This window comes from Pistacia vera, unplaced genomic scaffold, assembly GCF_008641045.1.
Source record: "Pistacia vera cultivar Batoury unplaced genomic scaffold, PisVer_v2 Contig742, whole genome shotgun sequence".
Taxonomy (NCBI): Eukaryota; Viridiplantae; Streptophyta; class Magnoliopsida; order Sapindales; family Anacardiaceae; genus Pistacia; species Pistacia vera.
The window spans coordinates 1-71,234 of record NW_022196604.1 but is presented as its reverse complement, the minus strand read 5'-3'; the positions used below and the strand labels follow the sequence as shown (position 1 = coordinate 71,234).

At 35.8% G+C, this 71,234-nt stretch overlaps 9 protein-coding genes across 9 annotated transcripts; 3 read left to right on the top strand and 6 right to left on the bottom strand.

Annotated features, from left to right (window-relative positions):
* Positions 1-1,289: 1,289 nt before the first annotated feature.
* LOC116115477 (two-component response regulator ARR22-like) lies at positions 1,290-2,122 on the bottom strand. The gene is made up of 2 exons (XM_031401628.1): positions 1,940-2,122; positions 1,290-1,499 (listed from the first exon to the last, which is right to left on the bottom strand). Exons 1-2 carry the CDS (start codon positions 2,120-2,122, stop codon positions 1,290-1,292), a joined length of 393 nt encoding a protein of 130 aa, XP_031257488.1.
* Positions 2,123-20,825: 18,703 nt separating this feature from the next.
* On the top strand, positions 20,826-23,493 carry LOC116115476 (ankyrin repeat-containing protein ITN1-like). Its single transcript, XM_031401627.1, has 4 exons — positions 20,826-20,922; positions 21,008-21,067; positions 22,234-22,700; positions 22,894-23,493. Exons 1-4 carry the CDS (start codon positions 20,826-20,828, stop codon positions 23,491-23,493), a joined length of 1,224 nt encoding a protein of 407 aa, XP_031257487.1.
* Positions 23,494-40,657: 17,164 nt separating this feature from the next.
* LOC116115475 (phospholipase A1-IIgamma-like) lies at positions 40,658-41,820 on the bottom strand. The gene is made up of 2 exons (XM_031401626.1): positions 41,271-41,820; positions 40,658-41,173 (listed from the first exon to the last, which is right to left on the bottom strand). The coding sequence occupies exons 1-2, from the start codon at positions 41,805-41,807 to the stop codon at positions 40,658-40,660; spliced, it is 1,053 nt and encodes a 350-aa protein (XP_031257486.1). The 5' UTR covers positions 41,808-41,820.
* A 12,422-nt stretch (positions 41,821-54,242) lies between these two features.
* On the bottom strand, positions 54,243-55,428 carry LOC116115482 (vacuolar iron transporter homolog 2-like). The gene has a single exon (XM_031401634.1). It carries the CDS (start codon positions 55,255-55,257, stop codon positions 54,286-54,288), a length of 972 nt encoding a protein of 323 aa, XP_031257494.1. The 5' UTR covers positions 55,258-55,428; the 3' UTR covers positions 54,243-54,285.
* A 2,364-nt stretch (positions 55,429-57,792) lies between these two features.
* On the bottom strand, positions 57,793-58,801 carry LOC116115483 (vacuolar iron transporter homolog 5-like). Its single transcript, XM_031401635.1, has one exon. The coding sequence runs from the start codon at positions 58,757-58,759 to the stop codon at positions 57,836-57,838; it is 924 nt and encodes a 307-aa protein (XP_031257495.1). The 5' UTR covers positions 58,760-58,801; the 3' UTR covers positions 57,793-57,835.
* Positions 58,802-60,504: 1,703 nt separating this feature from the next.
* Positions 60,505-61,898, bottom strand: LOC116115481. Its single transcript, XM_031401633.1, has 4 exons — positions 61,819-61,898; positions 61,198-61,563; positions 61,002-61,118; positions 60,505-60,671 (listed from the first exon to the last, which is right to left on the bottom strand). The coding sequence occupies exons 2-4, from the start codon at positions 61,537-61,539 to the stop codon at positions 60,594-60,596; spliced, it is 537 nt and encodes a 178-aa protein (XP_031257493.1). The 5' UTR covers positions 61,540-61,563; positions 61,819-61,898; the 3' UTR covers positions 60,505-60,593.
* A 995-nt stretch (positions 61,899-62,893) lies between these two features.
* LOC116115472 (subtilisin-like protease SBT3.9) lies at positions 62,894-67,159 on the top strand. The gene is made up of 11 exons (XM_031401623.1): positions 62,894-63,015; positions 63,093-63,187; positions 63,308-63,405; positions 63,489-63,647; positions 64,064-64,175; positions 64,272-64,809; positions 64,887-64,981; positions 65,086-65,328; positions 65,421-65,535; positions 65,842-66,028; positions 66,321-67,159. Exons 1-11 carry the CDS (start codon positions 62,911-62,913, stop codon positions 66,881-66,883), a joined length of 2,310 nt encoding a protein of 769 aa, XP_031257483.1. The 5' UTR covers positions 62,894-62,910; the 3' UTR covers positions 66,884-67,159.
* Positions 67,160-67,794: 635 nt separating this feature from the next.
* On the bottom strand, positions 67,795-68,915 carry LOC116115480. The gene is made up of 2 exons (XM_031401631.1): positions 68,864-68,915; positions 67,795-68,334 (listed from the first exon to the last, which is right to left on the bottom strand). Exon 2 carries the CDS (start codon positions 68,330-68,332, stop codon positions 67,910-67,912), a length of 423 nt encoding a protein of 140 aa, XP_031257491.1. The 5' UTR covers positions 68,333-68,334; positions 68,864-68,915; the 3' UTR covers positions 67,795-67,909.
* A 533-nt stretch (positions 68,916-69,448) lies between these two features.
* LOC116115474 (probable L-type lectin-domain containing receptor kinase S.5) lies at positions 69,449-70,802 on the top strand (the record flags this gene model as incomplete). Its single annotated transcript, XM_031401624.1, has 1 exon — positions 69,449-70,802. A coding segment is annotated over exon 1 (1,240 nt), but the record flags the coding sequence as incomplete, so codon positions are not given.
* Between the last annotated feature and the right edge of the window lie 432 nt (positions 70,803-71,234).

Genomic DNA, 71,234 nt, shown 5'->3' with positions numbered 1-71,234 from the left:
GTAGTTGCCCAAGTAGCTAAATTGGTGTCCTATGGGACCAATCAAGTACTCGGCAACTGTTGTAGCAAGAGAAACAACAATTTCGACCATTTTATTACCAGTTGTGGAAAAAGAAAAAAAGGAAAAGAAGAGATAGCTTTTAACAGGGGAAAATGAAACAGCGACAAGAATTGGACAGTTTTAGTTCTCCACCGTTAAAAAGTTACTGTTTTTAAATAATAGGATTCAAAGGAGGGAGGGAGGGGGAGTTGGGAATTGCGGAAAAAGCAATCACTAACAATAAATTCTAAGATAACACTGCTGTCTATCTATTTTGATGTTTTTTTTTTTTTTTTTTCTTAATCACATACTTTGAAGGATATATATATTTCACTCGAGGAATAATATTTCCAATGACGGAGTCAAGGTTTTTTTTTTTTTTTTCTGGTGGGAATAAGTTAAAAGAAAAAAATTATAATATTATTATTGATCAAGAAAAATGAACTTTTTAGTTTATTAAACTTTCTTAATAATATTTTGTGTATTCTTATACAAAATAGTTTTGTATTTATTTTATGTGTTTGATTTATAGTAAAAGAAACAAATTAAAATATATTTAAATATTAAAAAGAACAAAATAAAATAAAAAATGGTAATAATGTTTGGATTTAGACTATTTTAATAAAATAAAATAAAGAGGTGTTAATGTTAAAGCATAGAATAGAAGGGTATAATTAATATTTTTCCAAATTCAATGAGGGCATGAACCCCCACTCACTCACCCCTAGTGGCTCCATCTCTATTAACCACAGATAGTTGAGCATTCGATTATTCGAATTAACTCAATCCGTTTGAGTTTTCGCAAATTGAATGAACACAACTTTTATTCTATTTGCTTTTTTTTTTTTTTTTTTTGGTACAAAACACGTTTTCAACATTCCATGTGTTTTTAAATATTAAAATAAAATAAAAAAACAAAATCAACAAAAACACTATAGTATTCTACGTTCTAACCTTAAATAAAAAAAGGGTTATCAAGTTTGAAGTATATATTCAACTCAAAATAAATTTGTTTCTATTGATCACTGGTTCAATAGTTCATACAAAACACATAAACTTGCATGCATGCAGCAGCAACATGCTTATATAACATAAAAGAAAAAATATAAAACGACACTTTATTCTTAGCCAAAGCTACATGAACTTCAGCTATTAGTTTCTTACTTCTAATGACACTAATTATTTAAAAGATAACCATTGACCAGCTATAGATAAAAAAAAAGATCAAGGTTCATGTGAAATTCCATTGATCACATAGTCTTTTTCGGCCCTTCATTTGGGACCGATTTATTTTTGAGATCTTCGATGAGAGGAATGATCTTATTAGCATCGGTTAATGGCTTGGCGTAGTACAAATCCAGACCAGCTAGGATGAAAGCTTCAATCTCAGACTCCGAACACTCTGAGCTTACACCCACAATCTTCGTACTCACTCCCATCCCTCGCAGCTCCTTCGTTGCCTGTTGTATATTGTAAAACGACAGTTCAAAGATTTTTCTATTTATTTTTAAAATATCCTTTTCTCAATACTATAAATCCTTTTCATTAGTTAGTTGATAAATTTTGATCTTTTCCCTTATATATATAATATATATATAATATATATATGGGATTCGTTCTAACACGTACATCTTTGCTTAGAAGAAAAAGAAAGACTTGAAATGTTCATGAACGTTAAATGTTTTATGAATTAAAAGGGAAAACATTAATTACTTGCTTAAATTTGTGAAGAGAAAAAAAAAAAAAAAAAAAAAAAGCTAATTTTTTAGTTATAAAAGTTTCTTATAAATTCTTGATAAAGACACAAATATTTATATATTCCCAAATTAATTTCTTATCAATGAAATCAAATAAAATAATTTACAAATATACCTCAATTCCGTTCATCACAGGCATTTGCATCCATGAACACAATGTCGAAATTAGCCCCAGCACGGTAAAGATCGACAGCTTCTTTGCCACTTTTAGCTACTTGAGTTTGGAAACCAAGTGACTTCAACACTTCTGAGTGAATTTTGCGGATGAGAGGGTCATCATCAACAATGAGGGCAGAATTGAACCTTAGTAGTGATAGGGTCTTCATTTTCAGCAATTTTCATTCTCTTTGAGGCAGTTGAATCTTCTTCAAATTCCATTTCTACTTAAAATTTCTGTAAATTAAAAGGAAAAATTTAATATTATCATTATAAAGTGTAAAGTTATAAATAATAATATATAGAAACTAGATTACTTATAATTAAGACAATTAAAAGGAAGAGACCACTTGAGTAGCACTCTAATGAGTTTAATTTACAAGTAAATGTTGTGAAAATGATAACACATTTAAAGAAAAACATGTGGTCAATCTTTAAATTACTACAATTTTGATTATGCATTTAACTTAGAAAATTTGTTGGAGAATGTATCACCCTTTTATATAGAATTTATGTTAATTGATCATAACTATATAGAGAAAATATTGTAAACAACATATAAACAAACAGAAATACTAAGAACTTAATTAATAAAACTTAATATGCATACCTTGAGTATTATAAAACTTAAGGAATAGTTTTTGAACACAACTAGCTAGTTAGGGTATATATAGTCAATAAAAATTGATATATTTGTATTGTTCTTATTATTATATTGAATACGAGCAGATTCTAAAAATCTACGTTTTTTAAAAGCTCTGACACTGTTATTAAAATCATATCTGATTATTGGATAGCAATTAAGATTTAAATTTAACTTATTTACATAACTGATATTTCAATTTTATATAATTAAAGTGAGAATTAATTTATTTTATCTATATTTAAGAAAGTAATGTTAATGAATAATAAGACCATTAGCAAGATGTACATGTGTCACTTGGTCCATTGGTCGTAAACCCAGAGATGTCACGACTGACAAAGCAAGTTATTGAAAAAAAAAAAAAAAGTAAATTTATGAGAATTCTTAGGCTCGAGCGTCAACGTTTTTTTAAGAAAAATCATATCCCGTTAGCTAGTGCTACTAAACACTCAAAGACAATTTTATAGTTTTCAATGCAAAAATTTAAATGACTTTTTATCTTTTTATTATAGGTTGCACTAGTAAACCTTACCAAAGTTATCTGAAGACTAGACTTTATGGATGACATGGACTTCATTAGAGATATCAACCTTTAAATATATTAGTGATACATATATGTTTATCCTTGCATCAAATATGATGAAATCCTTGAAAATATGATGTTATTGTCAAAAAACAATTGATAATACTATTAAAATTTTTATTTCACTAGATTTACAATTTAGATTATACATGATACATCTAATGGGCTTATGCCCGTAAAGCATCAGATTAATTTGGTGTAAACTAGAGGTGAAAAAGTAACCCGTCCGGCCCGACCCGTGGCGGGTTACTTCTTTTGGCGGGTTGGTCCTAACCCGCCCGCCAACAAAGACAGGCCGGGTTAGGCCCACCATTTTTGGGGTAATGGCTGGCCAACTCGGCCCGCCAACCCTAACCCGCCGGGTTAGGCTGCGGGTCGGGTCCGGTTACCCCTATTTTTTTTTTTTTTATTTAGTTAACATTTCAAATAAATAATTAACGATTTATAAATGAATTGTTTTTAGTTAACTTTTCAAATATCAATAATTCAATTAAATTATTCTTTTTTTAATTAACATTTCAAATATTAATTCAATTTTAATACAATAAAATTGTAACATAAGAAAAATTAGATTTATTCATTCAATTGATGAAACTTTAGCATAAGAATGAATTATATTTTATACAAGACATGGAAATTTAAGAATAAGACTTCAATATTTAATTTTTTTATATTTTACGTACCATAAAAAATAATAATAACAATGTGTCAAATATTACGAAGTTTTATACATTTTAATATTTATGATTTAGAAATATAGTTTAATATTATTGTGTAAAATTATTTGTAAGAGTTCAATCATAATAGTTTAATTAAAAAAAATGGGGGAAACTTGAAAAAAATAATTAATTTTTTATTTTTTTTAATTTTTTTTTGGGCCAACCCGCCGGGTTGGCTATTGTAAACAAATAGCAACCCGGCCCGCCCGGGGGTTGCATGCGGGTTGGGTTCAACCCAGCCCACCTAACCCTCTTTAATGCGGGCCGGGTTAAGGTTGACCCGCCTAACCCGACCCATTTGTTCCACCTCTAGTGTAAACAAACTATATAAATGAATAAAAAAAATATTTAATTCATTTCATACAGTTTATATTAAGTGTTACTTCTACTTCATAATGTCTGTGTCTAAGGTTCGAAAGCTTATTATATGTTAAGAATTGTTTATATGAGGTGGTCATATATGAAAGATATAATTCTTAATCTTAAGGGTGTGTCTGGTTTAGGGAATGTTATATTAATGGAAAGATAAATTATCTTAGGTAGCGTTTGGTTTAGGGAATGATATATTATTGAGGAATGTTGTATTACTGGAAAGATAGATTACTAGGGAATCTTTAGAGAAATGTGTTTGGTCGGTTGGAATAAATTGATGGGTATGTTATAATAATATGTTTGTTTGGGAGGATAAATGAGTGGGTATGTTATGTAGATTACTAAATTGCCCTCATTTTAAAATAATAATATAATATTATTTTTATTATTATTTTATTCTATTATTTTTTAAATTATTTCTTTTAACCCCCCTATATTTGAAATTTTACCAAAACACCCCAACCATATACAACTTTAATTTGTAGCAAAATCACCCCCACTCACCCCAAACCACCGTCGACAGCCACCACCACCACCAGAAGCCGCTGTAATGGGGCACGACCAGCCGGATCTGGCTGGTCATACGCCGATCAGGCCTAATCCGGTTAGATCTGGCCGTGAATATGGTCATTTCATGGCTAGATCTGGCTGTTAATATGGCCATTTCACGGCCAAAGATGTGGCCGTAAAACGGTCATCATTTCATGGCCAAAGATCTGGCCTTTTCACAGCCAGATCTATGGCATTTCACCGCCACACCTTTGGTCGTGAAATGGCCAAATCTGGTCGTTTCCGACCATGGATCACAAATCCATGGTCAGAAATGTCCTTAGCAACACATGACCGGCAAGATCCTATCGGTCTTGTGCCGATATGATGACTTTCACCGGTGGCCAACGGTGGTGGCTAGCGGTCGACGGCGGTCTTGGATGATTGGGGGTATTTTGTTAACTTTTAAACTTTTTTGTGACGGGGGTGTTTTAGCTAAGTTCTCAAATGTAGGGGGTCTGTGTAATTGTTATTTGTTAGACATATGAGGGCAAATGTGTCTGGAATGATAAAATATTAAGGGCAAAATAGGGTAAAAAGTATGATTACCCCGGTAATCTAACATTAACACCCCTTGAGAAGGTAATCTGATTACCCTCAATATTACCAATAGTAACTACTATTTGCAATAAAGTATTACTATAATATTATATTACTTGACAACCAAACGAGGGAATCTTGAAAATTAAACAAAGATTACAAGATTTATCATATTTCACCCTGAACCAAACGCACCCTTAAAGTTTATTAGGAATGTTTAGGGAAATGTGTTCGCTTAGGTTGGAATAAATTGGTGGGTATGTTATATTGATATGTTTGGTTGAAAACAATAAATTTGTGGGTATGTTACATAGATTACTATATCACCCTCATTTTTAAATATTAATACAATATTATTTTTTGAATCATTCTTTTAACCCTCTACATTTGAGATTTTCCTAAAACACCCCAGACATATAAAAGTTTAATGTCTAGCAAAATCACCCCCACCCACCCAAGCCACTATTAGCCGTGATGGTAGTGGTCGAAACAGTTTACGACCTACCAGATCTAGCTAACCGTGCACTGATCTGGTTGTTCTCAGCCAAATCCATGGATGGATCTAGCTGGAAATGGCCTGATCTACAACCAAATTCTAGCTGTTGTTAACGGCCAGAGAACCGGCTATCGTTAATGACCATAATCTGTTTGTTGTTCGTTGACAACGGCCAGAGATCTAGCCAGAAGCCGTACATCTGGGCGAAAACGGCTAGATCTACACCTAGTCGGCCAGATCCAACCAGTCATGCGCCATTCTGGTGTCGACGATCGGCGATGGTGGAGGGCCTTCAGCAGCCAGCGATGGTGGTCAGATTCGGCCATCAATCTTGAGTAATTTTTTTCAAGTTCAAGGTATTTATGTCCTAAAAATTTTGTAAATAAGGATAAAATAGTCTATAAATATTTTTGTAAATTGTTTTCAAAATAAGGGCATTATTGTCTAAAAATTTTAACAGTTAAGAGTAAAACTGTAACAAAAATAAGATTACCAAGTAATCTTAAAATACCTAAGAAAATGGTGGTATTCAAATTACCTCCTATATAACCAATAGTAATTACTATTGGTTTTGCAAGATTACAAAAATCTTATATTACTTGACAACCAAACCTAGTAATCTAAGTAATATAAGATAACATTACCTTAGTAATAGGGGATAACCCCCAACAAAATGTCCCCATAAGGTGTGTTTGGTTTAGGGAATGTTGTATTACTGGGAATGTTATATTAATAGAAAGATAGATTACCTTGAAGATTACTAGGAATGTTATATTAATTGTGTTTGGTTAGATTGGAATAAACTGGTGGGTATATTATATTAATATGTTTGGTCGAGAGGAATAGATTAGTGGGTATTTATATAGATTAATAAATTGCCCTCCTTTAAAAATATTAATATAATATTATTTTTTGAATCATTTCTTTTAAACCCCTACATTTGAGATTTTTCTAAAACACCCTAGCCACATAAAAGTTTAATTTTTAACAAAAACACCCCCAACCACCCAAGCCACTGCCAGTTGCCTAAACCACCATCGACAGTCGATCGAGAAGTGCAATAGAGATGTTCTTTGAGGGGTTTTGAAGAGGAGGTGAAGGGGAGTCAATTGGTGCAAGTGGGGGTGATTTCCGGTAGAAAATGCAATAGGAAAAGCACCGAGAAAAAGGGAAATTGTGGAAAAACAGTGGGCTTCGCCTGCAATTGGGGGCAGCTCTAGTGATGGGTTTTGGTGGGATTTGAAAAGGAAAACAAAAGGAGGAAGATGGTGGTGGTTGGGGTCAATGGTGATGCCGGAATCAACCCAGATTGGGCTTAATACCGGCGGTTGCCCAACCCAAAAAATCCCAAATCCACGGCCATCTAGCCGTTTACTGCCATTAATATGGCTGGAAAAGGCCATATCGGTGCATGACCGACCAGATTCGACCAGTCATGCACCATTTCGGCGATGTTAGCCGCTGGTGGTGGTGGTGCTTATAGCCAACTGCGGTTGTAAATTGTTTTAGAAACAAGGACATTATTGCCCAAAACTTTAATTATTTAGGGGTAAAATTGTAAGGGTAGAGTTCACGTAAATTAATTTCAATATAAGGGCATTATTGTCCAAAAATTTTAATAATGAAGGGTAAAATTGTAACAAAAGCAAGATGAACAAGGGAATGTCTAGAATCAAAGATTATTGAAACATTATTGAATAATCCAACGGTAACTAGTATTGGTATTGGAAAATTATTGAAATCTTATATTATTTGACAACCAAACAAGGTCTAGAATCAAAGATTGATTATCGGGGTTATCGTCCTAGACCCCAATCCAAATGCAGCCTATGAACTTATATTGCATGGCTTTATTTGTAAGTTGTGAACTTTAGGGTTGTTTACCGCAATAGGGAATGACGAGTCTCTGTATCAAGTATATCAGTTTTACTAAAAGTCTTACGTTGTTAACTATTGTAATCTTGATAAAAGTCGTCTAGATAGATAGTGCTAGGGTTTGATTTAATTGTTTCAATGTTAGGATTCCTAGTTTTATTAGAATTAGGGCTTAGCTCCTATAAAACAATGTATTTGTTAGTTTATGTGTGAGAAGAAAATAGTGTGACAACATATTTTCTTCCTCCCTCTTATGTTGTGTTGCTTGATTATGTTGGTATATATTATATTATTATATGTTATTTTAAAATTTATTACAAGTGTTATCAAAGCCAATTAGGCAAAGGAGATCATATCAAATGATAATTATATTAGACAATCAGTTCAGAAACCAATTAGGCAGAGACATAGATCAAAAACCACAAAGGCATCATCATATTGCGAGTAAAAAAAGCTAGTTAGGTAGAAGCATAGATGCATCATCCCATCATATGATTAGATCATAAGCTAGATAGGCAGAGGCATCATCGAGGCTGTTGACTATGCAAAGTTAATGGGTTAAAATGCTAGGAATGAAAGCTAGAAGGAGTAGGCTTTTTTATGTAAACGACGTAGTTTAAGGAGTAGGTTGCTTTTATGTAAATGGCGTAGTTTTGATTTATGGTTGTTATGTTTCTTAGGTCAATTCATCTCATAAACTGAGCTTGTATATAAACTCAGACACTTGAGTTAAAAATCAGTTAAGCACAAATTAATAAAAATAGTATTCTTCCTCTGTTTTTCTTCTCAAATTCTTGCTTTTTCTCGACTTTTCTCACATGGTATCAGAGCCCTGACTTATGTCAATGGCTAAAGATTCTTCGTCGTTTCAATCGATTAACAGCGTAGAAGGAATGCTCTGTGAATCATTACATCGAACTGTCTCCGTTCTTGCTTCAAGTCTACATATCATAACCCCAAAGCTAACAATAAACAATTATAGATTTTGGAGCTCCCAAGTTCTTTTCACAATTGGATCACATGAGTTGGAGGATCATCTACTAGGTAGATCTCCTTGTCCTTCACCTCTTATACCCTGTGGTCCTGTAATTGACCATGAACAAAATTCAATTAGTACTAAACCTAGGGCAAATAGTGAATCCAACATATATTAAGTGGAAGAAAACAGACAAATGCTTAGTGAGTTGGCTATTAGCTTCTATTTCAGAGGATATGTTCAGTTATGTATCAAAATGTCGTTTCTCTATTGAAATCTCGTTTGCCTTAGAGAGTGAGTTTATTACTGATTCAAAAGCTAGAGCTTTACATCTCAAAAATTTGCTTCAAACGACATAGAAAATGAGTCTTACTATAGAAGATTATGTTAAAAAAATGAAGGAGATTGCTGAAAGTTTAGTTGCTAGTGGCTAAGTTATATCCGATGAAGACTTATACAGTTTGTATTAGATGGTTTGGGACTCAAGTACGAAGCTGTGGTAGTTAATCTCACCTCTAGACTTGAGTCAAAAGTTGATTATATCACCTTACAAGAAGCTCAATTCTTGCTTCAAAAGTATGGGATACAACTGGAAAAATTCAATTCAGTAGACCTATACAACAACTCTATAAATGTAGCTCTGAATAGCAGTTCTGGTGGTTTTAATGTTTCAAATTCAGTTGCTTAGGTTAATCACAATAACTCTATGTCGGTACATGAAAGTTTTCCTAGTGTTGAACCTTCACTGAACTCTCTTAGTAATCCTCATTGCCCTCAAAACTACACTATCCCAATAGCTACTCAATCATTTGTCAATTATGGAGCTACCACATCCAGTCCAAGATATCTTGGCCCAATGCCTTATGGCAGAGGGAGAGGACGAAATAATGGATGAAGTAGATTGATTTGCCAGGTCTGTAATAAAGCTGGACATTCAGCCATCTAGTGTTATCATAAATATAATTCCACTTATAATTAGTTAGTTTGTCCCACATTGATTTGGATTGAAAAGTGAGAAACTTTTGGGGCCTATATATAAGGGCCCAAATCATTGTTATTAGGCATTCCAAGTTGTAATTCCATTATACTTCTTTTGTTTAAGGTTCTTTCTTTAAGGACCATTTAGCTTGCAAGTTTTGTTGTATCTCCCATTTGTTTTGGGTATTTGTTGTATTGCCCAAAAGTTTGTAATATTGTTTGGAGATAGTGGAGTTTTCTTTTGCAGCGCTCGAGGACGTAGGTTTCAATATCAAACCTCGTTAATTCCTGGTATTCTTTATTTTTGCATTTAATTTTTGCTATTTATTTATGCTTTACTACTGGTTATTATTATATTCAATAGCTAGCGTTAGAGTTTATGTTTCCGTTGCATAACATAAACGACGTAGTTTTTATGTTCTATGATTAGTCAATGACCGTTAGCTCAGTTCAACTCATTGACTGAACTTGTATATGAGCACTTGTACTCCAGCTAAGAAACAGTTAAGCATAATTCAGTTAAAAGATTTTTCTTCTCGAATTCTCTCTATCTCTAGACTTTTCTCACTAGTATCAGAGCCGCTGACTTACGTCAATGAATAAAGAATCTTCCTCATTTCCATCGCCTAACAGCGTAGAGGGAATGCTTCGTGATTCCTCAACTCAAACTGTCTCTGTCGTGGCGTTAAGCTTGCAGATTTAAGCCCAAAACTGACAAGGAACAATTATAGGTTTCGGAGCTCTCAAGTTCTTTTCAAGGTTGGATTGCATGAACTGGAACACCATGTATTAGGTAGGTCTCCTTGTCCTCCACCTCTTATACCTTGTGGTTCTGCAATTGATAATGATTCTATTAATGAAATTCAATTTGTACTGAACCTAGGGCAAGTAGTGATTCTATTAATGAAAAAAATCAATCCAACATATATTCAGTGGAAGAAAATAGACAAATGCTTAGTGAGTTGGCTCTTAGCTTCTATATCAGAGGACATGTTCAGCTATGTATCCAAGTGTCGTTTTTCCACTGAAATCTTGTTTGCCCTAGAGAGTGAGTTTATCACTGATTCGAAAGGTAGGGCTTTACATCTCAAGAATTTGCTTCAAACAACACAAAAAGGGAGTCTTACTATAAGGGATTATGTTAAAAAAAAAAATGAAGGAGATAGCTGAAAGTTTAGCTGCGAGTGGATTAGTCATTTCTGATGAAGACTTAATACAATTTGTGTTAGATGGTTTGGGGCCTGAATATGATGTTGTGGTAGTTAATCTCACCTCAAGACTTGAGTCAAAGGTTGATTCCATTACTTTGCAAGAAGCTCAGTTCTTGCTTCAAAAGTATGAAATACGCTTGGGGAAGTTTAACTCAGTAGATCTATACAATAGCTCTACAAATATAGCCTTAAATAGCAATTCTGGTAGCTTTACTGGTTCTGCAAATGCTGCTTACATAACAGTTATGACAACTTTAATGGTCCACAATCAGTAGCTCAGATTAACCAAAATAATCCCAAGTCAGTTCACGACAGTTTCCCTAGTACTAAACTTTCACTAAACTTCCTTAGTAACCCTCATTGTGCTAGATATTCATCAGTTCAGTGTTATCACTGATTTAATACTACTTACAATGGCAACCTGCAATTGCCTACGAATCCTTCTCAGAATTAGAATTACCAAAATTTCTACAACTCTGGTCATCTGCCTCAACAACCTGTCAATACCTTTCATTCTTCCACTTTGCAGCTTCCTCTCGTAAGTCAGAATATTCAGCCAGGATCTGTGCATCAACAGTACTATCGCAGCAGGCCTATAATCCTCAGACTGATCATCTACATACCAACTTTAATTCTTCTTCAAGTTTTAGTGTCCCCAGCCAACAACTATCAGTTAACAGTCAAGCACATTTTGCCTCGATTGGATCAAAACATGGTGCTCAGTCTTCTTATTCCATATCAGCTACTAGCACTCTTAGCAACTACAATAGTCCTTCGGCACATCAGACTCAGCGTACCTCTCCAATAGCCCTTGCTACTACTTATTCTCTAGTTGATCTTATGTGGTATAAGGATTCGATTGCGACAGATCATGTTGCTTCTGACCTAAACCAGTTGAATATCAGCAAGGTCTTTGATGGAATAGAGAAACTGCAGGTTAGTAATGGTGAGTATCTTGCTATTTCACATACCGGTCATTCTCTTTTGCCAAGTACTTTACAATCTAAGTGTTTGCACCTTAAAAATATTCCTTGTGTTCCCAAAATTACAAAAAATTTACTAAGTATCTCTAAATTCACAAAGGATAATAATGTGACTGTGGAATTTGATTCTAATTGTTGTATTGTCAAGGACAAGTCCACAAGAGTAATTTTATTGTAATGGGACCTTAAAGGAGGGTTGTATCAACTCAACATTCCTTCTGCTCAATCCGCATATAGACAGCCCAGTTCTTCTACTTTTATTGCTACTGTAAATTCTGAGTCAGAAAACCATATGTTTGATTCTGGTTGTATATCTCGAACTAGCTTACCATATCAATGTTCTTCAACCACTACACCTTCTAAGTTAACAACTTGTTCACCAAATAATCAATCCAATCAGTTTGTCTTTAAAGAGTCTCCTGCAACATTTTTTAATTCTGATAATGTTGTAAATAAAGTAGTATCTGCTTCAGCTTTGAAATGTAATACATTACAGAGCAATAAAACTTGTCTACTTGATTTTTCTAATGTTCAAACCGTTACTATTGATCCTGATGTGTGCTATAATTCTTCACAAAATAATGATTTACTCAGCACTTCACATTTTTCTGAATCTGGTGTGTCCATGTCAGAACATAATATTTTACATAATGATTCACATTGTCCTAAATCTGATGCTTTTTTGTCTACTTCAGCTTTGCATAATGATTGTAAACATTTCACTGATGATTTGCATTATCTTGTTGTAAATAAACAACCCCATGATCATATACTTTGGCATAAGCGGTTAGGTCACCCTCATGCATCTGTTTTGCACAAAATTCTGTCCCAATTAAAATTTGATTCCAGTTCAAGTTGTCAAAACATTGAAGTTCCTTATTTTCCCATTGTGTCTTTTTGTGATGCATGTCAACTGGGAAAATCACACCAAACTAGCTTTCCTCTATCACAATCCCAAGCTAATGTTCCATTTGAATTAGTCCATACTGATGTGTGGGGTCTTGCCCCTTTTCCTTCTATAGAAGGATTTCGATACTATGTTTAGTTTTTAGATGATTATAGTAGGTTTACTTGGTTGTTTCCTTTAAAAACCAAGGTTGAGGTAAAGTCCATTTTTTGTCAAATTCGATCGTCTTGTTGAAAAACAATTTGGATACAAGCTAAAATGCTTGTAATCTGATCAAGGAGGAGAGTATAAGGCTCTTATTCCTTATCTTAAACCTTAAACCCTAAACCCTAAACGGGCATCACATTTAGATACTTTTGTGCATATATTCTTCAACAAAATGGTTGGAGTGATTGAAAGCATGGACACATTGTTGAAACTAGACTTACCTTACTTGCGCATGCATCCATGCCTCTTAAATATTTGTGGTTAGCATTTGAAACTTCAGTTTTTCTCATAAATATAATGCCTATTAGCGTTCTTAATCATAGATCACCATATCATAAATTGTTTCGTAAAGATCCAATATATGATAGTTTAAAAGTCTTTGGATGTGCTTGGTTTCCTTATCTTAGAAATTTTAATTCTCATAAGTTTGATTTTCATTCTTCTAAGTGTGTTTTTGTTTGTTATAGTCTATTGCATAAAGGGTACAAATGTCTCAGGTTAGATGAAAAAATATTCATTACTCTTAGTGTAAAATTCAATGAGTCTGAATTTCCTTTTTCATGTAATAATTTATGTTCAGTGTCTACTTTAAATGCACTTTCTAGTCTATCACCTAATACCACATCTTCAGATCAGTCCTCTATGTCTTTTCCTTGTATTATTGTCTCTCACAGTCCTTCCTTGAATGGTTCTGTCCCCTTTGCAATTTCTAATTCTCAACTCAGGACTTCGCCTAACATCACAGCAGTTGGTAAGCATTTTACAGGTCCATTATTATACCAAACAACATCTACTTCATTAGTACCTATTTCACCATCAATATCACCCAATCCTTACGTTATTAGCTCCCCACAACAACATGATTCAGTATTTTCAAAACAACTCAATCAGCCTCTTCCTAATTACCCAGTAAATCTGATTCATCATCTTCAGACCAACCTCAATCAGCTTCTTCTCCATTATCTGATATATCTCAGCATGTGTCCTCTCTCCCTACCTTACCTCTGAATTACATTCCATCAAATTATACCTTCAAAATTGATCTCACACTTCCCTCAGCCCATCCATCGTCCTTCGCTAAACTTGTAGCAAGATCTTCACCATGTTCCTATCCTACGGGTGTTATTCACTCCTCTAGATCTCATGGTAGTTCACTTTTTCGAATCCTCTTGTTATTAATGTCCACCCAATGGTTATAAGATCAAAATCAGTTGTTCTTGCTCCTACTGATATCACAGTGCCTTCATAACCCACTGATGATACTACCTTGGCAACTCTCTTAAATGTTTCTCATAAACCTACAAAGTCTCCTGATGCTGATCAGTCTACAACTCCTAAAATTCTGTTCACAACTAGCTAGAATTCCGTAATGCCTGAACCCACCACTGTAACTGAAGCACTTGCAACTCCTAAATGGAAAAATGCCATGGAAAATGAGTTTGAAGCCTTGATCAAGAACAATACTTGGTCTCTTGTCCCCTCATCAGATAATATGAACATAGTAGGAAATAAGTGGGTATTCTAAACAAAGTTTAATGCAGATGGGTCCCTCCAAAAATACAAAGCTAGACTAGTTACCAAGGGCTTTCAACAAACCCTTGGCTTGGACTATTTTGAGAATTTCAGTCTGGTTGTCAAGCCCTCAACAATCAGAATTGTTCTTACCTTAGTCATGACAAATGGATGGGACATTCAACAGATTGATGTGAATAATGCGTTTTTAAATGGTGAGTTGAATGAGACAATTTACATGCATCAACCAACTGGTTTTGAGGATGCTGAACATCCCTCATTTGTTTGAAAACTAAATAAAGCTTTACACGGCCTTAAACAAGTTCTTAGGGCCTGGTTTAACAAGTTAAAAACTGCTTTTCTTAATAAAGGGTTTGTCAACTCAGTTTCAGATTCAAGTTTGTTCATCCTAAAGCACAATTATGGTTTGATTTATGTCCTAGTGTATGTGGATGATATACTTATCACGGGTTCTGATGGCACTTATGTTCTCCAACTAGTTTAGGATCTTAACACTTAGTTCGCACTAAAAACTTTGGGCTCCTTGAAGTATTTCTTGGGTTTAGAAGCAAGTGGATCAACCAGCGTTATTTATCTTAAACAGTCTAAATATGCATCAGATCTCCTTCTCAAGACTAAAATGCTAGAAGCTAACGCTTGCTCCACACCTATGGCTTTAGGTACCAGGTTGTTTCCCAATGATAGTCCATTATTTGATCATCCCAATCTATATAGGAGCATAGTTGGTGCCCTCCAATACCTCGCTCTAACCTGACCAGATATTAGCTTTTTAGTTATTAAACTTAGTCTGTTTTTACAAACTCCAACTGAACTTCAGTGGCAAGCATGCAAACAAGTCCATAGATATGTTAAAGGTACTTTAGATTATGGTCTTCAGTTTAAACCAGCTAGCTTTTTACATGTTGAATGTTATGCAGATGCCGGTTGGGGAAGTAGCTTAGAAGATCTCTAATCAACCAGTGGTTATTGTGTATACTTGAGACCTAATCTCATCCAATTGAGCTCTAGAAAACAAAAGGTGGTTGCCCTCTCTTCAACTGAAGCAGAATATAGGGTGCTTGCTCACACATCTATAGAAGTGGCTTGGTTACAAAATATGTTCTCTGAGTTAGGTATAATCCTTCACAATACTTCTGTTATATGGTGTGATAATTGGAGTGCAGGAGCCTTGGTTGCCAATCCCATGTTTCATGCTTGTACCAAACACATAGAGATTGATGCTTATTATATAAGAGAACAAGTGTTGGCTAAGAAAATGGTGATTCAATATGTTCCCTCTAAACTCCAAATTGCCGATTGTCTTACAAAACCTCTTTCAGTAGCTCAATTCACTGAGTTAAGAAAAAAGCTTAATGTCATTTCTCTTGAACAACAGTGAAATGTATAGATGCAGTACTGATGCGATGGCACAACGAACCTCTTATATAGCTAGGAATGTGTCTTTGTTGATGTTGACTGTGGTTCAAGTCTTCAGGAAAAATATTTAGCTGTTGTGGTTTTGTTTAAAATACTCCATGGTGTAGTTGGTATACTGAATAGTTTTGTTTAAAATACTCCATGGTTTAGTTGGCATGCTGAATAATTGAAAGTCTACTTATGAAGTAAATTGTGCTAAAATTTACATGCAGACTACAGGTAACGTTAGACCTACAAAACTCATTGTATTGGTGTCCTAAATGGTTGATTCTTGTACTAAATAGTTGAAGATGTGTTGTAGTGCTGTCTAAAATGTAGCATTAGGTATGCAGAGTTAAAATGTAGTCCAACATTAGATGTGTAGTATTAAAAGGCAGTCCAGTGCAGAGTTACAATGCAGTTTAACATCAGATGTGCAGAAAATCTCTAAGAACCCTAAATCTCCCTCTTGGTCAAATTTCTTCTTCCCTTGGTGTGGATACTCTTTTGCTTAATTTCTCTTGAAATTAAGAGTCTCCAAGGTTGCTAAGGGCTTAAGGTAACTTGTTCTACCTTACTTATTTCTATTTGTTTGAAATTTTTTTTTAAACTATGACTATACTTGTTATAGTATGATATGCTTGATTCTCCATGCATCTATCTTTCAATTTCATCGTCTTACTGAAAGACAATTTGGATACAAAGCTAAAATTCTTGTAATCTGATCAAGGAGGAGAGTATAAGGCTCTTGTTCCTTATCTTAATGAAACAGGCATCACATTTAGATACTCTTGTGCGTAATTCTTCAACAAAATGGTCGGAGTGAACGAAAGCATAGACACATTGTTGAAATTGGACTTACCTTACTTGGGCATGCATCCATGCCTCTTAAATATTTGTGGTTAGCATTTGAAACTTCAGTTTTTCTCATAAATAGGATGCCTACTAGCGTTCTTAATCATAGTTCACCATATCAAAAATTGTTTCGTAAAGATCCCGTATATGATAGTTTAAAAGTCTTTGGATGTGCTTGCTTTTCTTATCTTAGAAATTTTAATTCTCATAAGTTTGATTTTCATTCTTCTAAGTGTGTTTTTGTTGGTTATAGTCTATTGCATAAAGGGTACAAATGTTTCAAGTCAGATAGAAAAATATTCATTACTTATAGTGTAAAATTCAATGAGTCTGAATTTCCTTTTTCATGTAATAATTTATGTTCAGTGTCTACTTTAAATGCACTTTCTAGTCTATCACCTAATACCACATCTTCAGATTAGTCCTCTATGTCTTTTCCTTGTATTATTGTCTCTCATAGTCCTTCCTTGAATGGTTCTGTCCCCTCTGCAATTTCTAATTCTCAGCTTAGGACTTCACCTAACATCATAGCAGTTGGTAAGCATTTTACAGGTCCATTATTATCTCAAACAACATCTACTTCATCAGTATCTATTTCACCATCAATATGACCCAATCCTCACGTTATTAGCTCCCCGCAACAACTTGATTCAGTATTTTCAAAACAACCTCAGTCAGCCTCTTCCCAATTACCCAGTAAATCTGATTCATCATCTTCAGACCAACCTCAGTCAGCTTCTTCTCCATTATCTGATATATCTCAGCATGTGTCCTCTCTCCCTACCTTATCTCCAAATTACATTCCATCAAATTATACCTTCGAAATTGATCTCACACTTTCCTCAGCCCATCCATCGTCCTTCGCTAAACCTGTAGCAAGATCTTCACCATGTTCCTATCCTACGGGTGCTATTAACTCCTCTAGATCTCATGGTAGTTCACTTCATCGGGTTACTCTAGTTACTAATGTCCACCCAATGGTTACAAGATCAAAATCAGCTATTGTTGCTCCTACTGATGTCACAGTGCCTGCAGAACCCACTGATGATACTACCTTGGCAACTCTCTTAAATGCTTCTCATAAACCTACAAAGTCTCCTGATGCTGATCAGTCTACAACTCCTAAAATTTTGTTCACAACTGGCTAGAATTCCATAATGCCTAAACCCACCACTGTAATTGAAGCACTTGCAACTCCTGAATGGAAAAATGCCATGCAAAATGAGTTTGAAGCCTTGATCAAGAACAATACCTGGTCTCTTGTCCCCTCATTAGATAATATGAACATAGTAGGAAATAAGTGGGTATTCTAAACAAAGTTAATGCAGATGGGTCCCTCCAAAAATACAAAGCTAAACTAGTTGCCAAGGGCTTTCAACAAACCCTTAGCTAGGACTATTTTGAGGTTTCAGTCTGATTGTCAAGCCGTCAACAATCAGAATTATTCTCACCTTAGCGGTGACAAATGGATGGGACATTCAATAGATTGATGTGAATAATGCGTTTTTAAATGGTAAGCTGAATGAGACAGTCTACATGCATCAACCAGCTAGTTTTGAGGATGCTAAACATCCCTCATTTGTTTGCAAACTAAATAAAGCTCTGTACGGCCATAAACAAGCTCCTAGGGCATGGTTTAACAAGTTAAAAACTGCTTTTCTCAACAAAGGGTTTGTCAACTCAGTTTCATATTCAAGTTTGTTCATCCTAAAGCACAATTCTGGTCTGATTTATGTCCTAGTGTATGTGGATGATATACTTATCATGGGTTCTGATGGCACTTATGTTCTCCAACTAGTTTAGGATCTTAACACTCAGTTCGCACTAAAAACTTTGGGCTCCTTGAAGTATTTCTGAGGTTTAGAAATAGTAGATCAGCCAGTAGTATTCATCTTAAACAGTCTAAATATGCATCAGATCTCCTTCTCAAGACTAAAATGCTAGAAGCTAATGCTTGCTTAACACCTATGGCTTTAGGTACCAAGTTGTTTCCCAATGATAGTCCACTATTTGATCATCCTAGTCTATATAGGAGCATAGTTGGTGCCCTTCAATACCTCACTCTAACCTGATCAGATATTAGCTTTACAGTTAATAAACCTAGTCAGTTTTTACAAATTCCAACTAAACTTCAGTGGCAAGCATGCAAACAAGTCCTTAGATATGTTAAAGGTACTTTAGATTATGGTCTTCAGTTTAAACCAGCTAGCTTTTTACATGTTGAATGTTATGCAGATGCCGATTGGGAAAGTGGCTTAGAAGATCGCTGATCAACTAGTGGTTATTGTGTATACTTGGGACCTAATCTCATCCAATAGAGCTCTAGATAACAAAAGGTGGTCGCCCTCTCTTCAATTGAAGCAGAATATAGGGCGCTTGCTCACATAACTATAAAAGTGGCTTGGTTACAAAATATGTTCTCTGAGTTACGTATAATCCTTCACAATACTCTTGTTATATGGTGTACAATTGGAGTGCAGGAGCCTTGGCTGCCAATCCCGTGTTTCATGCTCAAACCAAACACATAGAGATTGATGCTCATTATGTAAGAGAACAAGTATTGGCTAAGAAAATGGTGATTCAATATGTTCCCTCTAAACTACAAATTGCCGATTGTCTTGCAAAACCTCTTTCAGTAGCTCAATTCACTGAGTTAAGAAAGAAGCTTAATGTCATTTCTCTTGAACAACAGTGAAATGTATAGATGAAGTACTTATGCAATGGTGCAACGAACTTCCTATATAGGTAGGAATGTGTCTTTGTTGATGTTGACTGTGGTTCAAGTCTTCAGAAAAAATATTTAGCTGCTGTGGTTTTGTTTAAAATACTCCATGGTGTAGTTGGTATACTTAATGGTTTTGTTTAAAATACTCCATGGTGTAGTTGGTATACTGAATAATTGAAAGTCTGTTTACGAAGTAAATTGTGCTAAAATTTACATGCAGACTACAGGTCACGTTAGACCTACAAAACTCATTGTATTGGTGTCCTGAATGGTTGATTCTTGTACTAAATAGTTGAAGATGTGTTGTAGTGCAGTCTAAAATGTAGCATTAGATATGCAGAGTTAAGATGTAGTCTAACGTTAGATGTGTAGTATTAAAAGGCAGTCCAGTGCAGAGTTACAATGCAGTTTAACATCAGATGTGCAGAATTAAAGTGCAGTTTGATTTGGGGGGAATGTTGACTATGCGGCTGATGAATAAAGTCCTGGAAAGTGCACAGAGTGCTGGAAGATAGTGCTTGAAGATACACGGTTTAGTTTGAGGGGGAATATTGACTATGCAAAGTAGCTGGGTTAAATTGTCGAGAATGAAAGCTAGAAGGAGTTGGTCCACTTCATATAAAACGACATAGCTTAAGGAGTTATATCTAATGTAAACGACGTAGTTTTCTGTTCCATGATTAGTCAATGAATGTTAGCCCAGTTCAGCTCATTGACTGAACTTGCATATAAGCACCTGTACTCCAGCTAAGAAACGGTTAAGCATAATTCAGTTAAGAGATTACACTGCCACTGTTTTTCTTCTCGAATTCTCTCTATCTCTAGACTTTTCTCGCAACCTGTATCTTTAATTTACTAATTTTTTTAATTTTTTTTTTTAATTTGACTGACGAAAAGGAGAGACGTTGACACTTAAAATTGTATCGAGCTGCAATAGACAGTGATTGGAAGAGCGCTGAAAAAATTTATAAGGATTATGAAATTGATATAACAGCTAGGATATCAAAAGAAGAGGATACTGCTCTTCACATAGCTGTTGCAGCTAAGCGCTCCACCTTTGTGAAAAAGTTGTTAGAAAATTTGCCAAAAGAAAAAATGGATCTATCCTATATGAAAAATAAAGCAGGAGATGCGCCTTTTTTTCTCGCTGTCGCGTGCGGAAGTATGAAACTTGCCAAACTGATGATGGATAAGGTCAAAGAAAATGTTGGTCCCAGAGAGAAAAAAATTGACACTGTGAAGAATGAGAGTAAAGACTTAGCCATGGTCCTAGGTTGAATGGATACGCTACCACTAGATATGGCAGCTTTGTTTGGCCATTGAGAGATGGTAAAATACCTTTATGAGATCACTGCTGTTAAGTCATTCGACAATAACCATCGCCTCGAATTGCTTGTCAATGTGATAAGCAATGGTTTTTATGGTACGAACCCAGACATGTTTTTGATAAAATACTATTTTAAATTGGTTCTATGTTCCATCCACCATTTGCTTTGTTGCATTCTCAGATGTTGCGCTTGAATTGGTGGAGAAATATGACGGTTTAGCAATTGCTAGTGATGCAGAAGGTGAGACAGCTTTGCATGCCTTGGCTCGAATGTCTATTGTCAATACGCAAGGATTTTGGGAAAGATGCTTCAGTCTATGCTAGTCTTCTCAAATCTTTAACACTTCCACTACCTAATTAACCTTTCCATTTGACAATTTTGATTTAGGAGTGCAAACTTGTTGGGCTTGGGTTTCTCTCGCGTGGAGGATGGCCCAAACTAAAACCCAAAAATAAAAGAAAAAAAATTGCAACAGCTTTATTCGTTTTTGGAGGGGGTGAGTAGTGCGAAAAATAGGATACCGTTTATTGATACAAAATATGTAGAAGTGAGAAAGAGACAGCCACACTAGGTTATCTCGGTGACGATCCAATAATGAATTTTACTTTGTTTTTGCTCAAATTTTAAAACGTTGTTGTTGATGGCAAGATCTTCACATCCAACGGCTAGATTTGTAATAGTCATCTTTTTTGTGGAGTTTTGCCTCATGAAAGATAGTCAAATCAAAGAGTTGGATTACAAAATTTTTCAGTTCGTCAGTCCCTCTACAGCGTGACGATCGAAAGGTCATCTCTAGTCTGATCAACCTGATTTTTTGTTAAAATGTAGAGGACGTTTGCTCTTCAATCTGGATGATTGATTTTTTATTTTAACGGTTGAGTTTGGAGTTATACAATCTGCATTTCGGGTGCTTTGCTGGTGATTTTACTTTTATCTTTTCGTAACTCTTTTGTGTGTTTTACTTTATTAGAGTTGTGATAAATCTCTAAATTTTGGGTGGAATATTATTGATGATTTGTGGTTGTTATAAACATTTTTTTTATTATAGTGGATTTAAGTGGATCATTCGATCTCGTAAGTTTTTAATCTCTTCATATCGAAGAAGTTTTTTAACTTAAAATTGCATATGTCTCTTGCCAATTCTATTGTTTTTTCTGGTATATTTGCTTAAGATTTTGCTCCTTATAGATTCATTCAAACAGAAAATATTTTGTTATTATGTATTTCCTTTCAAAACTGATATGGAAATTTGCACCTAAATCACTAAGATTAATGTTTTCCTTCTGGTGTTAGAAAACGTAAAATTTGTATATAAATTAATTTATTATTCATTGATATCAATACTGATCGGGTACTACACGAGAATCACCTGTTCAAAATGAAATCTCTTTTTCGGTGAACTAAAGTTGACTTAATGAAACTTGTAATTTCAAGTCGCTTCATATTCCTCAAAAAGAAGCTGGACCCAAAAGCAACCAAACTGATCAAACGCCTCTGGGAACAGATCATAGTTTTGAAGGATTCAGACATTTCACGATTGATTGGAATGCCAATAGATCGTAATCTAATATTTGTTGCCGCAGAACAAGGGAACATTGAATTTCTAACCATTCTTATTCGAGAATATCCTGATTTGGTATTTAAAGTGGATGACAATGGATATACAATCTTTCATTATGCTGTAAAATATCGCCACAACAACATCTTCAAACTTATACATAAGATTAGTTCATTTAAAGATTTAATAGTTCCATTCACAGATAATGAAGGGAATAATATCTTGCATTTTGCTAGAATTCTGGCACCACCAGATCGGCTCAGTATTGTATCAGAAGCAGCTCTTCAACTGCAGCGAGAGTTGTTATGGTTTGAGGTAATTATTTAAATAATGATCAATATTCTCGTGTGTAAAATAAAACCTTTTTTTCTTTTATTTTTTTTCCTTTGGTAACTTATTTCATAACATTAGCTGTAGGAAGTGCGAGAAATTATCAATCCACTGGATGCCCCCCGCCGCCCAAAAAAAAATGGAAGGGAAGACTCCTGAAGTTTTATTTTCTGAGCAGCATGAGAAGTTAAAAAAGGAGGAAGAGAAATGGATGAAGGGCACTGCAAATTCATGCATGATTGTGGCAACACTTATTCCTACTGTAGCTTTTGCTGCTGCTTTCACTACACCAGGTGGCACCAAACAAGACACTGGGACACCTAATTTCCTTTTAAAAGATTCATTCACTGTTTTTGACATAGTAGATGGAGCATCGCTGGTATTATCCTCTTGCTCCGTTTTAACCTTGTTATCCATTCTGACTGCGCGCTATGGGGAAAAAGATTTCTTTTGGTGGTTGCCTACGATGTTGCTTATAGGACTTCGAACATTTTTCTTATCAGTAGTAGCAATGATGGTAGTGTTTTGTACAACGTTTTTCATTGTCTTCGATGACCCAAAGAGGTGGTGTGCTTATCTTGTTACCGGCATTGCTTCAGGTCCAGCCATCTTTTACATAATTCTACAATCTCGTCTCATTTGTGATATTGTGAGTTCGACCTATCGCAGATGTGCTCTCTTCAAGCCGCGTAAACATAATTTTTCCTTCAAAGAAGAGAAAGCTACGGAACCTAAGAAGGAGAAGTTACTCAGTGTAATTAAAAAGTTTAGATGGTAATTTTTGATGATTTTAGGTTCTATTTGTCAATGAAAACAGTACTATTTGGTTTCCGTTATAAAACAGACCAAATTAAGAGGCCTGGTTTGATTTGAGATAATAGGTTCTTCATATCTGTAATGTTACAATTCAGGAACGTGAAATTTATACCAAAATTGTGCAATAAAATATATGTTAGGTTCCCTCCTCCCTTAAGCTAGCTTTTGGAGGTGAGTTCTACCCAAACCACATTTTTCATAATATTGAGCCTCAAGTTTGTTTTCAATTAGTCTGACACTAACTTGATAACTATTGGGATATTGTAGTTTGCTTTTCTATTTATTCCATATAAAATTGTATGTCTTATGAAAACTATTTAATAAAAAATACAATTATAAATAGGAATATAATTTAGAACTCCTATTAAGAATTGAATATGAATGAGATATTGTGGCTCGTTTTTCTGTTTGTTTCCATATGAAATTGTATATCTTTAGGAAAACTATTTAATAAAGAATATAACGGTAAATAAGAATATAAATTTATGAGTCCTATTAGAAATTGAAATATGAATCCTGTTGTGCGTGAAACAGAATTCAAACTATCAATCAACACTCACAAACAGAATCACAAGACTTAACTACCAAGAACACAATCAGAACACAAATTTTTACCGTGGTTCGCTTATTCCAATGGATAAACTAGTCCACGTTGAGCTCCAGACAAATTGGGACTCACTGCACTATAAGGATCAAAGTATTACAAGTACAAACTCAATCAAAACCCAAATCTCTCAACTCTTACACTTATACAACAATCACTCAAACCTGCCTGTAATCACAATAAGCTAACCCGAAAAACTGAAAGCCTATACCAGAAACACTACTCTGAATTTCTGCTACAAGATTCACAAGAATCTAACCTGATTACAATGTTCAAAGAGTAGAAAATAAGAGACTAAAACCTGTTGTAAAACGCGTGAAGAAGAAGACGAAGCGCTGTGCGAATTTTCCAGATTTGCTGCTTTTACCTTGACTTAATGAGCTATAATGGCCGTCAGATCTGAATAGAATCAATGGCTGAGGATTATCACTTAGTAAAACCAAAACGTCAGGTTTCACTTAGCACCGTTGAAGATTCACTCAACAACTCCACCTTGAAGCTTTAACACACCACCCAATCAAAGAAAAAAATAACCTTATAGTGCATTTCATCACAGATTGCTTATCACAGCTCGATTGTTGCAGGTCATTTGACATGCAGTAAGTTTAAGCAGTGCTTGAACTTAACGGAGTCACCACCTTTGTTCCATGTCAGCAGGATTGTCTTCAGTTGGTACCTTTTTCAGGCTGATACTCATTTCTCAACTAGCTCCCTCACAAAGTGGTACGACATCAACATGTTTGGTCCGTTCGTGGTACACTGGATTCTTGATAAGTGGATGGCACTTTGGCTGTCCGAATAGACAGTAACTGTACCATCCAGCAGCTCTACCTCTGATAGTAACCTTGGAGCCAAAGGGCTTCTTTGAATACGTCCGTGACAGCCACATATTCTGCCTCGGTGGTGGACAGTGCAACAATTGGCTGAAGCTGGGACTTCCAGCTCACACAATTCCCCCAAGGTAAACAAGTATGCAGTAGTTGACTTTCTGAGGTCCTTGTCACCTGCAAAATCAGAGTCTACAAACTACAAGATCAAGTGAGTCAATCTTTTCCATATTCCAGACCACATTTAATGTATGTTAATATACCTAAGCACCATTTGAGGGCAAGCCAATGCTCAAAGCCAGGATTTGACATAAATCGGCTTAAAAGGGAATTGCAAAGGAGAGGTCTGGTTTAGTGCTAATCATGGCATACTAACAGACCCAATACATTAGCATAGGGAGCATTTTCCATTTTAATTAAATTGCATCTGTTTTGGGACATGACTCTTACTAACATGAAATGTCCAGCCAAAGGTAGTTACTACTTTAGAACCTGTCATGCCAAATTTGGTCACCAGTTTTGCAAATATGAAGTCTGATGCACTTTAGTTCATTATGCTTTCTGTTTCTATCTATGACCATGCCTAAAATTCTTCTTGCATGTCCTAAATCTTTCATACCAATTCAGGTTTAATTTTTTCTTTAACTTTATCCTAGATTTAGACTTGCAAATTAAAAGCATGTCATCAACATACAGTAGCAAATACAAAGGCATATCATCATATAAAGCAAATAGAAACAACTGTCATATTTGCTTCTCTTGAAGCCAACACTAAGAATAAAAGCATCAAAACGTTTATACCACTGCCTAGGGGACTGTTTCAGTCCATATAATGATTTGTGAAGTAGGCATACATGGTTGGGCAGGTTTTATCTACAAAACCTATGGGCTGTCCATATAAATTTTTTCATCCAAATTCCCATGCAAATAGGCAGTTTTGACATCCAACTGTTCTAATTCTAAGGCCTTATGGGCAACAATGGCTAACATGATCCTAATGGTTTTATATTTCACAACGGGGGAGAATATCTCGTTAAAGTCCATTCCTCCCGCTGTGTGTAGCCTTTAGCTACCAACCTAGCCTTATATCTAGGAGGGTCAGAAGAGGTCATACCTCCTTCAGTTTGAATAGCCATCTGCACTCAACCAGTTTCTGGTCTTGGGATTTGGAACCAAAGACCAGGTTCCATTTACCTTAAGGGACAGATCTCTTCCTCTATTGCAGCTTGCCATTGTGCTTTGTCTTTAGATCTAACTGCTTCTTCATAGCCGTCTGGTTATGACCTTGAACTTGTGCCCTGCCACCAGGGCTGTGTAGATCAAATCTGCATAGGAGTATCTTGATGGTGGCTTGATTTCTCTCCTAGGTCTATCCCTGGCTAGCTGGTACTGGCTAAAGGATCAGAATGGGGTTCAGCAGGTTCTATTGCATTTTCCTCATCCAAGTCAAGGTCCAGATCTGGTTCATACTTCAGCTTCCTGATGTTCTAATCCAGGTTGAATTCGCAGACTCCACCTCAATTTGGACTCTCTCAGGCTGGTCCTGGTTCATGGAGTAGCTTGTGGATCTGCATCAGGGTTAGCAATCTTGCAAGGAAATATATTTTCATTGAAAATTACATCCCTACTAATATTATTCTAACTCCTGGGGTACTCTTATCCCAAAGCCTATACCCTTTTGTTCCCTCTTGATAACCTGGAAGACACACCTAAGAGACCTAGGATCTAATTTCCCTTCACTGTTATGGGTATGCAGCACATCCAAGGGTCCTCAAGTGTGCTAAATTAGGGTTCCTATACTCCATTTTTCCTCAGGACATAAAGTGATGGCACTAGAGGGACTTCTGTTATAAGTAGGCAGATGTGTTTAGGGCTTCTCCCCAAAAGACTTAGGAAGGCAGGATGTGAAGAGAAGGCATCTCACCTTCTCTAAAAAGGTTCTGTTCATTCGTTCAGCAACCCCATTCTGTTGGAGGTCTCCTAACAGTTCTATGTCTTAGGATGCATGTCAGTGCAGAAGAGTCAAATTCCTGGTTACAGAACTCTAAACCATTGCTGTTCTAAGGGTTTTAATTCTGTCAGTTTGGTTCTCTACAAGGAACTTCAACTTTTAAACCTACCCAAAGCTTTCATCTTTAGTCCTAAGCAAGAAAACCCAAACCTTCCTACTGTAATCATCTACTATAGACAGAAAATAACTACTACCCCCGTGTGATTTGAACCTTTCGGGTCCCCACAGTCAGCATGCAAGTATTCTAAGCAGTTGGCAGCCAGGTGAGTCCCTTTTGGAAACTCAACCTGTGTTGCTTGCCCATAATGCAGGTCTCCCAAAAATCAAGAGGTCTAATAAGGTCCTTACCAAATAGGCCCTGCTTATAGAGGATGTCCAGGCCCTTTTGGTTCATATGGCCTAATCTTAAGTGCCATTTTTAGTAACATTCAGGTTAGTAGAAACACAAGCAGAATTTAAACAATCAGCATAATAGGATCCAGACAGAATATACAAGCCATTTCTTTTATCCCTTCAAGCAAACACAGTTATTTTTAAAACATACAGGCAACCATTTTCAGCTTTATAACTAAAACCAGATTCATCTAAGATACCTAATGAAATCAAGTTTTTTTTAATTCTGGAATGTACCTCACTTTAGTCAACTTGACAATTTTACCATGTTTAGTTTTAAGTGATGCTGCCTATCCTTCAACCCTACATGATTATTCCCCATGTAGACAGTTTCTAACCTATTCTCCTCCTAGTCCTGAAACCAGTCTTTATTGGGACTCATATGAAAGAGCACCCAGAGTCCATACCCAATCATATATCTTTTCTGTTTTAGAAACAGTTAAAACTTCAGATTCTTCTAAATGGACTTAGAGGTTGCTGGTTGCTTTCAGTATTCCCTTGTTTCTATTTCTTAGCCAGGCATACAGTTCTTTTCAAATGGCCGCCTTGTTACAAAAGAAACACTTCCTAGTGTCTCCTTTGGCCTTACGGTTTTGTTTTCCTTTTCTTATTCCTAGGCCACTATCAGACTGGACAGAATTACTAATTGATTAAAATCACCCTTTCCTTTAACAAAAAGATTACTACCAGTTCTTCTCTGCACTTTATCTCTAATTCCCTAGCTTTTAATCCAGAAACTATTAAAACTAGTGTTGGGACGTACCAGTATATTGAGGGCATTTTTTACAAACTGGTAATTCAGTCAAAGAATTCAAAAGAATCATAGCTAACTCGAGTCTCGAGTTCTTGATCTGTACCCTCAACTTGGGTCAGTTTCAAGAACTATCAATTCTCATCAATAGTCCTAGAGCTATCCATTTTATATGCAAATAAAACACCTTTTAAGTAAGCTAGATTAGGAGCAGATTGTAATGCAAAAGAGATTCGAGTTTACCCCATCCGCTGTCGGAGTTTCAAAACCGTCTACCTTTCGCAGGACCACGTCGGAGAGGTTCATGATTATCAGATTGTACGGCTCTCCTCCAACTCTGCTTCTTTTTCATCTCCTCTGACCATTGGTCACGTCCTTCTCCAGTGCGATGGTACTTGTTAGAGATAACAACGCCTTCATTTTCTTTTTCCAACTATTGAAATCAATTTTCCCATCAAATTGGGTGATTTCGACTCTTGTGTAGTCATAGTGACAGATTACTGTTTGGATCTAGAATTGACACAGAAACCCTAATCGTGGTTAAGGTTGAATTCGAACTAATTTCACGAAATTGGCGGATATCTAGGTTTCTAAACCTAAGCCACTAATTTGACTGATTATACCGAAACCCCAATTTGTATAAACCTAGGTTTCAAGAATCACTCAAATCAGACGAATAAACCATAATCTCGCTCTGATACCACTGTTGTGCGTGAAACAGAATTCAAACCTATCAATCAACACTCACAAACAGAATCACAAGATAAACTACCAAGAACAAATCAAGAACACAAGATTTTTACCGTGGTTCGCTTATTCCAATGGAATAAACTACGTCCACGTTGAGCTCAAGCAAATTGGGACTCACTGCACTATAAGGATCAAAGTATTACAAGTACCACTCAATCACAACCCAAATCTCCAACTCTTACACTTATACAACAATCACTCAAACCTCCTGGAATCACAATAAGCTAACCCGAAAAACTGAAGCCTATACCAGAAACACTACTCTGTAACTTCTGCTAACAAGATTCACAAGAATCTAACCTGATTACAATGTTCAAAGAGTAGAAAATAAGAAGACTAAAACCGTTAAAACGCGTGAAGAAGAAGACGAAGCTGCTGTGCGAATTTTCCAGATTTGCTGCTTTTATCCTTTGACTTAATGAGCTAATAATGGCCGTCAGATCTGAATAGAATCAATGGCTGAGGATTATCACTTAAGCTAACACCAAAACGTAGCGTTTCACTTAGACACCGTTGAAGATTCACAACAAATCCTATTAGAAATAAAATATACATATTCTACCTATAAATTAGTGGTGAAAACCCTTAAGGTTATGAATTTACTCCCAGTGAAATTGTATGTTAGGAAAACTATTTAATAAAAATACAATTATAAATAAGAATAGAATTTATGAGTACTATTGAGAATTAAAATATGATTCTATTAGAAATAAAATATTCATACTCTATCTATAAATAAATATAGTAGTAAAATCCAATTCAAGGTTATGATAAAAATTAAGACACAAGGTATTTGATGTAAGGTTTTTAAACACTATTTGGAGAGTGTCTTAGAAATTGGAGTTGTTTCCGATCTGGGTGCTAGATTGAGATGGTTAGAAAAATATGATTGTTTCTGCTGTGTTTATATATCAAGTTAATGGTATTGTATTCTCTTTATATCGTGTATGAAACTATAATAGATTTATCTCATTAGTGGATGTAAGCAGATTATGCCGAACCACGTATATCATGTTTTTTGTGTGGTGTATTTTATTTCATATATTAATCTGAATGTTGTTTTTCGTTGCGCGATCTCTCAACAATAACATGACAAAAGCCTACTGCAGTAGCTAGCACAACGCATTGGCATCGACACTCATCAGATATAACCAAGGCTTTCTTCCCAAAAGATAATAAATACAACTGAAATCTATATATTGTTTTAAACCATAAAGAGAACAATTCTCAGTACTTTTACTAATTGTGCATATTATTTAGATTGAACAGTTTGTTTGACAAAATGCTTTGAAAAGTAACACGAACCATTGCTTTATCTCCAGTTCAAAGGCGAGATCTTTTGTTTATATGGGTTGCCGGGCGATCAATTCTTGGCCACGTTTCTTTCGTATGTGTTATGGTTGGCTTGTAATCTAATTGAGCAGGTTTTTTCGGGTTGTGTCGTCCTTAAGAATCATATAGCGAATAAAGTTTGCTACATATTCGTTGTAGAAAAAGATTTTTGCTATCAATCTAGAAGTTACATTGTTATAACGAATTCTAGTTCGTGTTAATGATTTTAAGTTTACCGTGGTGAGTCGAAGTTTATTGTGCCAAACATTACTTTACAAAGTAATGTTTTTACCTCAATTTTATTATTTCGACTCAAATTGAAGTCATATTATCAAGGAAAATAGTGGAACTTCCCATCACTACATAATTCTAATTTTTATCCTTCAAAGAAATTAACAATAGAGTGATTAGTGTATGCCAAGTGAGTGGGAATTGTGGCATTCTCAAGAGAGAGCCAATATAAGTAAAAACTCCATTGATTGAGGGTGATAGAGCCTTTGTAATCAAAAAGTTGAGTGATTTTTAAGCTTGTAATACTTTTCATTCATGGTGAAACACTCTTTATACCTTCTCCGTTGGATATTATCCAACTGGGTGAATCACATATATTTTGTGTTTGATTAAATTCTCACGTAAATTTTTCTCTTATTTATCAAGACAATTAATTTGATCATTTGATGTTTTTCCATTGCTTTTATTTTAAGTTAAAGCTGGTATTTGACTGTATCAATTTTATAACATCATTCAAGTGGAAAATCGAATATACAATGTGTTAATATCATTGAATGGGAATGGTTGAGTGTTTTACTTGGGGGTGGTGGCGGACGCAAATCCAAAATTTATATAATAAAAAAAAAAATGAGATTCTAATATAATCCTATATTTTTGTTTCCTGTGAAATGCCTGTTTCGGCCCTTCCCGATTTTGTTTGAAATTTACAGACGTGAACATTTTGGGCATTTCTCTTTGAATGGCATCTTTCAACTTTCAATAAAATTTTCTCATTATTAGAAAGGGACAAATTGTTTAATCAATTAATGTATGCAATTGGAAATAAGAATTCGTTTCTCCATTCTTATACTTCTTGTCATTGTTGCTTTCACTTACATAACATTCAATTAATAATTTATTAATTTATATCGATTAATTAATAAATTTTCATGATCTCAAAAATATTAATTTATCGATATTTAATTTTATAAAATAGTGGTAAGTTAATTTAACAGTTATTTACTAATAGTTTTTTAATTCTAAATTTATAAAATCATAAAAAATTGAAAAAAAAACTAGTATAATAGAACTAAAAAAAGGGTTGAATTATAAAACATAAAATTTTTAAAATCAAATAAAATTAAAAAACAAAAAAAAAATGGAAATGAAAATAAAAATAGAGAAACTCGTTTATATATATATATTAGAAAATAGAAATTTATCCAATTTCTCTTTCCTAGACTTCAAAACCAAAGATGTTGTAATACTTTTTTTTCAACTCTCTTTTACCATTATTGTCCTACCAGGTTAAAAAATAAAAAAAAAACAAAAAAATAAAAAACTTCATGTGTATTGTTGTATTCGTGTTTTTCTTATTTGAATTGTGTTTCATTCTTATTAACATTCAAAATTTCGTGATAAAATATATGTATTAATATAAAAGTTTAATAAAAAACTATTTGAGAAAGGAAACTATATTGTTTCACTGTCCATTTTGATGTTTATTATATATTTTATGAGCGCCCATAAGCTATTGGAAAGTCTAACTATTAAAAATATAGTAATGAATTGGTCGACTTTCAGGGTTTAGATTTACAGTAATTTTGTCATGAATAATTCTGGTTTTATAAAATTTTATATTTAATAAATTTATGTGGAAGTTATCTTGTCTCATTTGTGACCTGTGGCTCATACGCCACTTGATGGAAATTGAAAAATGTTGCCAAAATGGAGTTACGGGGTTGCTGTAGAACTGATGGAAAATAACGTTTAAGAATTTGCATCAAGTGCATGTTTACTATAACTTATTAGGTTCATTAAACCCTATAAAGTTAATCTGATGGTAAAAAAGGTTTGCTTCTTTCATTAAGTTTTTGGGTTTGAATCTTAGGGTCAATTATCATATTATGACTTACTTAATCCTTTGGTTTTGTAGAATGTTTAATGGACTTTGAAGATTAATTAAGGTGCAGGATGCTAGCTCGAATACCTAGGTCATAAAAAATCATTATATAAATGTAATTTTTATCCTTCAAAGAATCTAACAATAGAATGATTAGTGTATGGTAAGTGAGTGAGAATTGTGACACAATAAACTCATCCTCAAGAAAGAGCCAACGCAAGTAAAAACTCTACAATAGCCTCCGTTGATTGAGAGTGAGAGAGCCTTTGAAATCAAGAGTTGAGTGATTTTTCAGCTTGCACTACTTTTCATTCATAGTGAAACATTTTTCATACCTTTTCCATGGACGTTACCCAATTGGATGGATCACATATTCGATTAAATTCTCACTTAATTTTTTTTTTCTTATTTATCAAGACAGTTAATTTGATCTTTTGGTGATTTTACATTGCCTTTATTTTAAGCTAAAATTGGTATTTGACTGTATCAATTTTATGACATTCATAGTGAGACATTCAAATGGAAAATTGAATATACAATGTGTTAGTTGAGTATTTTACTTGAGGGTGGGTGATCAACCTTTGCAGCATGCTCAGCCAGTGGCGGTCGCATCCCAAACCCAAAATTTATATAAAAAATTGAGATTCTAACGTAATTATATTTTTTTTTTTCTTTGAAATACTATTTCAGCCCTTCTCGATTCTGTTTGAAATTTGTAGACGTGAACATTTTGGGCATTTTACTTTGGATGGCATCTTTCAGACTCGAATAAAATATTCTCATTATTAGAAAGCGACAAATTGTTTAATTAATTAATGTATGCAATTGGAAATTACGAATTCTTTTCTCCATTCTTATACTTCTTGTCATTGTAGCTTTCACTTACATAATTAACAAATTGTTTTGTTAATTATTGCATATTTTAATTAATTATATGGTTTTATTATAATGTTATTTTTAATTTTTTTTAAAGTTTATTTAGGACATTGACATTTAATGCATAAGAATAGGATTGCTATATTGCATAAAAAGAAATGTATAATCGTGGTAGGTTAGTTCAACAATTATTTACTTATAGCTTTTGAATTCTAAATTTATAAAATCATAAAAAATTGAAAAAACTGTCAAATAGAATTAAAAAAGGGTTGAATTATAAAACTTTAAAAAAATTAAAATTAAATAAAATTAAAAAACAAAAAAGCAAAAATAAAAATAGGAAACTCGTTTAGATCTTAATTTAAAAAAGATATAGAAAGTAGAAAAAAAGGAAAGGAAAGCAAATTGAAATTTAAGGATCAATTTCTCTATCCTAGACTTCAAACCCAAAGGTGCTGCAATAATTTTTTTCAACTATTTTTTTTTTTTTTTTTTTAAATTTGCTTCTCTTTTACCATTATTGTCACACTAGGGTTTTTTTTTATTTTTACCTCACATGTATTGTTGCATTCGTGTTTTATTTATTTGAATTGTGTTTCATTCTTTTTTGTTAGTGTTTTTGTCATCTTATGATATTGTTTTGGGTCCTGCACTATCTTTTTCTTTTTGCTAATGTGGGCACACTCTCTAAAGGTGATCACCTTCACAAGTGTGAGTAGTACTTTAGAGTCTGGTTACTCACAATGCATTTGACATATATTTTTCCTCAATCACACATCACACACCCATTTTTCTTTTTGGACAATATTATTCCTTGTTGATATTCTGTTTTGTGCCTTTTCACTGGTTCACTTTCTATTTGTTGTGTGAGAGAATGAATATTGCTTTTCTTCGTGGTCCCAAATTTCTTGTGCAAAAAGAAAAACACAAAAGTTTTACTTTAACTTTTTTGTCCCCCAACCCTAGTCACCTTATTCTCTATATATTCATATTTTTCTAGTGTCTTCCTTAAGAAACTTATTTGCCTCTGATTCATCATTGAATATCCTCTGAGATTTTTGTATTGGTCTAAGGTTTCTCATATGCTTTGGTAGGTTTAAAATTACCTTCTCTTACATTGTCTTTCTTGTGACGATTCTAGAACATGGTTCCACGTTGATGCTTGGATGTGTGTAGGCTATTGTTCTGAACTTGATTCTTTGCTGTTGAAACTTGAGAGGAGCTCAAGGTCAGCCTAGTGGTCTCATGTGTGAAGCTTGCTATGATGGCTTGAAGTTCAACCAAAGAAGATATAGTTGCTATGTAGAAAACAAGGAGTGTTTTTGCAACGTTGCTTTGTATTTGAACTCATAAGTTTACATAGTGGATTTGCTTCTTCTAGACTTGGTCCCTTGGATGTAGGCATATTGCTGAACCATGTAAAAATGAGTATGTTCTTTTCTTGCTTTGATGGATGTTTCATATATGCCTTGAACAACTCTTATGCACAATATGAACAAGCAACCCATTCCGCATAAGTTTTAATCATTTGGTAACCCTTTTAAAACTTTGAATTGGTATCAAAGCTTATTCTACATAGTTATTTCAATTGATTCTTGCTTGTTATTTGTGCTTAAATCTTGATTTGGTGTTTGTTGCATTTTTGCTTTTATTTCACTTTTTTTTTTTTTTTTTTTTTTTTTTTTTTTGCTACAAACATTGTGTGACCACCTCGTGTTGAACATTTTGGTTGTGACCACCTCTGTTCTTAGTGTGACCACATTGACTGTTTTCTTTACCATGAGTTTGTTTAGGGAAAGAGGATCTACTCATAGACCACCCTTGTTGGAGAGAACCAACTATCCTTTTTGGAGACCTAAGATGCGTGCTTTCTTAAAATCAATTGATGAAAGGGAGTGGAATGCTTGTGTTGTTGGTTAGAAAGAACCACAAGTTGTTGGTGAAAGTAGTAGTAATAAAGGAAAACCCATAAATCAATGGACCAAGGCTAAGTTAGAGGAGTTTAACTTTAACTCAGAAGCTTTGCATGCCTTATTTAATGTTGTGAGTTTTAGTCAAATGAAAAGTATTGCTAACTATGAGATAGCAAAGGATGCATGGGATAGACTCTAAGTTAAAAATGAAGGAATATACCTTGTTAAAAAAACCCGACTTAGGAGATTAATTGCTAACTGTTAACGATGTTACCATGCAAAGCAAGCCACAACATTAAGCAAACTCATGCAGGTTTTTAAGTCTTTTTACAATAAATTAGTTAGAGCAAGTTGGCTTTTGGGGCCAGTTTTTAGTTCAACATTTTACGTGTTCTCTAACAAAATGCAAGTGGCAGAGCAAGTTGCAGATCTAATGGTGGAGGATGACAGTTAAAGAATAAGTTCAACGGAGACGATTATGTGAAAGAGCAAGTGGTTGTGTATAAATTGTAATCATTGTCAAGGTTCATGTATGAAAAATTTTCTAATAGAAAGAAATATAAACACGTATTCTTCGTACTCTGTTTTTCAGCATTTACTTTTTTCCTTACTGTTGCTCTTTTCTTTACACTGACTATGAAAATCTTGTTATGTGTGATGATGAATCTATTTCTGATTTTCATAACCGTTTGTGTGATGTTACAAATGAGTGTTTTACTTTGGGTAAAATCTGTTATGACACTGAATTTGTCAAGACAGTGTTGTGCTCCTTACTAGAGAGATTCATGTCCAAGGCAACCTTTATAGAAGAATGCCATTACCTCAATGTGATGTAGTTGGATGAACTGATTAGATCTCTTCAAACATATGAGCAGAATTTGATAAGGTAGGTAAGCAAAAACTAGGTAATGACCTTGTAGTTAAACATATGGTTGATTCTATTGGTCTTGACAATATTGATTTGGATGAGGAACAAGTTGATTTGCTAACAACGAATTATGAGAAATTTTTGAAAAAACACATGCAGCAAGAAAAGGAAAAAAACATTTTGATCAGTTTCTTCATAGTGCTTTTTCTAAAAAAAATAAAAAATAAAAAATAAAAAAAATATTCAAAAGAAAATGAAAAGAAAAGTAACGACATCAAATGCTATGAGTGTGAAGGGTATGACCACATTCAGTCAGAGTGTGTGAACATTGTAAAGAGAAAGGGTAAAGCAATGGCTGATATCTTGAGTTTTAGTGATGATGGAGAATAGAGAGTGAGGAAGATGAGTCAATTGAAAATGAAAACCTTTTAGCCTTTATGGTTAATTAGGAGGGTAGTGAGAGTGTGTCTTTTGATAATTCTTGTGATGTGTATGAAGAGCAACAAAAGGCTTATGATCAAATGTATGATCAATGGTTGGAAATGGTTAAGAAAGTGAGTGCTTGGCCAAGGAAAAATGTTTGGAGATAAATCTAGTCTAGGATTCACTCCAGGTGCTAGCACCTCCAAACCTTGTGTGACCACCTTCACCAAAGCAAGCACCTCGAAACCTGTTGTGACCACCATAGTCAACTCAGATTTAGCTCCCAAAGATTTTATTGCTCCTCATGATCAGACCTTGAAGGTAAAAAGATTCGCTGTAGTTTGTCATTTTTGTCAAAAGAAAGGCTACATCAAAACTAATTGTTTTAAACTCATGACATATTTGAAAAGATGCAATAGAAATCATGATTTTAATTCTATAAGGTCACCACTTCAGTCTCTCGTGTCACCACTCCAAAACAGTTTTTTCCAAAAATAGAAAAGTGTGGAGACCCAAGCTTAGTGCTAAAGGTCTTGTTGCCCATACCTCCTTGCCTGCCTCTCAAATTGATGGTGGTTGTTCTAGACACATGACATGAAACAAATCTTTAGTGGTCGAGTTTGAATGCTTGGAAAATGGTCATGTTACCTATAGAGATGGTCATCTTCATGACTTAGTTGAGAATAACATCATTTCACTTGCACATGTTAACACTAACTCTCAACTTGTTGACTTGAATACAAAGGCTTTAGACTTGCAAATGTTTGTGAATTTAAGGCAATCCATTGGATTGATTCAATTTGAGTAGTGTCTTTGTCTTTTCTAATAAATGCCATGAGAAAAAATTTCCAATTTTTTATTGTTGCAAGTATTTTTTTTATTAATGTTGGTGTATGAGAATTATTCTTGTCTTGTGGTAGTATGTTGTTGTGATGTGTCCACCTAGTGCTTTCATATTTAAAAGCATTTATGACTTTTCTCTCTATGAGTTTTTATTGCTTGACTTTGTCACCATGCGAAAGAGCTACATTTCTTGTAGTGTGAAAGTCATAATTGAGTAATCTTCTAGGATGTAGAGACCCCTATGCTCTTGGAAGATCTACCATTTAGAGGGCTACCTCCATACAAGTGTGAAAGCTACATTTGGTTGCTTTTGAGAGAATTTTTGCCCATTACAAAGAAAAAGAAGTTAAAAAAAAAAAAAAAGAATTTCAATTGTTTGAAAAGAAAAAGGGCATGAGGGAATGGGGAGTTGAATGAAATGAAATTGAACAATGAGTCATGCTTCCCTTTGAGGACACTTCACATACTTATGACAAGGAATCCTTGCATTCTTGCTCTTGTATGATTGAAGGAATAATTGCTCTTGTTTGTGAAAGTGGTTATGTTGAGAACATTCATTTGTATCCCCAACAAGTTGGTGCTTTTTTATGTCACATTAATCTTTATTACTTGCCTCCATAAAATGTTGTTTAATGAAATTGATCTCATGGTATCTTTTTTTTTCCTTTTTGTTCAATAAATTTGAATAAGTGTCTCTTGTCTACTGGCTTTGTACATATGTCACCACCTTAAGAGCCTATGTTATCACATGCTTCCTTTTTTTGTTCTCATCTCTTTTAACTGTGCTCACTTGAAGTTTGATGTTACCATTTTATGTCTATTTGACTCTCTATGTTCGCTTGTTTTGACAGTCACCACATAATGCTTAAATTGGTTCATTTTTGTTCATATATATGTTTCTTGTGTGCTCACTTTAACTCTTGTATCGTCACATGACTGCTGATTCTTTGTGATTGTTTTTATCAATATGTTCCATGTGCTCACACCACATGTGATGTGTTCACCTTGTTTGTGTCAAAAAACTTCCCTCCAGGAGATCCAGCAAACTCACAGGATGATCATCTATGAACAAAGAGGGGGAGTAGGCATTAATCTTTTTCATTGAGCCGCTTCATTCTCACATGTGAAAGTGATCACAACTGCCTTGATTGTGATCACATTGAAGGATATTTTTATTTTTGCAGAACTCTTTTTATTTTTGCTAAACTTCTATTTGTAGTTAAGTTTGAGTTGTTGAATTGATTTATCTTTTTTTGTTCTACTGTTTTTCTATTAACTAAAGTAGTTGTGTTTTTGTGCAGTAAATTTTGTTTATGCTTATCTTCTAACTACATTTTCTTTGTGTTGTTATTCTCTTTTGAATTCTTGCTAATTCTTCTCTTGATATGCAGATAACATTCTTTTTAGTCCATGCATGACTTGAACTGTCCCCTTGTGGAAATTGATTGGTAAATTCGTTATGTATGTTGGATTAGTTACCCAGGGGGAATATACTAATTGAGGGGGAGGTTTTTATTTTAATTTTTGATCTTGCAAAACTGTTTTTAATTGAACCATACTGATTATGTTTCACTTGTTGTCTTTGTTTCATACTTATCTCTATGCCTTGATGATTATGTCCTTATGAGATATGTTTTTCTATGTTGTTTTAAGTTCTGTCTCTTGTTGATTGATCATTGATTTTTTGAGACAGGTTTGTGAATGAAAAGATTGTGCTTTGTTCATAGGATTGACAAAGGGTGAGATTGTTTTTATCATCTTATGATCTTGTTTTGAGTCTTGTACTATCTTTTCCTTTCTACCAATGTGGGCACACTCTCTAGAGTTGATCACCTTCACAAATCTGAGCAATACTTTAGAGTTTGTGTGCTCACAATGTATCTGGTAGATATTTTTCCTCAATCACACATCACGCACCCGTTTTACTTTTTGGACAATATTATTCCTTGTTGATATTTTGTTTGGTGCCTTTCCATTTGTCCACTTTCTATTCGTTAAACGAGAGAAGGAATATTGTTTTTGTTTATGATCCCAAATTTCTTGTGCAAAAAGAAATAACAAAAGTTTTACTTTAGCTTTTTTGTCCCCCAACCCTAGTCATCTTATTCTCTACATATTCATATTTTTCTGGTGTCTTCCTTAAGAAACTTTTTTGCCTATGATTCATCACTAAATATCCTCTGAGGTTTTTGAATTGGTCTAAGATTTCTCATATGCTTTAGTAGGCTTAAAATTATCTTCTCTTACGTTGTTTATTGTGACAATTTTGGAACAAATTCCATGTTGATGCTTGGACGTGTGCAAGCTGCTGTTTAGAAGTTGATTCTTCGCTGTTGAAATTTGAGAGGAGCTCAAGTGCGACTTGATGGTCTTGTGTGTGAAGCTTGCCATGGTGGCTTGAAATTCAACCAAATAAGATAAGAGTTGTTGTGTAGAGAGCAGGGTGTGTCATGATGAAAAATTAGAATAAAAGTATAATAAAATTGTTTGATAAAAGAAACTATATTATTTCATGATTGATTTTTAGAGAATTGCCCCCTTCTCTTGTCCTTTGCTAGCATCGTACCTCCGCCTACAAGGATCGGCTACATAAGGTTGAAATCATGGTTATGCCATTGGGTCCAACCCTTGAAATAAAATCCAAGCCTCTTACACTAATCAACAAAATTACAAATTTGTTTACTTAATGCCAAAAATTTAGCTCCTTTTAATCAAGAAATATATCTATGAAAATTATATATATATATATATATTCTCTAGTAAGATTCATGTTTCACCCCAATGATGATGAATCTAATAGTGTTTCAACATGGTCCTCACAAAATCTAAGCAAGAACGTCGTGTCGTCGTGTATATATATTGAAATTTATGATATCAAATTTCTTGCTTATAAACTACATGTGCTCTGTTGTTGAAGTTAAAGGGATTGAAGATTAGCTCAGCTTCCGTGTAGCCAAGGTATAACTGCTATAAATTTCAGTGCAATTCAGTTCAATTTTCATTTTCTTTCATTATTTCACTATTAAACGTTATTAATTTTTTTTTTTTTTTGGGGGGGGGGGGGGGGGGGGGGGGGGCCCGGGGGGGGGGGGGGGGGTAATCCCGGTAATTTCATTGAAAAAATAAAAAGAATTCAAAAGAAAGAGGAAAACTTCACCTCAGAATCGTCTTGGATTTAATAAACATATATCTGTAATTTTAACTGTAAACATCTTTATTAATATAATGAACCACACACGGTACATTAAAACCACTCAACAGACAAATGATAACAGACTTGGGAAACAAAGATAACACCAATGAACTAGTCCCAAATAAAACCAACAACACAATACTGTAAACAAAGCTTTAGTAAAACAGAAAAGGAAAATTAGCACGAACATGACTGTCACTTATTTTTTATGTTTCAGCCCCCTCATTAATTAAAGTTTACTCCTTGGCTGCCCCAACCGTGATTTCCTGGCTATGGCCCTATTGCCAAGTGAGGACTTTACGGATTTATTTGTAACTCCTTGGAGATACTCCTTCATATTATGCGACTGAGGTATTATGTCATAAAGTTGAAGCCCGTCCGTTAAATTCAATAAGGCTGACTTGTGACTCTTAATTCTTAACTTCATTCCCACTTTTTTGTATTCGAAAGGAGGAAGATCAGTAACAATGTCTAATCTGTTTTCAATGCGCAAGACATGAAGATTGCTGAGTCCATTGAATATATTCCTGAATCCTTCGTTTCCAACCTTCGGGCTTGCAAACACAAAGGCTGTGACCGTGCATCTTTTGTTCGATCTTGTGCGCTTATTAAATTTATTGGCAACTATGTCAGTTGCGTTTAACGTTGCAAGCGATGCACCCAGACTATGACCTGCTACTGTTATACTGATTTCCTCGTTTCTGTACTCAAACTTATTCACCAGTATCTTAACTGCATTCAGCACCTGCATAAATATAGCCATAATAGAAACATATATCAAGAAAATAGAAAATATAGAAAACAGTAATCATTTATTTTTTTTTATTTGGTTGTGTTTTTACCTGGTCTCTGGCACTCAATTTATTGGATGAGGGTTCGGTATTTGGCGACGTGTAGATTGAGAGAAATCCTCTGTGCACTTGTGGATCATGGGTGTTCCCAAATATGTTTGAAGCTGATGTTTGATCGAATTGAGCATTTTTGAACCACTCGGACAGAGAAAGAGTTCCTCTCCAACAAATCAAAATGTCTCTCCTTCCTAAAACTTTTTTTCCTTCATCTGTGGCCACAGCCACATAACCAAACCAAGCAGATTGGTCCTTAACAATACCATCGAACAAGGAAGCAACATCTGACATTGCATAAAAATAGTCGGTCACCGTGTATAATTTGCCAAATTTGTCTGTTTCCATGAAAACTTTAGAAAATAAATCTTCCTTTTGATAAGCAGGACGTGTTTCATCCTCAGGGTTAACCGAGTCATAAACAGCTTGAACTCTTTCACCATAGAGTTTTATATAGCTTGAGAGATCACTGTTGAGAGGTTTCAAGAGACCCTCCCAATTTTTCTCACCACTAAGCTTCTTCCAGCTAGCCATCAATCTTATTTTCGTTTTGCTTTTTCTTGCTCAAATATTTGTGAGGATACACTCGGTACTGCATGCTATTTATAGAAAAACGCAGCACGCAAATTTGTTTTTCTTTATTTTATTTGTTTTAGGGCAATTGTGTTTGGTTAATGAATTGTCTACTAATTCAGTTTAATAAGTGTGGATGCAGTGATTTGCACTAACGAGGAGTACATTGATTCCGTGATGAAACCACCATAAAAGATTTGTACAAAATCTACAATGCAATGTTAAATCAATGAATGAATCAAAAACACAACCAACAGGAGATTTTTGAAGTGCGGCCAATCCCTAAAGCACAGATTCACGTCATGTGTCATTTTATTTAGGATTAATTTTATTTACAAGTGTGTCATTATAACAATATATAAGCTTACTTTTCATTCAAATTAAGGGATCTTTTTTTATGCAAACCACACTTGTACATGAAAAATAAAAGCAAACACATAAAGAAATACAAAAATAGTGGAGGTAGGATTTGTGCCTAATATCCTAATCACTTTAAAAATCTCTTGTTGCTTATGTTTTTTATTCATTCACTGATCTAGCATCACATCACAGATTTCATACAAATCTTTTACACTGGTTTCATCACTAAATCTACATACTCTTCTATAGAAATCTTTGCATCAACAATAAGATTAATAAATGACATAGTTTCACAAACTGAAATTAATTACTACATAATAAAAATCAATAACGAAAATTTCAAGGAAAAAAAAAGTCATTAAACTTGGAATAGGGCCGGCTGATGAAGGTGTGGGAAAGGATATTCTAACTCTTGCCCACCGTAATTGGATGAATTACTTAAATATACTTATTTTATTTTACTTGTAGTTGAATATTACTGGACACTTATAAGTAACAAAACTTGTACATCAAGAATCGGTAAAAGCAAACCTTACGCGTGTACAATCAATGATATAAAATTTGGAAGAATAGACTCGTAAAAATGAAATGTAATAGACTTATAACGAACAGTCAAGCATATATAAAACACGAGTAAAAAAACAAAACCTGTAATGAAGAATCTAAGGCTTAGTATAAACAATTCAATTACATATGACTTGTAACAGTAAATCTAATAGACTTGTAATATAAAACAATTGAACATTTGGTAACAAGAACTATATTAGACAAAGTCATTAACATTTGACTTTTAATTTATATATAGAAAATTAAACATAATTTAGAGGAGATATATATGGACAAACTATCAAAGTAAACAAATGGACTAAAATTTATTCTTCCTTTATTCATTCAAACGTGGAAACTTCCCTCTAAGGAAATTTTTTTTTTTTTTCCGGTTATAAGAATAGTATTTGTTAGCTTTAATTTAAATTTCACTAAATATATATATATATATATATTAAGCACGATTCTACTGCACAATTTGGACCCCGGACGAAGTATGTCAAGGCAATTCAATCCTAGACCTTCCATTTCTCTAACATCAAATAAATTTTTGACATTGTCTATCCATCAAATTTCAATAATTTTAATGTTAGATATTGTTAGAAACTGATTAAAGAGAGACACAAAGAGAGGCAATATCTTGTCAGGAGTATGCCTAAAGAAGAGAGAAGAAATTGATTCAATTGAATCCTTTTGTATTTCGTATTGTATCTTTCAGTATTGTATTGTGTCCAATTTATACAAGTCTGCAAGTGTAAGAAATAGTAATACAATCAATGTAATTACATGAAATCAGGAATAATAATAAACTGTAATCACCTGAATATCAAGCCATGAATAATGGCAACCTACAATCAATCCTAGATCATAGCACTCTGCAATTATCACATTCCATCACTCCTCCTCAAGCTTGTGGTTTGAAAATGTTATAAACTTCAAGCTTGTGAAGAAGATAAGAGTGTTATCTACTGCACAATGGTTTTGTGAAGACATCTGCCGGTTGTTTTGAAGTGCAGATATGTAGAGTCTTAATTACACCTTCTTGAATTTTTCCTTTGATGAAATGACAATAGATCTTGATGTGCTTTGTTCTCTCATGGAACACTGGATTTTTTGCAATATCATTTGCAACTTTGTTATCGTAGTATAAGTGAACAAGTGCTTTGATATGTACCTCCATATCTCCTAGTAACATAAGGATCCAAGTGATCTCACATGTTGTTTTGGCCATTGCTTTGTATTCAACCTCTACTGATGAAAGAGATACCATCAATTGTTTCTTTGTCTTCCAGGAGATTAGTGCACCTCCAAGTTTTATATAGAACTTGGTGAGAGATTTTCTTGTCATGGGACATGTTGCCCAATCCGAGTCATAGTATACTCTGATATTTAAGTTTCCATCCTGAGGCAAAAGAAGTCCTAAGCCAAAACATCCTTTCAAGTACTTGAGTAAATTCATTACTGCATCCATGTGTGATTATTTTGGCCTATACATGAATTGACTAAGAATATGGACCGCATAGCTGATATCAAAACGTGTCATGGTAAGGTAAATTAGTCACCCAACAAGTCTCTGATAGTGTGAGGGATCTTGTAGTGGTGGATCTATTTCTAAGGATGACATCCCTTTAACTTACTATTGAGTAGTACGCTTGATATTATGCTTGACTAGAATAACACTTAGTTTGCACGCTACTAACCCAATGTCTGATATAAGTTCGAGAACATACTTTCGTTGGCTTAGGGAAATGCCTGCTGGAGATTTGGCAATTTCAATTCCTAGAAAGTACTTTGGCTCTCCAAGATATTTTATTTGAAATGCCTATTGAGATGTACTTTCAAACTTTTAATGCCTTCTTCATCATTTCCTATGATTAAAATATTGGAATAAATGATGAGTGCAATGGAAGATTCACCTTTGCATCAAGAGAAAAGGGTATGTCATATTATAGTGAGGTCACTATTTGTGGAGATGTGGGAGTAAAGTGTTGCTATGGTGCAGTTTTTGGTGATGGTAGATTGGTGGCAATGGCAAAGAGTAATGTAAACTTAGGACCTATTGGAATTTCATCTACAAGAAACATGGGTGACTTTGTGGGCGAGCTTGGAGCATTATCATTTGTAATAAATGGAAATCTATCTTCATGAAAGATAACATCTCTAGATATAAGAAATTTGTTTGTTGTGGGATCATAGAGACGATATCCCTTTTGTAACATTAGATATCCCATGAACATGCACTGAGTGGCCCGTGGTTCTAATTTTTCATAAGCCCCAACAATTGCAGAATAACAGAGATAGCCAAATACCTAGAGATGACTATTCTTGGTGTTTTGCCAAACAATACTTCATATGGACTTTTTCCACCAAGGACATGAGTGGGCATGCGATTAATCAGGTATGTGGTAGTGATCACATATTCTTTCCAAATTTTAATAGGAATGTTGCCTAGGTGTTTTAGGGCTTTGGCCACTTCTAATAGATGTCTGTGTTTTCTTTCTACTACCCTATTCTATTGAGGAGTATAGGTACATGAGCATTCGTATAGAATGCCAAAGGACAAGCACTAATGACTAAAAAATTCCTGACCATTATCAGTTCGGACTCGTTGAACTGATGACTTGAATTGGCTGGTTACCATGGATATAAAATTACTAATGTGAGTGAGAGTTTGTGTTTTTTACTACACTAGAGATGCTTATGTGACTCGGGAGTAGTCATCAACAATAGTGAGGAAAAACCTGGACCCATCAAGATTTTGATTGTGAGATGGACCACATATATCAATATGGATGAGGGCTAATGGCTGTGTAGTAGTAGATGTGCTATGGGGAAAGGTGATACGAGATTGTTTTGCTAGAGGACATATTGGGCATTTTGGTTGTGGAATTGAGGCACTGTGACCTAGTCTTTGATGGAGAATAAAGGAATTTTAATTGATATTTGTATCACATTGAACAATTTTATTATTTGTGATACAATAGAGAAATTCACTAGAAAAACCATAAGGGATCTAGTAATATAGGCCACTAGTTACTCTACCTAAGCCTATTAGTGTCCCAGTCGAAAGGTCCTAAAATTCACATGTATTAGGAACTTTAGAATACAGTGATTATCAGTGCAAATTTTGGACACAGAAATGAGGCTGAATTAATAATCCAGAACAAATAGGGCATTCTTAAGGGATTGGTGTTTATTAAGTTGAACAGTTCCTATATGTGTGGTTGGTGCTATATTCCTATTCGGCATGCGAAAAGAAATGGACAATATGTTTGATTTGTGGTTGAAAAAATCTGGGTTACAAATCACTACCCCTGAATCAATAATCCAAATATCATCTTTAATTGAATTTAAACAATAAGATGTACCTGCGTAGGAAGCCAAGGGCGTTTGTCAAATTTGATTCATCATTTGAATTAGTTGAGTGTATTGTGAAAGAACAACATGCATGAAGAGTGGTGGAAATGAAGATTGAAAGCATGAAAGATTCGATTCAAAAAAACGGTTTTCAAAACAATGCTCGGAAAAGGGATTATACCTACTCCTTTGCTTTGGATTGATGAAGATAAGACTCAAAATGATGAGACCTCCACACTTTAACACCACCTTGAGAGATTTAGAGAGTGGTCGTGGCTTTGAGAGAGAGTTATTAGTTTACTTTGAGTGAACAAAGTGAATAATGAACTAAAATGCAACTTTTTGCATTTATATATACTTGGGCAATTTTGTAATTATTTGTTTTTCACTTCCAAGCCCTAATAAAATCTTATTTTAAAAGGGAGACCAAGTATTTATTATTTTACCCTTTGAATAATCAATATTATTCAAGTGCCCATTTAAACTAAACTAGTTTACATTAACAACCCATAAATTTTCTCTTTTACCCTTTAACTATTAAAAGGTTATTTTCGTCCATCTCATTAATCTTAACGCTTCAAACAAGCGATTTTCGTGAATAAATTCATAAATTCTTTAATTGTCTCAATATACTTCAATTTAATCACACATGGGGTATTTTTATCACCAAAATAGAGTCACTTTCATGACTCTAACATACACCTCCAAGTTTTATATAGAACTTGGTGAGAGATTTTCTTGTCATGGGACATGTTGCCCAATCCGAGTCATAGTATACTATGATATTTAAGCTTCCATCCTGAGGCAAAAGAAGTCCTAAGCCAGAACATCCTTTCAAGTACTTGAGTAAATTCATTGCTGCATCCATGTGTGACTATTTTGGCCTATACATGAATTGACTAAGAATATGGACCGCATAGCTGATATCAAAACGTGTCATGGTAAGGGAAATTAGTCACCCAACAAGTCTCTGATAGTGTGAGGGATCTTGTAGTGGTGGATCTATTTCTGAGGATGACATCCCTTTAACGTACTATTGAGTAGTAAGCTTGATAATATGCTTGACTAGAATAACACTTAGTTTACACGCTACTAACCCAATGTCTGATATAAGTTCGAGAACATACTTTCGTTGGCTTAGGGAAATGCCTGCTGGAGATCTGGCAATTTCAATTCCTAGAAAGTACTTTGGCTCTCCAAGATATTTTATTTGAAATGCCTATTGAGATGTACTTTCAAACTTTTAATTCCTTCTTCATCATTTCCTATGATTAAAATATTGGAATAAATGATTAGTGCAATGAAAGATTCACCTTCGCATCAAGAGAAAAGGGTATGTCATATTATAGTGAGGTCACTATTTGTGGAGATGTAGGAGTAAAGTGTTGCTATGGTGTAGTTTTTGGTGATGGTAGATTGGTGGCAGTGGCAAAGAGTAATGTAAACTTAGGACCTATTGGAATTTCATCTACAAGAAACATGGGTGACTTTGTGGGTGAGCTTGGAGCATTATCATTTGTAATAAATGGAAATCTATCTTCATGAAAGTTAACATCTCTGGATATAAGAAATTTGTTTGTTGTGGGATCATAGAGACAATATCCCTTTTGTAACATTAAATATCCCATGAACATGCACTGAGTGGCCCATGGTTCGAATTTTTCATAAGCCCTAACAATTGCATAATAACAGAGACAGCCAAATACCTAGAGATGACTATTCTTGGGTGTTTTGCCAAACAATACTTCATATGGACTTTTTCCACCAAGGACATGAGTGGGCATGCGATTAATCAAGTATGCGGTAGTGATCACATATTCTCTCCAAATTTTAATAGGAATGTTGCCTTGGTGTTTTAGGGCTTTGGCCACTTCTAATAGATGTATGTGTTTTCTTTCTACTACCCTATTCTATTGAGGAGTATAGGTGCATGAGCATTCGTATAGAATGCCAAGGGACAAGCACTGATGACTAAAAAATTCCTGACCATTATCAGTTCGGACTCGTTGAACTGATGACTTGAATTAGCTAGTTACCATGGATATAAAATTACTAATGTGAGTGAGAGTTTGTGTTTTTTACTGCACTAGAGATACTTATGTGCCTTGGGAGTAGTCATCAACAATAGTGAGGAAAAACCTAGACCCATCAAGATTTTGATTGTGAGATGGACCCCATATATCAATATGGATGAGGGCAAATGGCTGTGTAGTAGTAGATGTGCTATGGGAAAGGTGATACGAGATTGTTTTGCTAGAGGACATATTGGGCATTTTGGTTGTGGAATTGAGGCACTGTGACCTAGTCTTTGATGGAGAATAAAGGAATTTTTATTGATATTTGTATCACATTGAACAATTTTATTATTTGTGATACAATGGAGAAATTCACTAGAAAAACCATAAGGGATCTAGTACTATAGGCCACTAGTTACTCTACATAAGCCTATTAGTGTCCCAGTCGAAAGGTCCTAAAATTCACATGTATTAAGAACTTTAGAATACAGTGATTATCAGTGCAAATTTTGGACACAGAAATGAGGCTGAATTAACAATCCAGATAAAATAGGGCATTCTTAAGGGATAGGTGTTTATTAAGTTGAGCAGTTCCTATATGTGTGGCTGGTGCTACATTCTTGTTCGGCATGCGAAAAGAAATGGACAATATGTTTGATTTGTGGTTGAAAAATTTTGGGTTACAAATCACTACCCCTGAATCAATAATCCAAATATCATCTTTAATTGAATTTAAACAATAATATGTACCTGCGTAGGAAGCCAAGGGCGTTTGTCAAATTTGATTCATCATTTGAATTAGTTGAGTGTATTGTGAAAGAACAACATGCATGAAGAGTGGTGGAAATGAAGATTGAAAGCATGAAAGGTTCGATTCAAAAAAACGGTTTTCAAAACAATGCTCGGAAAAAGGATTATACCTACTCCTTTGCTTTGGATTGATGAAGATAAGACTCAAAATTATGAGACCTCCACACTTTAACACCACCTTAAGAGATTTAGAGAGTGGTCGTGGCTTTGAGAGAGAGTTATTAGTTTACTTTGAGTGAACAAAGTGAATAATGAACTAAAATGCAACCTTTTGCATTTATATATACTTGGGCAATTTTGTAATTATTTGTTTTTCACTTCCAAACCCTAATAAAATCTTATTTTAAAAGGGAGACCAAGTATTTATTATNATTATCTGTGCCCTTAGTTCAGAATAATACTGGGGCTACGGACGTTTCTAGAATGGCCACCATATGTGCTCATAGGGTTCTCACTATCAAGATTTGAAACACTTGATACCCTCGTCACAGCTCTACCATTCTAAGGACATATATCAATACATATTGCAATAATAATGATTTACGCGATATAGAATAAAATGCCTTTTATTGATTAATGAACATTATTACAAAGAGTCAATTCTACAATAATTAATTGGCTCTAGGGCATCTACTCTAACAGATTGTACAAAACCAATGTTTATAAGAGCCTCTGTGAACTTTTCATTTCACTGTCAAGATGCTTGTTTTAGACCATAAAGAGACTTAGGCAGACGACATACTGTGTTCTCTCCCTGTTTGCGAAGTCCAGGCGGAAGATCCATATATATATGTCCTTATGTAAATCACCATGAAGAAAAGCATTATGAACATCCATTTGATGTAGGGACCAGTCACGAGCAGAGGCAATGGATAAAAATGACCTTATAGTAACATGTTTGGCAACGGGTGAGAATGTTTCTTGGTAATCAAAACCTTCTCGTTGTGTGAAACCTTTTGCCACCAGTCGAGCTTTATATTGTTCGATGGAACCATCTGCTTGATACTTGATTTTGAACACCCATTTGCAGCCAATGGGTTTCCTGTGAGTGGGGCGAGGTACTAGATCCCAAGTGTTATTATGAGCTAGGGCATTCAGTTCATCTGCCATTGCCTTCTGCCATTGAATATGTTGGACGAGTTCTGAATAGCTGGGCGGTTCACGATCGGCAATAATTTGGTTGATACAAACACTGTGTGTAGGAGAAAGACAATCATAATTGACATAATTGGAGGTTGGATATGGTGAACCTAATGAATTTAGTATGGTGGGGCAAACATAATCTGATGTCCAGATAGGTGGTCGGGTGGAACGAGTTGACCGTCTTTGAGGCTAAACTGGAGGTGGGACAAGATATTTTGTTTGCGTGGTTGAGGTATTTCAGTAGAGGGAGGGGAGACTGCTTGTGGAGATGTGGGAGTAGGTTGGTGATGTTGTGGTGTAGTTTCTAGTGATGGTAAATTGGTAGTAGGGATATGAAGTATTGCAAACTGAGGACCTGTTGGAGATTCATCTTCAAGAAACATGGGTGACTTGGTTGATGGAGTTGGAGTGGCATCATTTGTAACAAAGGGAAAACTGTCTTCATGAAAAATGACATCTTTGGAAAGAAAAAATTTATCTGTTATGGGGTCATAGAGATGATATCCTTTTTGTAACATTGGATATCCCATAAAAATGCACTAAGTAGCCTGTGGTCCGAATTTGTCATGAGGCCCAACGATTGTAGAATAACAGAGATAGCCAAAAACTTGGAGATGATTGATGTTGGGTGTTTTACCAAACAATACCTCATAAGGACTTTTCCCACCAAGGATACGAGTTGGCATCCGATTGATCAGGTATGTGACAGTGATCACACATTCTCCCCAAAATTTAATGGGAATGTTGGCTTGGTGTTTTAGGGCTCTGGCTACTTCTAAGAGGTGTCTGTGTTTTCTTTCTACTACCCCATTATGTTTAAGAGTGTATGTTCAAGAGCTTTCGTGTAGAATGCCTAGTGACAAAAATAATGAGGAACATTGATGACTAAAAAATTCCCGACCATTATCAGTTCGAACCCTTTGAACTGATGATTTGAATTGGGTGGTCACCATGGATATAAAATTCCTAATGTGAGTGAGGGTTTGTGATTTTGATTGCATTAGAAATACCCATATGCCCTTGGAGAAACCATCTACGATGGTGAGGAAAAACCTAAACCCATCATGATTTTGAGTGTGATATGGACCCCATAAATCAATATGGATGAGGGGAAATGGCTGTGTGATAGTAGAAGTGCTATGAGGAAAAGTGATGCAAGATTGTTTAGCTAAAGGACATATTGGGCATTTTGGTTGAGGAATGGATGCACTGTGACCTACTCTCTAATGGAGAATAAACGAATTTGTATCACATTGAAAATTTTTATTGTTTGTAATACAATGGAGAAATTTATTGGAAGAACTATCGGAAAGCCAGTGATATAGGCCATTAGTTTCTCTACCCAAGCCCATCAGTGTCCCAATCGAAGGGTCCTAAAATTCACATGTATTAGAGTGGAATTTTAGAATACAGTGATTATCAATGCAAATTTTTGAGACAGATATGAGGTTGAGTTGGAAATCTGAAACAAATAGAACATTCTTAAAGATGAGATGTTTACTGAGTTGAATTGTTCCTATATGTGTGGCAGGTGCTATATTCCTTTTTGGCATGCGAACGAAAATGGGTGATGTGTTGGATTTGTGGGTAAAATATTTTTGGTTACAAATTATATAATCACCAGCCCCTAAATTAATAATCCAAATATTATCTTTAATTGAATTTAAACAATGGGATGTGCCCGCGTTGGAAGTCGAGGACGTTTGTGGGAGTTGATTCATCATTTGAAGCAATTGATTATACTGTTCCATGCGAATCATGGGTGTAGAAATTGTATTTCCAGTAGGAATAGTGTTGACTTGGTGAACAATTGAATTACCAGATTTGTCAGTAGGACGCCTATGTAATTTCCAGCATTTATCTTAGGTGTGACTCCATTTTTTGCAATAGTCACAAAAAAATTTATTTTTCCCATCTTTGTGTGTCCCAGGCCCATTTGACCAGTTTGACCCGTTTTGCCCATTTTCCATATTGACCCAGTTGGACCATTGGACCAAGCTAGCCCATTTGGCCCATTTTGCTAATTTGAAGTATTAAGTGTATTGGACCCAATGGACCCCAACGATGATGTGGCAGCATGTGGGCTGTTGGATTGGATATGAAGAGAGATCAATTGAGAGTTGTTGGATTGCTACATTTGATTTGGACCTTTGGTTGGTTCATATAAAACAGGACCATTCTGGAGAGCACCGACATAGGCAATGACGTCGCCAGATTGAGAGCCATTCACGACAACACGTTGTTGGCTCTCTTCCTGTACAACAAGCTGAAAAACCCAACGAAGATTTGGTGGTGGAGCTGCGGCAAGGATCTGTGTCCGAAATGCCCGAAAATCTTCATTGAGACCTAAGAGGAAATGACCAAGTCGTTCTTGATCGCGAATCCTCTGAAATTGTGTGAGAGTTGCCGACAGTCCTTCAAGCTTTTCTTCGACAGCATCTAATTCATGCCATATTGAAGAGAGTTTGTTAAAATATAAAGTCACAGTTGCATTACCTTGATTGATTTCGGCGAGTTGTTGCCGGAAAGTGTAAGCTTTGGCCAAATTGAGTTTTCCATACATATCTCTAATGTTTTGCCACATTTCTGCAGCTATTTCAGTCGGCGACAGTTCGGCCACCACTTCGAAAGATAGACAATTGCTTAGCCAAGATCTCACGAGCACATTGCACCTCTTCCAGTGACAATGAAGAGGTGAATCTAAAGGTGGTGGTGGGATGGTGCCGTTAACAAAGCCTTCTTTGTCTTTAGTGACGAGGGCTTGTCGGAAACCTCTTGCCCACGTTGAGTAGTTTTTGGATCCGATTAAATGCTGCTTGATGAGTGTAATTTCCGATCCATTGGAGGCTGGGGAGAAGAGGACATCGCCTGGTTCAAGGAGGTGACCGGTGGGTTGAACCATTTGGCAGGTGAAAGGATATGGGTATTGACCCGTGGGTTGATGTGAATCCAGGTTGTGACCAGCATACCATAGGGAAATAGGTTTGGGCCTGTTGTGAGAGTTGGGCCGATTGTTGCGGTTGAGCCATTTGTGGGAGTTGGGCCATTTGTGGGATTTGTGGTGTTTGGGCTTGGGCCTTTAGTTGCGGTGTTTGAATTTGTTTCATTGTGTGCTGGTTCAACAATGCATGTGTTGGTTGTCATTGAAGTGTTTGATCTGATAACTTTCTGGAAATTGATTTTGGTGATTGACGAGTGGAATTCTGAGAGAAACTAATAGAGTTTGTGTTTGCCTTTGCAGGGACAGAAATAAAAGAAGTGTAGTGGCTCTGATACCATGTCAGAGTATGGCAAGAAGAGAGGCAAAAGAGCTCGAGGAATAAAGATGACAGAGTGCCTAGAAGATAAAAGAATAGAAGATGAAAGAATATTTCTTTTCTGTATATTTCAATATCGTAATGTGTTCAATTTATACAAGATTACAAATGTCAAATATGGAAATACAATCAAATACAATCAATGTAATTACATGAAATCTTTAACTATAATTCCATGAGTCAAGCCATGAATCAAGCCAGAATAGTTTCAGTCTTTAATTAAGTCTAGATCACAGCACTATGTAATAATCTCATTCTATCAAATACCAAAGCAAGATCAGAGAGTAAGGAGAAGTTTCATCCAAAGTGATGAGGATGTGAACAAGTACAACATGCTTATAGTTAAAATACCAACTAGAAGCTGCTGATAGGGGAACTTAATTGATAACCATCTCGCCATAACTTCTTGTCACCATTCACACATTTTTTTATTTCTTCATATTTTATGCTTATCTAACTATTTGCACGTCTTTTATCTCCTTTAGTAGTCGGTTTCATTATCCTTTGTATTGTACATAAATGAACAAGATATAGCTCATTGACTTCACAAATGTGACAAATCGCCATTCCAGTTCGCCACCACAATCCATTTAGTGTTGGTATTATCCAAAAAATCCCTTGTAAATTGCGATTCAGTTTTTCATGGGACGTAGAAAATTGGGCCTGATTTCTTGAAGCCTGCTTTATCGAAATGAATTGTAATTTATAAAAAAGTAAATACCCAAAAATCTATCGAAAAAAATATAAAAGAGCAAGTATGAAATTATTTGATGGAAATATTCATTTCAAAGATAAATTATATAATACCCAGATAGCACAATCATCTTCACTTTAGGTAATTAATGCATTTAATACAACAAATCATAATGCTAATGCTTATCATTACTGCCCTTACGATCTACTATCAAAAGGCTTAAGCAAACCGTAAGTGATTCCCATGGCAATCCATCCTCCAACCAGAACTCTCGTGGCAGATATTCTGACGGATGAGCCACCGAGGTGAGCTCCAAAACACCCAAAAAGAACCAATGCTATCGAGCTAAGTATTGCAATTACCACAATCCTGATGAGATATGAAGCAAAAAGTATTGCCGGCACCAAAGGCACAAATGAACCGCACAAAAATGCTAGAGCTGATGCAGTGGCCGCCTTTAACGGGTTAGGTAGCACTTCCTCTCCCTTTTCCTCCCACAATTGCACAGTATTTGTTACAGCATCTTTTGAAAACGATTTGACTGCTGGAGAAGTTATTTTTGTTGTATTTGTCTTAGTAGAGTTTTCTATAATCACTTTCATCATAGGAGATCGTCCAGGAGAGAAAATTTGGGGCAACCTGGAGGTCCTGGACTCAGTAATCATATCCGATGACATTTTTTGACAACAAATGTTTCTTGTGGGTGTCAGCACATTTGAGATGCCCAAATCTGTCTCACTTAGCTTAGTTTCCTTAATGGTAGTTGAACTGGCAGTGATATCCAGCTTGATCACATGGTCATCTTGTCCGGCAATATCGGTTTCTGAACTGCAGTGAGCAGCAGACGCCTTTTCGATATCTCTTTGGGTTGAAACGGAAACAAACTCCCCTACAGCCATGCTGCAGGCTCCTGCAATAGCTCCAGCTAGTCCAGAGAGGACCATGGAGCGCCGATCCTCCTTTGCTGCACCTACACCAAGCATCAGTGATGTTGTGGAAAGCAACCCATCATTAGCTCCTAAAATGGCAGCTCGTATCCACTGACCTTGTCGCACTCGTTCCTTTCTTTGATAGTTTTTATGATCAGCTATATGAGATTGAAGTGTTTGTGGGGAAGCCATGGAAAAAGGGTGGTTGGAGTGTGGCTTCTGAAGTTGAGACACGCTCATGGCACGTGGTGATATATTTATATATATATATATGGTTGAGGGTGAGCCGCTGGATTACATTCCATTCCAACAGAATGGGGGATCTTAGGATATAGAGATGCTTAGGTGGTACCGTGAAAAGTTACAAACAAGACAAACAGGAACAATGAGGAACGTTGAGGTCTAAGGAGCAGCAGACGACTCTACCCTCAGTTAACAATGACTATTCTAAACCATATTTCCAGCATTTATCTTAGGTGTGACTCCATTTTTTGCAATAGTCACAAAAAAATTTATTTTTCCCATCTTTGTGTGTCCCAGGCCCATTTGACCAGTTTGACCCGTTTTGCCCATTTTCCATATTGACCCAGTTGGACCATTGGACCAAGCTAGCCCATTTGGCCCATTTTGCTAATTTGAAGTATTAAGTGTATTGGACCCAATGGACCCCAACGATGATGTGGCAGCATGTGGGCTGTTGGATTGGATATGAAGAGAGATCAATTGAGAGTTGTTGGATTGCTACATTTGATTTGGACCTTTGGTTGGTTCATATAAAACAGGACCATTCTGGAGAGCACCGACATAGGCAATGACGTCGCCAGATTGAGAGCCATTCACGACAACACGTTGTTGGCTCTCTTCCTGTACAACAAGCTGAAAAACCCAACGAAGATTTGGTGGTGGAGCTGCGGCAAGGATCTGTGTCCGAAATGCCCGAAAATCTTCATTGAGACCTAAGAGGAAATGACCAAGTCGTTCTTGATCGCGAATCCTCTGAAATTGTGTGAGAGTTGCCGACAGTCCTTCAAGCTTTTCTTCGACAGCATCTAATTCATGCCATATTGAAGAGAGTTTGTTAAAATATAAAGTCACAGTTGCATTACCTTGATTGATTTCGGCGAGTTGTTGCCGGAAAGTGTAAGCTTTGGCCAAATTGAGTTTTCCATACATATCTCTAATGTTTTGCCACATTTCTGCAGCTATTTCAGTCGGCGACAGTTCGGCCACCACTTCGAAAGATAGACAATTGCTTAGCCAAGATCTCACGAGCACATTGCACCTCTTCCAGTGACAATGAAGAGGTGAATCTAAAGGTGGTGGTGGGATGGTGCCGTTAACAAAGCCTTCTTTGTCTTTAGTGACGAGGGCTTGTCGGAAACCTCTTGCCCACGTTGAGTAGTTTTTGGATCCGATTAAATGCTGCTTGATGAGTGTAATTTCCGATCCATTGGAGGCTGGGGAGAAGAGGACATCGCCTGGTTCAAGGAGGTGACCGGTGGGTTGAACCATTTGGCAGGTGAAAGGATATGGGTATTGACCCGTGGGTTGATGTGAATCCAGGTTGTGACCAGCATACCATAGGGAAATAGGTTTGGGCCTGTTGTGAGAGTTGGGCCGATTGTTGCGGTTGAGCCATTTGTGGGAGTTGGGCCATTTGTGGGATTTGTGGTGTTTGGGCTTGGGCCTTTAGTTGCGGTGTTTGAATTTGTTTCATTGTGTGCTGGTTCAACAATGCATGTGTTGGTTGTCATTGAAGTGTTTGATCTGATAACTTTCTGGAAATTGATTTTGGTGATTGACGAGTGGAATTCTGAGAGAAACTAATAGAGTTTGTGTTTGCCTTTGCAGGGACAGAAATAAAAGAAGTGTAGTGGCTCTGATACCATGTCAGAGTATGGCAAGAAGAGAGGCAAAAGAGCTCGAGGAATAAAGATGACAGAGTGCCTAGAAGATAAAAGAATAGAAGATGAAAGAATATTTCTTTTCTGTATATTTCAATATCGTAATGTGTTCAATTTATACAAGATTACAAATGTCAAATATGGAAATACAATCAAATACAATCAATGTAATTACATGAAATCTTTAACTATAATTCCATGAGTCAAGCCATGAATCAAGCCAGAATAGTTTCAGTCTTTAATTAAGTCTAGATCACAGCACTATGTAATAATCTCATTCTATCAAATACCAAAGCAAGATCAGAGAGTAAGGAGAAGTTTCATCCAAAGTGATGAGGATGTGAACAAGTACAACATGCTTATAGTTAAAATACCAACTAGAAGCTGCTGATAGGGGAACTTAATTGATAACCATCTCGCCATAACTTCTTGTCACCATTCACACATTTTTTTATTTCTTCATATTTTATGCTTATCTAACTATTTGCACGTCTTTTATCTCCTTTAGTAGTCGGTTTCATTATCCTTTGTATTGTACATAAATGAACAAGATATAGCTCATTGACTTCACAAATGTGACAAATCGCCATTCCAGTTCGCCACCACAATCCATTTAGTGTTGGTATTATCCAAAAAATCCCTTGTAAATTGCGATTCAGTTTTTCATGGGACGTAGAAAATTGGGCCTGATTTCTTGAAGCCTGCTTTATCGAAATGAATTGTAATTTATAAAAAAGTAAATACCCAAAAATCTATCGAAAAAAATATAAAAGAGCAAGTATGAAATTATTTGATGGAAATATTCATTTCAAAGATAAATTATATAATACCCAGATAGCACAATCATCTTCACTTTAGGTAATTAATGCATTTAATACAACAAATCATAATGCTAATGCTTATCATTACTGCCCTTACGATCTACTATCAAAAGGCTTAAGCAAACCGTAAGTGATTCCCATGGCAATCCATCCTCCAACCAGAACTCTCGTGGCAGATATTCTGACGGATGAGCCACCGAGGTGAGCTCCAAAACACCCAAAAAGAACCAATGCTATCGAGCTAAGTATTGCAATTACCACAATCCTGATGAGATATGAAGCAAAAAGTATTGCCGGCACCAAAGGCACAAATGAACCGCACAAAAATGCTAGAGCTGATGCAGTGGCCGCCTTTAACGGGTTAGGTAGCACTTCCTCTCCCTTTTCCTCCCACAATTGCACAGTATTTGTTACAGCATCTTTTGAAAACGATTTGACTGCTGGAGAAGTTATTTTTGTTGTATTTGTCTTAGTAGAGTTTTCTATAATCACTTTCATCATAGGAGATCGTCCAGGAGAGAAAATTTGGGGCAACCTGGAGGTCCTGGACTCAGTAATCATATCCGATGACATTTTTTGACAACAAATGTTTCTTGTGGGTGTCAGCACATTTGAGATGCCCAAATCTGTCTCACTTAGCTTAGTTTCCTTAATGGTAGTTGAACTGGCAGTGATATCCAGCTTGATCACATGGTCATCTTGTCCGGCAATATCGGTTTCTGAACTGCAGTGAGCAGCAGACGCCTTTTCGATATCTCTTTGGGTTGAAACGGAAACAAACTCCCCTACAGCCATGCTGCAGGCTCCTGCAATAGCTCCAGCTAGTCCAGAGAGGACCATGGAGCGCCGATCCTCCTTTGCTGCACCTACACCAAGCATCAGTGATGTTGTGGAAAGCAACCCATCATTAGCTCCTAAAATGGCAGCTCGTATCCACTGACCTTGTCGCACTCGTTCCTTTCTTTGATAGTTTTTATGATCAGCTATATGAGATTGAAGTGTTTGTGGGGAAGCCATGGAAAAAGGGTGGTTGGAGTGTGGCTTCTGAAGTTGAGACACGCTCATGGCACGTGGTGATATATTTATATATATATATATGGTTGAGGGTGAGCCGCTGGATTACATTCCATTCCAACAGAATGGGGGATCTTACGATATAGAGATGCTTAGGTGGTACCGTGAAAAGTTACAAACAAGACAAACAGGAACAATGAGGAACGTTGAGGTCTAAGGAGCAGCAGACGACTCTACCCTCAGTTAACAATGAATATTCTAAAGTCTAAACGTCTTCATTAGCCTGACCCTTGTTCGCATCTCAGGTACTTTTCTCAAGAAATCCCACTAATACTCTCAGCCTGCTAGCAGAGTTTTGACAACATCATTTCCCCCCAAACTAATGACTTGTGATTAATAGCTTAATTCTCATTCAAGCTTCACTGTTTCTTCTGAATTTTTTATACAATCATAAAACCTTGATATCATCACTGACAAATGAACTTGGTGCGCAACCAGGAAAAAGTTGAGCACATGAAAACAAATAAGAATTGAAATGATCAGCACCAACCAAACACCTCCAACATAAAATGAATTAATTTTATCAAATCAATATACAAACGTGACATGATGTAATTAAAGGAGTCATAACTAAATACATGCAGTATTCAATACATAATGTGTCGATCATAAACGATTTCGCATATGGAGCATTACTTAATTCATTAACTCACTGTAGTGGCATTATTCACAATATACTTATTCATGATTGCAAAGAATACCAAAATGTCATACTACCGCAATATAAGAAAAGGATGATAACTGCCGAATCTTGATACACAGAATAATATCTCCTCTCTTACCCAACTTTTGTTGTCAATTATGAGCATTGGGTATGATCATACACTTATACAAATGCTAATATCTTGGCAAACTAGAAAATGTGCCCAGTCCACAGTTCTCTGCCATGTTAATCAGATCTAAGACAGTTCCTAAAAAAGATCTGCGCATCCAAATACAATATCTCTTTCAGAAGGAAATTGATCTTTACAGTTTGATAGTTTAAGTTATTTGAAAAGGCCAGAAAGGATAATGAACTCCTCATTACTCTAAATACATAGTGCGTTACCCAAATATGTTTGAAGGCCTCTTTTTACAGAGTACAATAGTCCAACGAACTTGATCTCCAATCTTTGTAATAGCATAAATCATTCATCAACTAGAAGCAAGAGAATAACTTAGCATTTTCAGAAAACAGAAAGCACCTATCCAGATGATCTTGCCAATATAATGCCGTATCCTCAGCAACAAAAAGTAAAAGCTCATTTATATGATAAACATCCAATTGTAACCTAAGTCATCTGAAGAAGATACCCCTAAACCTCACTGAATCTATTTAACAGAAATATGCACAAGCTTGCATGATTTTGGTCTCCCAACACCAAGGCTACAAAAACCTAAGTTAATTACCCTTAAATCAAACTCTCTACTTCTACATCAAGTATTTCTTCCAACATCAATAATGCAGAATGAGCAGAATAGTCTTCTAACCTGCCATGGTATACTTTTACATAAGAAAAAATATCAATTTGCTCTTATATTTCATTTTTGCCAGTTATGAAAGGACCCGAGAGTTGGGTTAGAGTTAGACTGGTGCCATAAGCTATCTAAGCGAGTTCCCAAGTTATTGCCAATTATAAGCTAAACTTCACAGGTGGACTGTTCTTCGCGATGTAGTCTTACTATACCTTTATAAAAGCAAAACTGAATTGAAGAACAAAAGTTTTCAAATAATTAAGGAGAAATACTCATCTCCCAGGGATAATAATCGTAAATAACTTATAGTGAGAATTTAATGTTACATATAACCATCTCTCCTGTCTTGATCTTCAGCTTCCTTGTTAGCAGCTTGAACAGATTTGAACCAAAGAAAAGCCTGCACGTAAAGTCAAGTTGGATGAATAAAAGAGTTGAATGTTTTTATTATAATTAACATACATCCATAAGAAGCTTCTAATTTTTTAATTTTTTTTCTTTCTCATCGGTTTTCGGCAGACCAATAGCCATTATATGAATTGACGAGTTTCTTTCTTGACCAATGCTCCTAGTTAAAAATATTATACAGATCTTCCACTCCACCAAAACGTTAGAATCATGATATTAGTCTATAAGTAACTTAATATCTAATACCAGACTCTCATAGGCCCAAAGTTAAGATACATGACTTTCTACTGCAAAAGAGAGAAAAGCGATTAAAAGAGCTCACAGAAGTAGGGATGCCAGTAAACGCAAAGAATCCAAGCAATGGAGCATAAAAAATGCTGTCCGAGTTGAGAATTCCAAAAACGGGCTTCTGGTTTACATACTCAAAAATTGAACCTATCTGCAAATCACAAAATTTTTAAAACAATTAATATAAAATGTAATTTTGGATTGTAAAGATTAAGAAGAGGAATGCTTACAGCAGCAATTGCAGTGATTGTTGAGGCAAGTAAATATACATAAAAGGGAATCTCAAAGCCCTGTTGTGATGAGTAGTCTTTGGCTTCTTGCCTAGCCCAAGGAGGGGGTTCCTCCGAATCTGGCTTAGCCCAAGACGGGATAGTTTCTTCAGACTTACTTGATTTAGCGGAACCTTCCGTTACAGCAAATACAAGAAATTTACGAGATAAATTTTTCTTGGGATAGCTCTGGTTGGTTCTTGAAATGAGTTGATTTTGGATCCTGAGTCCAACAGCTGGGTGTATCGGAGTTTGTTTTGTGTAACAGCAGATTAGATTAGAATTGCATATGGTTGCAGACATCACTCCCTTTCTTGTTTCTGAGACCTAAAATGTAAAAATTAATACCATCAAATACTGGATTGCTTGCTTTACGAATAGTATGACCATTAAATTAAAATGTTAAATTCTTTAGGCAAATAAACCCCACTTATGTCAACGTCGTCATCATTCTCTGGAAGTTAGCTAAGATGAATTGAAAATGGGAATTTGAAAGAAGTTGCGCATTAGAGTTTTATTCATATTTTCAACCAAGAAAATTGTCTTATTAGTTAAATAAAACAGAGAACGGAAACATGATACCTGTAAAGTTGTAAATGAGGAGGAGTGAGGAGAATGAGATTAGAGAGGCGACTGTACTGAGTCTGAGGGAGTTGCTAGTAGCTACTACAGCCACATATACATGTTACGAAATTATCTCGTTGGTTTTGTTGTTTTCTCCTACTCAACTAATAAAATATCTTATGGAATCCTGAAGATAGTAATTGGGCCTGGATCTTGTGGTATACAGAACCCACTTTGTTTTGTTAATGTAGTGTAATTCCATAAAGATTAATGGAACTGATTGATTGAGAATAGAAAGATAGGTGTATGATGATTTGGTGGGTAGTCAATCAAAATGATCATTATTCATCAATAATAGAGGATGTGAATTGCCTTGTAAGAATTATTAAGGGGAAGGATGATAATTAAAACAAAAGGATTCTAATAATAATTACCATCACATGATCCTAGAACTAGAGTCAACTCAACCAACGACCCTTTCCTTTTGCACCGTAAGCGCTGGCTGTAGTCAACTTTTTCATCACAAATCACGAGACAAATAATAGTGACTGGGTTCACTATTTTTTTTTTTCATTTCTACTCTCATTCTCTTATCATTTCCCTTATCAATTATCTTTACTTTTACCATTTAATTATTATCCACCTTCATTGCGTAAACAATGTGAATTTGGCCTTACATGTTCTTTGCATTATTTCTCCAATCTCTTCGATAAACAATATTATGCTGAAATCATATGTTTTTTCTGGCAACTTGAGATTTTGGAAAAACTTGATGGTGATACTCTCTCCTCAACACACAAAGGGTTCAATAAAAATTTTAACGGTCTCCGGAATTTAGGGTAAAATGTTGTTTGTTGGTTGGCTCAAAAGCAAAGTTAAAGTGTCATTCTTTCTCTTTCATATGCATCCCGCACTAACAAGTAGCACTGAATTGCACTCTCTGTGTGTCTTGCCTTTATTTTCACCTTTATTTATTTATTTATTTATTTTTTTATATATCAAGTACACACCATACCGCACCGCACCCACCATTAACCTTCTTTCTTTTGTTTATAAAAACCTCTTCTTTTCCTTATCAGGGCCGCGCCTGAAACACTGAAAAGAAAAAAAATGGTTTCCGTTGGAGGAGTTCATTTTAAAAGTTGTTGCTACTGCTTCTATATTCTGTTTCTGGTTCTTTTTCTTGCACAAAGCAACAGTTGCTTTTCAGCTAAGGTGCGTAATTTGTTTTAGTTTTTGAGGATATTGGATTTAGGTGACTTATGATTTACTGTTGTTGCATTGCATTGCAGGTTTATGTAGTTTACATGGGAAGCAGAAGTGGTGAAGACCAAAATGACATTCTGAGAAATGACCACCAAATACTTGCTGCTGTTCACGGTGGAAGGTTTTTTCTTTCTTCTTCATCTAATTACACGCCATTAATTCTTCTTCGTTTCTTTTTCTTCTTCTTTATATATATATATATATATATATAGTTACTGAAATGTCTGCTCTGTGACAAAAGCATGGAGCTAGCACAAGCATCTCACGTTTATAGTTACAAACACGGGTTCAGAGGGTTCGCAGCCAAGTTGACAGACCAACAAGCGTCCCTAATTTCCGGTAAATTTTTTATAATTAGGAACTTATTATATTATGTCCACACAAAGTTTTACAGAAGAAAAAAAACATATATACATTGACAGAAATGCCGGAAGTGGTTTCCGTGTTTCCCAATTTGAAAAGAAGGCTTCACACTACTCACTCGTGGGATTTCATTGGTCTTGTGGGTGACGAAACCACGGAGATACCTGGATTCTCTACCATGAATCAAGTCAATCTTATAATTGGGTTCATTGATACTGGTGAGTCAGCTATACTACGTATTTTGCACTGGACCAGTTCTGCTTCCTTTCAATTAATGCCTATGTGCATGGAGCCCTTTTCTCACTCTCGATCTTGTACTACCTAGGAATTGCAGTAATAATTAAGCAAATATAATTAATGCTCTCTGTTGGAATTTGAAGCAACTTTTCCTGAATAATATCCACTTTACTGAAGATTGAGTTGATTTTTAGGCTTTTATCTTTCATTATAGTTGCAATTCATAGGTCAGATCAGATGGGTGTTTTTCAGCTGATACTGAATTACTAATTCATTTTAGTATAACACTTGATTTTTCCTGTGTATGCCTCGCCTCATTACAATCTTTTGTATTGGGCTTTCTTTTCTTGAATAAAACACAAATTGTGGGTTTACTTATAATTACCTACTGATGCAGGAATTTGGCCTGAGTCCCCAAGTTTCAGTGATGCTGACATGCCTCCAGTGCCAGCTAGATGGAAGGGGCAGTGCCAGTCAGGAGAAGCATTCAATGCTTCCTCTTGCAACAGGTTTAATCATAGCCATTCCTCTATTTTCATTCATTTATTCATTGGAGTACTATTGATATAGTGATTCTCCTTGTTGGTAAAATGTTTATGACATAGAAAAGTGATTGGAGCAAGGTACTATATGAGCGGCTATGAAGCTGAAGAAGATATAGTAGAGACTGTGTCATTTAGATCTCCAAGGGACAGTTCTGGTCATGGCAGCCACACAGCCTCAACAGCTGCTGGTCGGTATGTGAAAAACATGAATTATATGGGATTGGCAGCTGGAGGAGCAAGGGGAGGTGCACCTATGGCAAGAATTGCTGCATACAAGACATGTTGGGACTCTGGCTGCTATGATGTTGACTTATTAGCTGCATTTGATGATGCAATTAGAGATGGGGTTAATATCTTGTCATTGTCTCTTGGTCCTGATGCTCCCCAAGGAGATTATTTCAATGATGCCATCTCCATTGGGTCCTTCCATGCTGCAAGCCGTGGAATTTTGGTAGTTTCTTCAGTTGGAAATGAAGGGAACCAAGGCTCTGCAACAAATCTTGCCCCATGGATGTTCACTATTGCTGCCAGTTCAACAGACAGAGATTTTACATCTGATATCATACTTGGAAATGGACCAAATGGTGTTAATTTCACGGTATAACCATTTTTTCTTTGTTTAAAGAATTTCCTTTAGTATTTCAAGCCTCTTATTGGTTCTCTGTCATCAAATAGGGAGAAAGTCTGAGTCTCTTTGGAATGAATGCCTCTGCAAGGATCATCTCTGCTTCTGAAGCCAATGCAGGATACTTTACACCTTACCAATCCAGGTGAAGCAGCAGGTACTTGAAGTGAGTGCTACTGTGGCTTCCATGTCTGAAAACCTTAATTTTTTTTTTTTTTTTTTTTTTGGCTCTTCTATATGTTCCTGTAGTTACTGTTTGGAGAGTTCCTTGAATAGTACCAAGGCCAGAGGGAAAGTTTTGGTCTGTCGACATGCTGAGAGTTCAACCGAGTCAAAGCTGGGAAAGGGCGTGGTAGTGAAAGAAGCTGGTGGAGTTGGGATGATTCTTATTGATGAGGCAGATAAGGATGTTGCTATTCCCTTTTTGATTCCTTCAGCTATCACTGGAAAGGAGATAGGGAACAGAATTTTATCTTATGTTAGTCATACACGGTTTGTTCTAAACTTCTGTAGATGGAGATTTTGGTGCTCAGTACTCAAGTTTTCTCAGTTTCTCTGATAAAGGCTGTTCTGTTATTTAACAGCAAACCAACCTCTAAGATTTTCCCTGCAAAGACTGTGTTGGGATCTCAACCTGCACCTCGTATTGCATCATTTTCTTCAAAAGGTCCTAATGCCTTGACCCCAGAAATTTTGAAGGTAAATATTTCCATTTAGAATCAGGAAATAGGAAACTCCAGTAAGTCCTCTAATCATACTTTTACCCACCATTTGAGTCTGAAATTATTATTCCAATTAATTAGATATCCTATTTTTCCAACGGATGACTAAGTGAGAATTTGAGCTCATTCATATTTGGGGAATATCAATGATATTTCCATAGTCATAACTGAATTGTTGGGAAATTGGGAATATTCTGCTGACTCCAGTTCGTAATTATTTGTTTGATTCTTTTCTCATGCTTTGTCTCAATGGTCCTTGCCATCTGATTATTGAGCTTTGCAGCCTGATGTCACAGCTCCTGGATTGAACATTCTTGCAGCTTGGTCACCAGCAGTTGGAAAACTGCATTTTAACATTCTTTCTGGGACTTCCATGGCTTGCCCCCATGTAACAGGGATTTCGACCTTGATTAAAGCTGTTCATCCATCATGGTCCCCATCAGCTATTAAATCGGCTATCATGACAACTGGTATGCTTTATGTTCTATACCATCTTGTTCTTTTTGGAATTGCTTCTTGAATGACTTGACCCTCAATCATACTTCTCTTCAATTATTAAAGCTTCTGGGGTTCGTAAACCACCTTCTATGAACTTGTTTGAAGGTACAACTTTGTTCATTTAATAGTCAAGCATCAAGAAAACGGTCTATAACAATGTTAAATCTCAGTTTCTCCTTCCTGGGAATTGTTTTGCCATTAGATCAAATAATATTTTGCTAAAACCTTATAATTTAAGCATTCCATTTTAAATGAAAAATGCAGCCACTGTCCTGGATAAGAACCATGAACCGATCACAGTGGATCCTGAAGGAAGAAGGGGTAATGCTTTTGATTATGGGGCGGGCTTTGTGGAGCCAAGAAGAGTCCTTGATCCTGGTCTCATCTATGAACTGCAGCCAATAGATTATAAAGTGTTTCTATGCTCAATTGGTTATGATGAGAAGTCGCTCCATCTGATCACAAGAGACAATAGCACATGTGATCAAACATTCACAACGGCGTCCGACCTTAATTATCCATCTATCACAGTGTCCAATCTTAAGGACAATTTCTCAGTAACACGCACTGTCACAAATGTTGGGAAGCCAAGAAGTATTTATAAAGCTACAGTGTCTTCACCGGTTGGAATCAATGTTACAGTGGTGCCAAAGCGACTAATCTTCAATAGCTATGGCCAAAGGATGAATTTCACTGTGCATTTCAAGTTGAATTCGCCATCAATGGGTTATAAATTTGGGTTTTTGTCATGGAAGAATAGAAAAATAAGGGTTACTAGCCCTCTTGTTGTCCGGGTTGCACCTTCCAGCATGGGGTTGGTGAGATAACAATGCCTAATATGTATATATCAGCTTAGTAACTTTGAGATCCGTACAGTTACAACAGACATACATATGCGGATGCAGAGTCATGCTTACCTACAATGTTATGCTTTGAGCCTGGAAGTAGCAAGCGATAGAATTAGTGTAAAATCATCCATCAAACAAGCAACATATAATAGGATATATGATTTGAAAGAGGTTTTATGTTTTTTGGTTTCTTTATTCTTTTCTTCTTTGTACATGCGTGGATTGGCATACAAGAAACAATGAAACATTAACATATTGTAGTGTATCCTTTCTCTCTGCTTTCTGTTGGGCTCTTAAGGAAGCGCTGGTATACACATCTATTGGATGATACAAGCAATGACTAATCTTCAAACAACTTTAAATCAGCACATGTCACTTTTTTTTGTTACCAAATACAAATGAAAATCAGTTTCAATTCTACTTTAATATGAAGCTCCCATGGTTCAAACTTAATCTGGGGAGCATAAGATGTAAGTATCAAACAGAAATGGTTTCTTTGAATTTCCTTGTAAGGAGATATCTGGACATTTAATCCAACTTATTCCAAGCTAAGGTCGAGCATCTCCCATCTGCATGACATCACCAAAGTACAAACACAAGATCCACAGGACCAACGATGACAGACATGGTTCTGATGTGCAAACCTTTTAATTTTAAGCATTAGTGCTACTCAAATAAGAAATAGGAGTTCAAGCTATCTTGAATGCGTATAACACATCACCAGGAGCTCTTCAAATATGTGTAGCATTTCATCAAAAACTCAGCTGGAGCTAACAAGAGTCGAACCAAATCTTCTAATAGATCATGGGAACCATGCATACTTACCAATGCAACAACAAAACTATATCAATAACAATAATTTTTATAAAAAGAATGTGGTAACACTCATATACTGAAACGCATCATTTCCTCTTTTCTATTCAAATAATTTGAGAATTTTCCAACACCACTGATCACAACAATATACAATCATAAAAACCTCTAATTAGGTAAAGAAATTAGGAGCTAAGGAAATTGAGGCCCCTGTGACTGCACTTCTAAAGGATCAATCAGACCTTCTAACACAACAAGTTGGTCCAAGAGTGCATGCTTATCATCTTCAAGAGTCTTCACTTCATCTTCAACATCCCTCAACTCTCTCCCCAACGCATAGCTTTCTTCTTCTAGCAGTAAATATTTCCTTCTTAATACCCGGTACTCATTTCCAGATGTAGAGGAGTCCTGCACTGAATCAGAGTTGGACCTTTCTGGTAGTTGAAATGAAGAAGAGACTTCATTCTTCAAGTTCCTTTTGGAGGCCTTCTGCCCTGTTCTTAATGGCAGATGCTCCTCCACTTTTTGAAACTCTTCCTTTTGAGATGACATTTTCTTTTTCCGTGGCTTAGGATTTAAAATTTCCTCAGATGATGGCATGCTCCGATCTTGCATATCTAGCGCAGGTAATGTAGGTGAAATTCTTTTAATAGGCAACAGCACAATATTTGAAACCCCACCACCCCCAAAAAAAAGAAAAGAGCAAAGAATATGGCTTAGCTACAAAAATCAGGATAGTTGTATAGTCGTAGAAGATCAGATAACTGCATAACCATTTGTATCATACCCTCAATTAGAAATGGCATAGCAAGTTAAAAAATTTACAAGAAATAATCTCTGGATTTCAATTCCAAAAACATTTAAAGATAAAGACTGATTATTTAAAATAAATAAAAAAAGAGAGAGGTAGAGTGCCCGTTATAGCTCGCTTTGAAACAAACAACAGCCAGGTAATTAAAAGGAAAGTTTAAACATAGAGAGATAGATAGATGATTTATAAAAGAAGAATCGCGGAAAGGAAAAGTAAAAGGACTAAAATTGGCAGAAATCCAATCCTAATTCAACGGAAGAACCCTAACAACTACTGAAATTAAATACAAGCACACGAAGAAAACAAGGAAATCGAAGAGGAAGCAGAAATATTACCTTGTGAATCTCGGCCAACGTAAAACAACTTCTCATTGACTTGACTGGAGAATACAGATGATTATGTATGTTGAGGGTAAGCCAGAGAAAAACAAAAAGGACAAATTCAGTTCGGGCTCTCATAAATGGACTGGACTTAAGGCCCAGAACACAACTAATATTGGTTGGCCAAATTTTTACGCTAGTTTAATGATCCATGACTCAAATCATGATTTTGTTTTCATTATGTCTCAAGTCCCAGCAAAGAATTGATAAAAAAATATTGGATCATGTGCTTTGTTGGCCCACTTAAACTTAATTAATTATCTGTAAAGAGATGCATGTTTATGTCCGTCTTCGCTGGATTGCAATAACTAACGCTTTGGACTATTGAGGTTGCCAACTTGTTTTCAAATAATTCGGATTCTTGGAAGACGTAGAACTGTTTCTATTATCTTGACCATTAAATATGTACTATAAATCTCTAATGGTTGATTAATTTGATCATCAGATAGTTTTATTCTAATATAATATTTAATTTGAGCTATTATAAGGTGTGAATGCTGATGTTGATGTATGTTGAATATAATATAATTTTCTCATAGAAAATTTCCCAGTGAGCTCCATTAAGTATATGATATATAATTAAGAGTTTGTCCTCGCCGTATCTTTGTGTGTAGACAGTGTAGGACGTAGGAATAAGGCTGGCAATCGCATGTAATGACTCCTGCTCCTGCAACAAAGCTTGCTACCTTAATTCTTTTGGTCGTCGGGATTTGGATCTCCGACTCCGAGGCTAAGACTCAGAAGCTTACTGTATCAGAATATGAATTCGGGCCCTTCAACAGTTCCTATTACAACATCTTCTCAGTCATATCGCCCGCTACTATTAGCAATGAAGCCTTACAAGTCACTCCTGATTCCGCCGGTAACTTTACCCTTGTCAACAGGTCAGGCCGTGTATTTTTCAAAAACTCTTTCAAGCTTTGGGAAGCTACAAACTTGGCTTCTTTCAACTCTTCTTTTCTTATCAACATCTTCCGCCTCACTAATTCTTCACATCCTGGAGACGGCTTTGCCTTCCTCATTTCCCCTACTCTTAATCTCCCACCAAACAGCCACGGTCAATACCTTGGTTTGACCAACTCCACCACTGATGGTCTCCCCTCAAACCGCATCGTTGCCATTGAGCTTGACACTTTTAAACAGGATTTTGATCCTGATGACAACCATATAGGTCTCGACATCAACAGCGTCCGCTCTAACAAGACTGTGTCCTTGTCCGACTTTGGCATCCAGATCGCCCCTGTTGGTGTCAAATTTTATATGGTCTGGGTGCAGTACGATGGAGCTAACAAGTTTCTGGAGGTGTATATGGCGGAACAGAAGCAGGGTCCCCAGGGGCCAATCATTTCCAGGCCGTCCACGCCAGTCCTGACTGCGGATCTTGACCTTAGCACCCTTGTCAACCAAAACTCCTATTTCGGTTTTGCTGCTTCCACGGGGAGTGTCACACAACTCAACTGTGTCCTCAGATGGAATCTGACGGTCGAACTTTTGCCCGGTGGGAACGGGAATAACCAATGGCTGAAGATGGGTTTGGCAGTAGGTATAGCCGTATTGGTATTGCTGGTGATAGGGATTGCAGGGTTGGGTTATTATGTGCATAAGAAACGGGCTGCGGATGATCCCAATATACTGGGTACTCTAAAGAGCCTCCCAGGAACTCCAAGGGAGTTCAGCTTTAGGGATCTCAAGAAGGCCACCAACAACTTCGACGACAAACATAAGCTTGGTCAAGGTGGTTTTGGTGTGGTCTTTAAAGGCGTCCTGCCCAAGGAGAATCTCGAAATTGCTGTCAAGAAATTCTGTAGGGACAACCTCAAGGGCAAAGATGATTTTTTAGCTGAGCTTACCATTATCAATCGTCTTCGCCACAAACATCTTGTTCGCCTTCAAGGTAAGTTTCTTTTTTCGGGTTACACTTGCAGCTTTACATTTCAACCAATGCTTGAGATTAGACTTTCTGCTCTCAGTCAAATACTGTAACTCCGAGATATTCTCAATCGATATCATAAACTCTCTTAAGTCTTGTGTTATGTGCTGCATAAGATTTGTCCCTGGGAAGTGGTCCTACCAAACGTATCTTTGCACATGAAAAAAAAAGAAAAAAAAAAACGAGAGAAACATTTATAGAGTATCCATACTCTAATAAACTTCAAGCACGATTACATAGATTGCATTTATCATTATTTATGGATCGCCTCTCTCTATGATTATTTGAAATGCTTTCAGTTATCTTTTTAAGTTGGAGAAATGTGTTTACAAATAATTGGTAGATGGTTTTTAGTAGCTAGGTTTCACAGCCTTACTCAAATTTGACTCTGTTTAC

Coding starts and splice junctions, on each gene's coding strand:
- LOC116115477 (XM_031401628.1), bottom strand. CDS start 2,122: ATGAAGACCCTATCACTACTAAGGTTCAATTCTGCCCTCATTGTTGAT. Junction 1,500..1,939: donor TCGACATTGTGTTCATGGAT/GCAAATGCCTGT, acceptor AATATACAACAG/GCAACGAAGGAGCTGCGAGG.
- LOC116115476 (XM_031401627.1), top strand. CDS start 20,826: ATGGTAAAATACCTTTATGAGATCACTGCTGTTAAGTCATTCGACAAT. Junction 21,068..22,233: donor AATTGCTAGTGATGCAGAAG/GTGAGACAGCTT, acceptor GGTGAACTAAAG/TTGACTTAATGAAACTTGTA. Junction 22,701..22,893: donor GAGAGTTGTTATGGTTTGAG/GTAATTATTTAA, acceptor TTTTCTGAGCAG/CATGAGAAGTTAAAAAAGGA.
- LOC116115475 (XM_031401626.1), bottom strand. CDS start 41,807: ATGGCTAGCTGGAAGAAGCTTAGTGGTGAGAAAAATTGGGAGGGTCTC. Junction 41,174..41,270: donor AATTGAGTGCCAGAGACCAG/GTAAAAACACAA, acceptor ATATTTATGCAG/GTGCTGAATGCAGTTAAGAT.
- LOC116115482 (XM_031401634.1), bottom strand. CDS start 55,257: ATGAGCGTGTCTCAACTTCAGAAGCCACACTCCAACCACCCTTTTTCC.
- LOC116115483 (XM_031401635.1), bottom strand. CDS start 58,759: ATGGCTTCCCCACAAACACTTCAATCTCATATAGCTGATCATAAAAAC.
- LOC116115481 (XM_031401633.1), bottom strand. CDS start 61,539: ATGTCTGCAACCATATGCAATTCTAATCTAATCTGCTGTTACACAAAA. Junction 61,119..61,197: donor CAATCACTGCAATTGCTGCT/GTAAGCATTCCT, acceptor TGTGATTTGCAG/ATAGGTTCAATTTTTGAGTA. Junction 60,672..61,001: donor TTACTGGCATCCCTACTTCT/GTGAGCTCTTTT, acceptor CTTTACGTGCAG/GCTTTTCTTTGGTTCAAATC.
- LOC116115472 (XM_031401623.1), top strand. CDS start 62,911: ATGGTTTCCGTTGGAGGAGTTCATTTTAAAAGTTGTTGCTACTGCTTC. Junction 65,329..65,420: donor TCTTATGTTAGTCATACACG/GTTTGTTCTAAA, acceptor GTTATTTAACAG/CAAACCAACCTCTAAGATTT. Junction 65,536..65,841: donor TGACCCCAGAAATTTTGAAG/GTAAATATTTCC, acceptor TGAGCTTTGCAG/CCTGATGTCACAGCTCCTGG.
- LOC116115480 (XM_031401631.1), bottom strand. CDS start 68,332: ATGCAAGATCGGAGCATGCCATCATCTGAGGAAATTTTAAATCCTAAG.